This window comes from Microcebus murinus, chromosome 2 (assembly GCF_040939455.1).
Source record: "Microcebus murinus isolate Inina chromosome 2, M.murinus_Inina_mat1.0, whole genome shotgun sequence".
In the NCBI taxonomy this organism is placed as follows: domain Eukaryota; kingdom Metazoa; phylum Chordata; class Mammalia; order Primates; family Cheirogaleidae; genus Microcebus; species Microcebus murinus.
Genome location: NC_134105.1, coordinates 80,493,977 through 80,566,065, shown reverse-complemented (window position 1 = coordinate 80,566,065; position 72,089 = coordinate 80,493,977). Strand labels below are relative to the sequence as shown.

Here is a 72,089-nt window from a genome sequence, read left to right as displayed (position 1 = left end):
ATGACGATATGAAAGTGGTAAGTATTCAGCAGAAACCGCTTTGAATTTTGAATTCTGATCTTTTCCTGAGCTAACAATATGTGGTACGATACTCTCTCTGGATGCTGGCCAGTGGCAGTGAGACGCAGCTCCTGGTCAGCCTCGAGATCTCGAGGGTAAACAACCTGTGCTCTACAGTTACTGCCTTGCCAGATGATTCTGCCCACCTGTAGGCCAGTGTAAACCTTGTGAGCACATGCAAGGTAGGTGAGGCTGAGCTATGATGTTTGATAGGTTAGATGCATTACATGCATTTTTAACTTACAATACTTTGAACTCACAATAGATTGATCAGATGTAACCCTATCATAAGTAGAGGAGGATTTGTAAATGTGTGTTGTTTCAGCCAGTAAATGTGTGGTGATTTGTTATGCAGCAATAGTTAACTGATAATAGATAACACACAATTCTTTGGTTTTACTTACATCATTCACCTCTCTCTAGGACTGAAATGCAAGTCCCTGGAGACTGTTCTTGGAAATAAACATAACTGACAAACACTATTCTGTGTTCAGAATTGCCCCTCCTCTCCCACTAAGGCTGTTACTGAATCAGCTTATTATACCTATTTCATTTAGGATAAGTTCTCTCTCAGGCGGTATCTCAGCTCCTCATACTAAGAAAATTCTGTGGGGCTTGCCTATGCAATTAATACGCTTGGACAGTCTTGAATCCAGCAGTGGGCAAAACTTAACCTAAAGCTGAAACCTCAGACCTTTCCAGATAATTTATCAATTTCTTGTTGCATCACATTATTGCAACTACAGTTATTGTGACTGATGTGAAACTTCACTCTTAATTTACTAACATGCTTCATTCCCATGGAACATTTGGCTAAAAACATCAAAGTGGTGCTAAAAGGCAGGGGTGGGGACAGGGAGTGACTCCGATTATCACTTACCATCAGCTTGATACCAAAATGCAACCAGGAGTTTTAAAACTACATCCAATTCAGCATGTGATCTTGGAGAGCCAGTTGTGCTGTGTCAGTGGCATGCTTCTGACAAACCCTCTGATTAATATAGAGGAAGTTAACCTAGAGTGATTATGAGCTAGGCTGCTCGTAGTGATTACGAGCTTTGTATGGCTTTTCTCATACAATATCTATTAGTTTATTAGTTTTAGAGTTTTGTAGGAATTTGCCATCAAACTCTGTTGTTTCTGGAATTTAATTTACTACTCTTTTTGAAAACCAGAAAAGCATTTGCTGAGTTCTGGTTCATAGGCTTAAACATTAATACATTTAAACCAGAGAAATGCTCATATATTATCTATTAGGTATAATTGAAACACGCTTGGCTGTAAAACACACTCAATTTCAAGCAAAAAGGCAGTGGGTAAAGGGAGGAAGATAGTTCTGCACAGTTCCATGCAGAATTGATCAGTCTATAGAAATAACCCTCCTGATGGGTAATTTGTTGTCCAAAGTATAGTATGCTTCTATTTTTTGACCCTCAACTGGACTATTCCTGAACATGAACGTGCCCATACTGCATCTTCTGATACTTCAGTTTTCATCTCCCACTCCTCTCCTCCACCTTGGTTTTGGCATCTCAACACAAAGTAATCTCCATTGTCCAATAGAGGAGGAATAGAAGACTTAGACCAGAGGCAGTATTTGAATTCAGATGAAGTGCCAGGGTGGTTCCAAAAAAATCATTTTGGTCATGAAAACCCTAGCCAATAACCGAGATATGAGAAATAAGATCAAGTATCCCAGAGAAGAAGCTTAGAATGAATTACAAAAGTTATCAGGTCTCCAATGTCTCTGTAGAACAGTAGGGAGGGAGACCCAGGCTAAAGCCTAGAAGCACAAACTGGGCCAGTGAAACCGGGACAGAGGCTAGCACAGCCAGATTACTTATGGAAACGCATATGCCCAGGTCGTTTTGGATATTAAAACTAGATCTGAATCCTACTTACTGGTGAGGCTGAACACAAGTGAAAAGAGGAGCCAGTAGAGGGTTGTGAGCAGAGTAATGACATGCTCTAGATTACGTTTTCAAAGAGGCACTGAAACATTTGTGCAAGGGAGAGAATCAGGGAGGCCAATTAGGAGGCTGTCACAGTTGTCCAGGGAAGAGATGCTGGTGGCCTGGAGTAGAGTGGTGGTGAAGGAGGTTAGAAATAGATGTAGAACATATTTTAAAGGAAGAGAGAGGCTAAAAAAGATATGCTAAAAGATTGAATTTGGGTGAGATTAAAAAAAATAAAAGATGAAGGATTCCTAGTGTTATAGCCTGAGAAGCTAGAAGTGGTGGCATCTATGGGGATGGGAAAATTGGAGAGTTCAGTGTTGGACATATTAAATTTTAGATGTCATTAAAATATCCAAGTAGAGATATCTGTTTGATGCATGTTTCTGGAGATATACATTGGAATCACTAGCACTTAGTAAGTGAGCATGGATGGAAAAGAGAAAAGTTCTGAAGAGTGAGCCTTAGGGCACGCTAGTATTTGCAGGTTGGGAAGAATAGGTGAATTCAGTAAAGGAAATTGGGATTGAGTGCCCAGTAAGGTAGGAAGAAAACAGAGAAAGAAGAAAGTGAGAAAGTGATTGATTTCTTGGACTCACTGAATCAGATTATCCGGGGGAGGGGCCCTGCAATTTACATTTAAACAAGCACAGGGTGATTCTTAGGAACCTAAGAGCTGTTGTCTGAGAGTCTTTGTTTGTGGAATCACATCAATCTCTTCTCAAAACCAGTGATTGTCAGACTATAACTTACATCAGAATCACCTGATAGGTTCCTTAAAACACAGATTACTAGGTCCCCATCCCAGAGATTCTGAATCAGGGAGATTGGAGTGAGCCTTAAAATACATTTCTAACAAGTTCCCTGGAAATGCTGATGCTACTGGTTGATGGACTACACTTTGAGAACCACTGGGCCAAACTTTTTCAAATAGACACTTTAAAAGTAGAGTAAAAATATGTCTAATTAAAAAATGTGGCCTCTTCCTTGGCTACCATAACATAGTCTTTTGAAAAAATATATATGTTTAAAAAATAGGCACACACCACCACATCTGGCTAATATTTTTCTATTTTTAGTAGAGACAGGGTCTTGCTGTCACTCAGAGCTGGTCTTGAATGCCTGAGCTCAAGGGATCCTCCCCCCTCAGTCTCCCAGAGTGCTAGGATTACAGGCATGAGCCACTGCACCCAGCCCATAACATGGTCTTGAGAGAAACACCATCTATTTCTCTCAAGTTTTCTATCTCTGGATTCATCAACTTTTCTTTTCTTTTTTTTTTTTTTTGAGACAGAGTCTTGCTTTGTTGCCCAGGCTAGAGTGAGTGCCGTGGCGTCAGCCTAGCTCACAGCAACCTCAAACTCCTGGCTCAAGCAATCCTACTGCCTCAGCCTCCCGAGTAGCTGGGACTATAGGCATGCACCACCATGCTTGGCTGATTTTTTCTATATATATTAGTTGGCCAATTAATTCTTTTTATTTATAGTAGAGACGGGGTCTTGCTCTTGCTCAGGCTGGTTTTGAACTCCTGACCTTGAGCAATCCTCCTGCCTCGGCCTCCCAGAGTGCTAGGATTACAGGCATGAGCCACCACGCCCAGCCACATCAACTTTTCTTATTGATTGGGGTTAAGAGAAATAGTTCTGGTTGTTGCTTCCTTTGCACTCCAAGGGGTAACGTTATTAGTATTCAGACCAAGAATTTATCCAGTGCTCTGATTTTAGAGAATTCTTGCCAACATCTTAAAAGAAAATACTTCATTTTGGCCAGAGAAGAGCAAACTTGGCCACTGAGGGCAGCAGAGAAGAGCCTGTTAGCTGTTTGAGAAAGCAGCTGACAGTGATTGGTTACCTAGCAACTTTCCTAAGCGCCAGAAAATCAGTGTGATCGTACTCAGCCCTGCAGTTGGTAGTTAAGAGGCTGGAGCAAGAGCGTCAGATGAGCAGTGAAAGAAGGGGAGGCAAGGCTGGGCCAGGATCAGAGCACGAAAAAAACTCTGATTTTGATATGTTAGAAGCCAAACTAGATTTACCGAGAAGTAGGTAAATCAGATCATTATAAGTCCAAGGTAAAACCAGGCAAAGTATACTAAAGCAGCAGGTCTGAATTCTTAGGCTCCTAAGGAAGCACTCCACTCCCTTCTCAAATGAGTTACGTGTGCTGCTATGGCCAGGCACTGCGTCATAGTCTTGTGCCACTTTTGTGACTTCTATTAGGAATATATCATTCATGTCCTCTGGCTGACTGGCTTGTCTAATTTCCACAATGTCACTCGCTTCCGTTTCTTCTTCCTTTTATTCCTCACTCAGGTGTTCCTTGTCATGCTTCCACACTTGGGGACTGGATGAGTGATGGTGGTAAACATGAGGTTCATATAGGTCAAGTGCTATGCTTCTATCTCATTTTATCCCATATGTATATGTGTATTGTTTTGGTAAAGAGTATTCTTCTGTTTTATCATTTATTCATTCACAACAGGTATTTAACCCTTTGCACTTGCTTGCTTTTTTCTCATTATCCACTCGACATTATCCACACTTGACATCCGAGTGCAAAGGGTTAAATGCCTGGTACGTTCTGGACATTGCTGACAATACAGAAGCAAGTAAAGGCAATATAAAAGCCTTCTAAGTTTTAGAGAGTAATAGGAGGAGATAGACATGTAAAACAATAGGTTCAGTAAAAAGTCACAGATCTTAGGATGCAGAGTGCACAGTGCACAGTGCACAGTGGGAAACGAGGGAATGGCTGATTCTACTAGGAGTTGCATGGAAGACCTTTGAATGGGATCCTGATCACGGGTTCAGCAGCATTCAGTGTGTGTGTGTGGGGGGGGCTGGAGGGTCACTGCAGGAAGGGAAGCACTGTGAACAAAGGTATCCATGCACGAGAGAGCTTGCACATTTGGGGAATTACAAGCAGTTTAGTTCAATTGGTGCTTAGGTTGCCTAAAGGTGGAGAGACAGGGCAGATGGAACAACTATGGCATCACAGCAAGAAGACAGATGAAAAATTGGTCTCACACTGCGGGAGGGATACCTTCCCCTTTGGAACTAGATGTAGATATAAATAACTTTGTAGGGATGGAGATAGGTAGTTGACATTAATTTTATCTAATTTGTTGAGAAAAGGTGAGTCTGTGAATGTGTACATATGTCGAGGGGGTGATGGTTAGGGTGGATGGGTAAGCTCCAGGAATTCATAAAATCTTCTCCATGCATTCCTCCACTGGGGCCATGTTTTTCCACCTTTAGTCAGTAAGTTCCATTGCCTCTGACCTCAGAATCTTTTTATTTTTTGACCTCTTGGAGGATACTATAGGATTTGAAAAGGAAAAGGGAAAAAGAAGGATTTCAACTCTAGTGCCCAAAGTACAAGGGAGATGGAATAAATGAGTAATGAATAGACAAAGAAAGATAGAAAGTATGAGCCCATGAACTTGTAGTTGAACTTATGAGACAACAGGTATGTAATCCTGTGAAAGCCCTGCAGTGTCTGGAAGTGTTGCAGGTATCACTGTTAAAAGAAAACAATATTAGCACACTTGGTTGGGTGTGGTGGCTCACGCCTGTAATTCAAGCACTCTGAGAGGCTGAGGCAGGTGGATCACTAGAGCTCAGGAGTTTGAGACCAGCCTGAGCAAGAGCAAGACCCTGTCTTTACTAAAAATATAAATAAATTAGCTGGACAACTAAAAATAATATATACAAAAAATTAGCCAGGCATGGTGGCCCATGCCTGTAGTCCCAGCTACTCGGGAGGCTGAGGTAGAAGGATTGCTTGAGCCCAGGAGTTTGAGGTTGCTGTGAGCTAGACTGATGCCAGGGAATTCTAACCCAGGCAACAGAGCAAGGCTCTGTCTCAAAAAAAAAAAAAAAAAAAAAAAATATATATATATATATATATATTAGCACACTTATGTAGCACAGAGAATGATGAAAACATTATTTCTTTCCTATCAGGTTGCCTCAGATGGGCATCTTGGAGTTCTCACTCTCTCTGGTTTCCTTTCCTCATTTTTTCTACCTCTCTCTCTCTCCTGCCTACCCCAGTCCTATCCCTTTGCACCCACCCTCGGTGCTGTTTCCATCCTGGTGATGCTCTGTAAGGTCAAGCTTGAGAACACTGTCCATGACATTGGCTCCTTCAAGTTCTCCTAGCTATGGGCTGAGGTCTTTCAGATTATTCCAATATTGCCCATATTTATAGGCTATCATAGAAAAACTTTTTGCCTTATTTTGGGGAAAGATTCCTACCAGGAAAAAGGAGTGGAAGGAACAGAAGGAGTGAAGGATCAGAAAACTCTGTACAGCCACCCAGTTTCTGGAAAGAGTGTCATAAAAGTGAGTGACTATTTTAACAATTCACTTGGGCTCTTTTACTCCCAGGAAAGGAGAGTGAGGGTTTGTGAATTCCAGGCAAAGGGATGGCATTAGGAGAGGCATGGACCTGAGGAATAGCACAAGATATGCCATGGATAAATGGTTGAGTGCTGCTAGAGCATAAAGTGTGGGTAAAGATGAGTTTGGAGAGGTGGATGAAGCCAGTACTTGGAGGACTTTGCCATTTTAATAAGGTTTTAATTTGTTCAGTAGGCCATTGGGACCTATTAAAGATTTTAAGCTGGAGAGTGGAATGATCTTATTTGAATTTCTAAGCAAGTAGATCTGACAGATGGGTAGAAGATAGATTTGAAGGGGGAAAATTAATTAAGACACTGTTATCATTCTTTAGGCAAGAAACAATGAAAACCTAACTAGGAGAGGAAAGATTAGAGAAATATTTAGGAGAAAAATAGGCAGGAAGATATTTTAGCTAATGGGGCTGTTTTAGCTTGGGTTGCTATAAAAAATACCATAGACTGGGTGGCCTCAATAACAAACATTTATTTTTCAAAGTTCTGGGGTCTTGGAACGCCAAGATCTAGGTGCTGTCAGATTCAGAAAGTGAGGGTCCTCTTCCTGGCTTATAGACAGCCACCTTCTCATTTTATCATCACATGGCTGAGAGAGCAGCTCCAGTCTCTTTCTTCTCTTATAAGGACACTAATCCCACCATGAGGGCTCTACCCTCAAGACCTCATCTCAACCTAATTACTTCCCAATGGCCCCATCTCTTAATACCATCCCACTGGGAGTTAGAATTTCAACGCATGGATTTGGAGAGAGGGGGCACAAACAAGCAGTCCATTATGGGCAATGTAGAGGGAAGAATCAAGGCTAACACCAGGGTTTCTGATCCTGGTGGCTCAGGGTATTAGGGAAGATGGTGAAGAGTGGCTATGAAAGGCAAGATAGGGTGGGGAGACAATGGACATGGTAGCTAGTGCACAGGAACAACTGCTCCTGTGTGCTCCACAAGGACTCAGGTCTTCTGGAGAATTCATAAACTACTGAAATTATTTTCTCCATTGATCTCAGCAAGCTGACTCAATGGCAAACTGTCCAGACTGGCTTCTTAGCTAGCTGCCGATGAAGTAGCTTACATCGAAAATGGATAAAAAGTTTAACTATTCCCAGTAATAATGCCTACAGTTTTCTTTTCTATTTCTCTTATAAATCTTGTTTTTTGCCTTTGTCCCTTAAATAAAAAGCATGCAAAATAACTAAAGATCTCTGAGTTATTCTTTGTCAATATAGCATTGTTAGGGACTGACCTTCCACAGCCCCACCGGACAGAAAGGCAGAGACATCGAGGATGTAATTACACAAGAGGAGATTTATTTTCTGGCTAGCCAGGGTCCAAGCCCTAGAGCACCAAGGCAGTGGCCACTCTTGCAGGCAAGGACCCTGACTGGGGTTGCAGCGGGCCTTTTATCTCTATGGTGCATACGCTATGCAGTGGCTGATCACGCGTGGATCATGCATTGACCTTTAACATGATTGGTTGGCTGGCAGCCCCACTATACAGGGGTTCGAACAATGCAAAGTTGGCGCAAACAAGCAAGCAAGCAACGGTTTCCATGGCAAGCAAGCAACAGTTTCCAGAAGCCGGATGTTAGTTCCGGCTTCACTGGGGGTGTGGGCCTTGCAGGTATGCAATGTCTTGACCCCTCACAGCATTCGATGAAAAAAATTCAGAACAGGCTGGGCAGGGTGGCTCATACCTATAATCCTAGCACTTTGGGAAGCTAGAGAGAATCTCTTGAACCCAGGAATTCAAGACCACACTGGGCAAGATAGCAAGACCCGTATCTCTACAAAAAACATAAACATTAGCAAGGCATGGCAGTGAGCACCTGTAGTCCCAGCTACTCAGAAGGCTGAGGCAGGAGGATTGCTTGAGCCTAGGAGTTTGAGGTTGCAATGAGTTATGATGATGCCACTGCATTCTAGCCTGGGCAACAGAGCAAAACCATGTCTCAAAAAAAAAAAAAAAAAGAAAATGTAAAACAATTTGTAGAGAGTGATAATATTTATGTTTCAAAACAAATGCCATATGTTTTAAAAAAATTTTATTTTTAATTATTATGGGTACGTAATAGTTGTATAGCTTCTTTATAGGATACATGTGATATTTTGATACAGGCATAGCCATATGTTTTTGCAAGTATATAAAATGCTTAGAAGGAAATATGCTGAACTGATAGTAATAATTGCTTTTTTTGGAAAGAAAGTGGGATTGGGTGGTATGAAGTTGAATTTTAACTTTATCTCAATTGTTTCAATTTTTACAACAAAAATGTATAGATATAATACCTGTGTAATTAAAAATAATTAAAAAGAAACCAGAAGACAAAAAAATTGCACTCAACATTTGGGCCATCAAGTGGGGAATCTGGGAATCCTAGGAAGTAGGTGGTAGTCATACCATTTTACCCCAGGAGAAGACCCTGCCTGATTCACCTATGCCAGCCCACTATTGCATAAAAAGCCACAGAAGGTTTCTGCGCTCCACTCTGGAACTCACCTGGACCACCACTTCTAGCTCATTCCATTATTCCTCGCTCCTGCTATTCTTGGTTCTGAGAGTTCCTTATTTTGGCCACTTATTTCCGCATACATTTTCTGGATGGTTGCTTTGATTAATGACTAATTTTGGATTTGCTCTTCTTGATTTGATATTGTTGCCTTGTCAGGATACCATGTTTGGTATCCGCTGTTAGATTTCATGCAGGTTTAAAGGCTTTTGTGTAAAGGCTTTTGCTTCTGCATTCCACTTTGGGGCACTATAGGATAGACAAGCTCCTGCTTCCTTTGATGGTGTTAAAGGGTAGGACCCATGTTCCTCACTATTCACTTGTGTTCTTGTCCCTTCTTCCTGTCTGCTGCAAAACACCCACCTTGTGTTTTCTTCTCTGTGAAGACTCATGCAAACAGCTAGGAGTTGCTTTCTCTGCTTGCATACTTTCTTATACAATCTCTCACAGCAAGTAGCAGCACACCTTTTATACTGATTATTTATTTAGATTTCCACCCCGCCCCCCAGATGAGATCTTGTTCTGTCACCCAGGTTGGTCTTGAACTCCTGGCCTCAAGCTATCCTCCCACCTCAGCCTTCTGAGTTGCTGAGATTACCACTACTCCCATTTATTTAATTAGATTTCTGTCTGTCCTACTCAACTAGGAGTTTCTGAGAGCTGGGGCCTTGTCTTATTTATCTTTATGCTTTATGTTTGTTGAATTTAAAATGCTACAACTTTGAAGGTTTACCCAATGGAGAAAAAGGATTGTTGCAAAAATGGTTAGGTGAGCTGCCAGCTTTCATTATAAATGTCACTCTGATTGTATGTTTTGTGCATTAAAAAACAAATGACTTTTTACTCAATAAATCTATTACTTCTCATTCTATTTGTAGAGAGTATAGTTTCTTTCAGTATTGAGGCTACATTTGTATATATTAAAGGCTGTCACTTAACAGAATGGGACCTGGCCATCTTGTAAATAAATGAACACTTTAAAAGTCACATAGCTGGAGAGCTAATAAAGCAAAATTCCATAGTAAATTATGCTATTATTTCATTGTTATAATTTGGTAAACAAAAAATTAGGTTATTGCTGACTAGATCTAAATACTATTTTATTCTTTTCCTTGAATTTTTGTTTCTTCTTTTTATTTTCTTTAATAGATTTATGGATTTAATAACAGGAATGGTAGAAATTTGAATGTAGTATAACCCTAATTGATAGGAAATAGTAAAAGCCACTGATCATAATCATCACAGCTTTTGATTCTGTGTAATGTCTATAGGTAATTGACAGAGATTTTAAAATTTATTTGCCAGAGCTGAGTCAACCTTTTAACATTTTACTTTGATCAGTGGTGCCATCTCTGTGACACATAATTATGAAGAGTTAATATTGTCTTGTACTACATTAAAATGCCATCAGAGAAAATTATGTAATTAAAGAGGATAAAAAAATGTCTGCTATGCTTTCATTATAGTCAATGACTCTGGCCTTAAAGTGAACTGAAATTTAAATTAGGCCGGGCGCGGTGGCTCACGCCTGTAATCCTAGCTCTCTGGGAGGCCGAGGCGGGCGGATTGCTCGAGGTCAGGAGTTCAAAACCAGCCTGAGCAAGAGCAAGACCCCGTCTCTACTATAAATAGAAAGAAATTAATTGGCCAACTGATATATATATAAAATTAGCCAGGCATGGTGGCACATGCCTGTAGTCCCAGCTACTCGGGAGGCTGAGGCAGTAGGATCGCTTGAGCCCAGGAGTTTGAGGTTGCTGTGAGCTAGACTGACGCCATGGCACTCACTCTAGCCTGGACAACAAAGCAAGACTCTGTCTCAAAAAAAAAAAAAAATTCTAAATAGAATTAAAGAAGGGAAAAACAAATAAAAGGACTTTCTATCTTCCTACTGATTAAATTAAGGTAAGGCCTTATATTTAACATCTATTTTTTGAGTTCCTAAAAAGGAGAGTCGAAAGTAATGACAGAGTCCCTACCCCAGGGCTTGCTTATAGTGACTGAATTTTTATCCATTGGTATTGACTACTTGGTATAAAGTATTGAGAAAAGTTCTTTTTTTTTTTTTTTTTTTTTGAGACAGAGTCTCGCTTTGTTGCCCAGGCTAGAGTGAGTGCCGTGGCGTCGGCCTAGCTCACAGCAACCTCAAACTCCTGGGCTCAAGCAATCCTCCTGCCTCAGCCTCCCGAGTAGCTGGGACTACAGGCATGCGCCACCATGCCCGGCTAATTTTTGAGAAAAGTTCTGAGGCTGTGTCTGGGGTCAGAGTATTGCAAGCAATTACTGACGGCTGCTCGGGTGTGAGAGTGGCAGCTTATGTAATGTGTCTATTTTCTCACTCTAACACATTAAAAATAGTGTCATAAGCAAGTTTTCAAGGTTACTCTGGTGATGGTGTGATGAAATATTATGTCATGAAATAATCACAACAATTCCACTTATGTATCATTATCTTCTTTGTACAAATGAAGAAAGTGAGATTAGGGAGTTAAGTAACTTGCCTGAAGTCAACCAGGTATTAATGAGCAGAGCTTGGGTTTCAACCTAGGAGAACCTGACTTCAGAAAGCATGATCTTTTTCCTGGGCCACGAAGTTATTTTTTAATGGTGGAACTAATATTAGTTCCGATTGCCAGAAAAGTTTCATGGATGAATTGGGACTTTTGCTAAACCTTGAGGAATGTCTGTTATTGAATAGGTGGAAGGAAAGGAGATAAGGGAACAGCATGAGAAAACATTGAGAGATGAGGATGAGTCTCTATGTAGCAGGCTGAGTTAGCAGTACCAGCGGGGGAAAGCCAGGGGAATGCTCTATGTGTGACCGTGTGACAGAGTGCTTTAAAAGGTCAGAAAGAGTATGGATATCAGTCTACAAGCAACGGTCAATCACAGTACAGTACTGATAAAAGCAATACTCTAGGAAGATTAAACTGATGTTGGACCATTGTGGGCAAGATTGATGAAGTGATGAGAGAGGAAGTTAGATTAGTTAGAAGGTTACTGCCACAGCCCAAAGATTTAGAGCATCGATAATTATCGTGCATACCTCTTCTTGAACAATTTTTATGTTCAAGGCATTGAACCGAGCACTTTGCATATATTATCTCAGTTAATCCGCATGGCAACGTTCTGAGGAGAGTATTATGACTTTCATTTTGAAGAAACGCATTCAGAGGTCACAAAGTTAGTGACAGAGCTGATCTGCAAAGCCTGAGTGATCTGATTCTGCAGCATCATGTTCCATTGCTTCTTAAAGGAACGGAGTAGGGCAAACCCCAGCATGTGCATATTGAGAAAGGAGGAACAGATATCGATGTGGTGAGTTATTGAAAGTAGTTTCTTTTGGCCAGGTGCGGTGGCTCACGCCTGTAATCCTAGCACTCTGGGAAGCCAAGGCGGGCGGATTGCTCGAGGTCAGGAGTTCAAAACCAGCCTGAGCAAGAGCGAGACCCCGTCTCTACTATAAATAGAAAGAAATTAATTGGCCAACTAATATATATAGAAAAAATTAGCTGGGCATGGTGGCACAGCCTGTAGTCCCAGCTACTCGGGAGCCTGAGGCAGCAGGATTGCTTGAGCCCAGGAGCTTGAGGTTTGAGGTTGCTGATGCTATGGCACTCACTCTAGCCTGGGCAACAAAGTGAGACTTTGTCTCCAAAAAAAAAAAAAAAAAGACAGAAAGAAAATAGTTTGTTTCAAGATTTTGTACTGCCACCCACAGTTTAGTTCATAAACCGGGACATATTTGCCCATAGATACAATCAGAATAAATGTATTAAACAGCATTTATTTACCTTTATTATACATAATACACTCTGATATTTTCTTTTCTATTTCATTACATTTTTTTGATGGTGACTCACTAAAGATTTTTTTAAAAATTGTGGTAAAATATACATAATGTAAAATTTACCACCTTAATTGTTTTAAATGTACAGTCCAGTGGTATTAAATATATTCATCATGTGCAGCCATCACCACCATCCATCTCCAGAACTCTTCTCATCTTGTAAAAATGAAATTATCCCAACTTTATTGGAATAAATTATTAATTATTATTATAAATTATTGGGATAAATAAATTATTAAACAATAATTCCCCATTTCTCCACACACCCCGACCCCATAGCAACCACTCTTCTACTTTCTGTCTTTATGATTTTGACTACTTTAGCAACCTTACATAATTAAATCATTGTGTTTGCCTTTTTGTGACTGGCTTATTTCATTTAGTGCAATGTCTTCAAGGTTCATCCATGTTGTAGCATATGCTAGAATTTCCTTCCTTTTTAAGGCTAAATAATATTTCATTGTATGTATATAGCATATTTTGCTTATCTGTTTATCTCTTGATGGACACTTGGGTTGCTTCCATGTTTTAGCTATTGTGAATAATGCTGCTATGAGTATGGGTGTACAACTCTCTCTTTGAGGTCCTGCTTTCAATTATTTTGTATATACCCGTTAATGATTTTATGGTCTACTAATAAATGGGCTGTGACTCCTAGTTGAAAAACTCTGAGCTATAAAATACAAAAGAGACAAAAAGTTGAAAATCATCTCCAGTTTTAGCTTGAGTATTAAAGAGAATGGGTACCACTGATTGATAATAAAAAAGGAGAAATTAGGAAGGGGAGTAATTAGTTTCCTGAGATTGCCATGTTACCAGAGAGTTGATGGCTAATACAACAGAAATTAAATTCTCACTGTTCTAGAGGCCAGAAGTCCACAGTTGGTATCACTGGATGTAACTCAAGGTGTCAGCAGAGCCACACTCCTTCCAGAGGCAGTGCTAGGGGAAAATCTGTTCCTTGCCTCTTCCGCCTTTTCTCCCCCGCCCCTCCTTTTTATTTAGACAGTGTCTTGCTCTGCTACCCTGGCTAGAATGGAGTGGTGTCACCATAGCTCACTGGAACCTAAAACTCCTGGGCTTAAATGATCCTCCCATCTCAGCCTCCTGAGTAGCTGGGTCTATGGTGCACATCACCACACTTGGCTAATTTTTCTATTTTTTTTTGTAGACACAGAGTCTCTCTATGTTGCCCAGACTGGTCTTGAACTCCTGGTTTCAAGCAATCCTTCGCCTGGACTTCCCAAAGTGCTGGAATTACAGGCATGAACCACCGAGCCCCGCTTACCTTTTCCAGATTTTGGTGACTGCTAGCAATAATTGGCTTGTTACCAATTTCTGCCCTTTTTCTTTTGTGTATAATCTCCCTCTGCCTTTCTGTTTAAAGAACACTTGTGGCTGGGCACGGTGGCTCATGCCTGTAATCCTAGCACTGTGGGAGGCCGAGGCGGGAGGATCGCTCAAGGTCAGGAGTTGGAAACCAGCCTGAGCAAGAGCAAGACCCTGTCTCTACTAAAAAATAGAAAGAAATTAATTGGCTAACTAGAAATATATAGAAAAAATTAGCTGGGCATAGTGGTACGTGCCTGTAGTCCCAGCTACTCGGGAGGCTGAGGCAGAAGCATTGCTTGAGCCCAGGAGTTTGAGGTTGCTATGAGCTAGGTTGACGCCATGGCACTCTAGCCAGTGCAATAGAGTGAGACTCTGTCTCAAAAAAAAAAAAAAAAAAAAAAAAAGAACACTTGTGATTGCATCTATGGCACACCTGGATAATCTGAATAATTTTTCCATTTCAAAATCCTTCATTTAAGGACATATGAAAAGCCCTTTTTTGTGATGTTAGATAACATTCATAGGTTCTAGGGATTAGGATGTAGATATATCTTTGGGGGGCCATTATTCAACCTAGCACGAGTGTTGAAAAAGGAGAAAATAGAGTGAATTCAGTTTTTGAGTGGAGAGATGTCCCATTGTCTTGAAAGCAATCAGGAAAACCATACCTGAATTTACTAATATATAAAAGGTGAAGGTTATAATTATGTATTGGGTGTCTATTAACATCGATGTTGTAGTTGAAGCTGTGAGAGTGTGCTTATGCAAACACAAATTAACTCATCTTTATAAAACATACAGTGTTGGGTATTGGACAAACAGTGTGCTCAGGTCAGAGGTCTGGAAAGCAATGAGAACTGTGTATCTACAAGTATATGAGTTTATCATGTAATTATGCATCTATCTATCTACTATCTATTTATCTATCACCCTCCTAGGAAATCATCAGAGAGTAGATATAGAACCACTTTCTACACGTATGGGTTAGTGCCTAGCACAGTATCTGTCATGTAGTAAGTGATTGATAAAATATTTATTCAATGATTGTGATAATTCTTTTTTAAAAGTGACCTCTCATGCTGAAAATCTTTTTCTGTCTTATTTTCTGTCTCTTCTTGTTCATCAGAAACCTGCATTCAGAATTTGGCATGAGAAGTCAGAGAAGTTCTTGTTGTAACCCCTCATCTTTACAGTTGAGGTAACAAAACCAGAGAGGATGAATGATTTGTCCAGGATAATCTAGTGCTCTTTTCACTGCACACCTGTCTTTTTGCATTTATTTTAAGCCAAGCTTCTCTTGAATTTATCTGTCACCTTGAGGAAGCAGTACAATTTTTTACTAGGAAGAAGTAGTAGTATAGTTCTTTCTTTTCTTGGTATTTATTTTCTTCCAAAGCAAAATGCTTCATTCCATAGAGACCCAGGGTCATCCATCTAATCCCAGCCTTACACAGTGAACTTAGACATTATGCCTGTTTCTTGCTAAAACTTTGGATATATGTGGTGGCATTTTTTTTTGTTGTTGTTATTGTTTGTCACCATGGGGGAGAAGGAGGTGTTTGATTTCATAGTTGGGGTCAGAAATGCTTACACATTCTGCAGTGTGCAGGACAGTCTATCACAACAAAGAAATCCCTCGCTTGAAAAGAATTAACAGAAGGCAATGTCCTATCCCACCAAAGAGCTATCTTCTATGCATTTAATTGGAGTAGAGTTTTATGATTTAAGATCATCTCCAAGTGGTCTTATAATTAAAAAAAAATATGGTGAAAATTGTGAAAGTTGCAGATATTAGGATGAAATTACTTTTGTCAGACCCAGAGAAAATAGGGCCAGGAAAGCTTGAAGGAGAGGAGGCTCATGCCTACATGTCTGAGACAAGAGCTGTTTCCAAGGACTTTCTAAGAAACCTTTCCATCCTTTAGGCATCTCCTGCTTTGATAAAATTTATCATTAGGTATTCTTTAGTACTGCAGTAATTCAGATAAGATGATCTTGGAAAAACACTTGCCCAGTAAGGGCCTCTCCATCTATGAACTGACTGACTCTGGTTTTGAACTCCTGGAACGAGTAAACTCTGTTTCTAAGTAGCCAGTACACTGTATACCAGTACACTGGTGGCTTGCCATTTTATGCATTCTGGCTTATAATCCTTATTTCTATTTTCAAGTAAATATTTGAAGATTTAGAGATAATTTAGAGATAATTTTAGAGATTTAGAGATAATTTAGAGATATTTTAGAGATAATTTTATCTCTAAAATTTAGAGATAATTTAGAGATAATTTTAGAGATAATTTAGAGATAGTTTTCTCTAGTATCTTTTTGTTTAGGTTGACAAAAGAAAATATTTTGAAAATTGGATTTCAGTAATAATGTTAGTTCCTTTTTGAAGACACAGACAGCTCTAGCCAGGGCTGGGGTGAAGTGGCAGATAGACTTCAAGATCTGTTATCATAGGGAAGTCACATTACACTGAGTAATTTAAGGATTAATCTGTGTTTAAGAGGAGCATAATGTGAGGTGATCTTGAACTGTTGGGTAAGAAAAACATGAAGAATAATGTTACTACCACTGATCTAATGCTGAAAATGGCTTTCTGTTGTCAGAGAACATGTAAAATATGGATTTAGCAATTAGAGTTTAGTCATGGACGATTTTGGAACAATTTATTATTTATAGCACTGAAGGATATTTCATTTACAAAGTCACCATTAAAACCTTTATTTGTTTTGCTTTTAACTATCATGTATTACTTATTTTTGTGCCTTATAGAAATTATTTCATTTGACCATCTGTCTATGGAATCTGGATGTCCATTCATTCAATAATAAGTAGTAAGTAGTTAAGTTAGGATTTTTTTGAGCAGAAGAATTATGTGAGTTATACTTCATAAATATTAGCATGATTGTATGTGGGATGACTAATTAGGTTGGTAAGAGACTGGTGGCACTTAGTAGATGAGTATAGTCCAGTTGAGAAGTAATGAGGACATAAACCAGAATAATGGCAGTGGAGATAGAGAAGATGGGATGAATTCGGCTGTTTGGATTCGATGGATGTAATTAAAGGCCAAGTGATAATTAGATGGTGGGTTTTGAAGTTATTGAGGTGACACAAGGTCTAATCAGCTAGAGACATTCTACTTGAAAGTAAGCTTTTATGAAATGCTAAGTATAATAGGAAAGGGAAGTTCATAAATTTGATCCGTCAGACCTCATTCAGACTTGGCAGTGGGGCTCAGTGGAGGGAGCCAGTGGTTCTGCTTTGAATCTTGTCTGGCCACTTTTCCTTGCCTGATCTTGGGCAATTTAGCCATGCACATTCTTAACATTCTCCACTGTAGAATGTCCATAATAATACTTTTCACCTGGAGCAGTTGTGTGACTTAGAATAATACATGTGCCTAGGTCAAAATGTGTGCTCAATAGATTATAATTATTGTTCTTGCTATACTTTATTGCTTTAATTGTTCTCATTCTCTCATGGATATAGTTTTCCGGTGGCTACCTGATGTGTTATAGGATATCATGATAGGTTGAATGCAACTATGAGAATTGAGTTGTTTTCTGTGAGGCCAGGCATTAAAGAGATCTGTAACAATTTTAACAATGATACTCTTTTCACTAAATTTTTATTTTTGGAAAACACCATAAAAACAACAGTAAAAAAAATGCTATGTCAACATGTAATGAGTTTATTATTGTAATTTCAAAATGAATCTATGAATACGTATTAAAATATTTCTGCTCTCATTTTAATACAAAAATACTGATAGATATCACCCACATAAACAAACATCTCTTTGGAGTCTGCAATAATTTTTAAGAGTTGTAAAGGCAGCTGGGCGTGGTGGCTCACGCTTGTAATCCTAGCACTCTGGGAGGCTGAGGCAGGCAGATCGCTCAAGGTCAGGGGTTCAAAACCAGCCTGAGCAAGAGCGAGACCCCCGTTACTACTATAAATAGAAAGAAATTAATTGGCCAACTAATATATATAGAAAAAATTAGCTGGGCAAGGTCTCATGCCTGTAGTCCCAGCTACTCAGGAGGCTGAGGCAGTAGGATCGCTTGAGCCCAGGAGTTTGAGGTTGCTGTGAGCTAGGCTGACACCAAGGCACTCACTCTAGCCTGGGCAACAAAGTGAGACTCGTCTCATTAAAAAAAAAAGAGTTGTAAAGGGGTCCTGCAACGAAAAGATTTGAGAACTGTTGATTTAGAGGCATGAGAGTGGGATCCAGTAGGGTAGTTTTAACTTTTAGGGTCCAAGCTCCACTGAGCATTTTAATAAATTTGGTTTCCTTTGTGACAACTGATAAGTGGCTGATGAAGAAAGTAGAGTCACCTCTGGGAGGGAGTGATAAGAGGGTTATAGCTGGGGACTCTGAGGGAAGTGATAAGTCTGGAAAGGGTGGTTTTAGATAGAGCTAGCTTCTCCATGCAGTTCTTTCCACTAAGTTGTACTGCTTCCTAAGAGTGCTTTAGGATGTAAGATTAAGACAATATATTCTCAGAGTTACTTCTTTTATAGACTTTTTATCATACTTTTGGCATGCAAAATGTCCAATGGGGACTATTCCTCAAAAGGATTTAATTGTAACTGCAGAAAGCTATTTCATCACCTGAGACTTTGAACTGAAGAACTGTAGATCAGCTGACTTAGTTTAAAACTATTCATGTTCCAATCCGGTGTAGTATAGATAACCTTAGTATAGATAAGCTCTGGGTCATCTTTATTTAAAGCCTCTATTTAAAATCCTCTAGAAAGGGGCTTTTGTTAATTGTGACTAGCTCTTTAGGAGTAAGATTAAAGTGATAATGTTCTTTCTCCTCTCTTCTCTTCTTTTAAAATTCTCTTCTTTTAGAGAATTTACTAGTGTTGATTGATAACCAGTGTTCTCTGGTCAAGGGGTGTGTTGTAATCTATTTTCCAGTTTGCGCATGTTAGTTATGGTCTGAAATGAAGTGTTTCATAGTTTCAGATACATTGTCTTTTTCTAGCCCTGAAATTTTTCCTTTGCAAAAGAATCTTGTGAAACACAAAGATTAAACTTTAGCTTAAAAAGAAACAAAAACAAAACTCCTAAATTCTGGGGTAAAATTTGCAAAATAAAAGAATTCTTTTGCATTATATCATTCATGCTTCCAAAGGTTTCAGTTCTATGCAATCTGATTCTTTTCCACCATTTGTAAATTAATCGAAAACAGTTTGCTAATTGCTGTTGTTTTGTCAACAGTGTTGCCAGATAAAATACTGGACTATTCCTATAAATTCCTAGGGTACATTTGAATTTCAGATAAACAACAAATCATTTTTCAGTATGAATATGTCCAAAATATTGCATAAATCAATACTTACACTAGCTAAATCCGGCAATTCCACCTAGTGCTTTTGTTTGTCTTTACTTAGCATTATATAGAACAAAGTATGCATTTTCAAATGGTTTTGCAGTTAAAGACAAAACACATAATTTTCTTGGTGAAACAATTACTAGCTGGCAAATAGTGACCCTTTGTGTAAAAAAGAGTTACAAAACAAGTACTGGTCTTGCAAATCAAGTTTTGCTGCTTAGCTTGGGACACGTTCCCTTTCGACTACGATAAATTGGCTCCACCCAGCTGCTGAAATGTGATACAAGTTGTAACAAAACCGGAAGTTGGCTAGGCTGCCTTCGCTTCTCAAGGTAAGTGTCCCCTTCTGTTTCCTTAACGTCAAAGCTCTTTGCAAAATGTTTAAAAATTGAATCTAGCTAGGTGACAGAATGGAGAGCCGGCGCCCGTGCTGACTGGGGCAGTCGGTGAGGCAGGATGGATGCTTTATTCACAAACTGTGTTCTGGAGCTTGAATTGCGCTAATGAGCGCTCGCTAACGAGTTAATAACGTGTCCCGTGACTTTGACTAACGAGTGTCAAACCCAAGAAAAGGGTGGTTATAAGTAGAGACGTGTTTGGGATCTTGAAAAGCATCAACTTTATTCTTGCACGAATTCTTTTTCATTTTAAATTTTAAATCATGAGAACTCCCTTTTATAGTTAAACCTGATGGCATTATCACCTTTATGAAGGCTAGTTAGAGCCTTACTTGGTTTTCAAAGTGTCTTTTATTTAGAAGTCTTGGTTCCTTCCACCAAACCCTGTTGTGCCATTAGAATTTCAGAATGGCTATGGGTGACAAAGTGTTACCTCTTCACTGAGTTTTTTAGTTTTTTTTTGCATGCGTCTTGTCATGCAACCCTAAGGGCAAAGGGGATTTCTCAAACTGTAAATGTATTAGGAATATAGCTTAACAAAGCTAAACTTTTCAGTTTAGATATATTCTTTTCCCTCTGAATTTAAAAAAGGTGGAGATTTGAATTTTGTACTTCGATAGTACAGAGGTGGGAGGTTTAAATTTGGTCTATTGGCTTATTGAAAACAAAAGTTAGACTTTTTAAAGGCTAGAGTGAATTTTAATCAGTCAATTAGTAAGCTAATGTGTTGATTCTTTTGGTAGGCTGCACCCTCTGTTTCATGCCTGTCCATTTACTCAATGTCAGATTTCCTAGAAATTTAACCAAAAATCACATTGTATGGGTACTGCTTTCAAGGTTGTGTGCTAGTCAGAATGAAAGGAGATCAATGAGTAGGACGCCTTTGCTGCTATCCAGAAGTTATAAGACAAGTCACCACATGAGGCATAAAAATGTGGTAAAACTGTTTATTGGCAAAAACCAAAGCTTATGGAATTTTTGAGAAGATAGCAGTTATATATCAGGTTGATGGAAGTAGGCAATATTCTAAGGAAAGAAGGCGATTTTATATGGAATGCCTTGTTTCTGGTTGTTACTGTACTAGATGTTTTCTAGATGTTGTTTTATTTAATCCTCATGTGAACACTTGATAGTGATGGCATTGTCTAACAAGTGAGGAAACTAAGGCTCAGTGAGGTTTAATACTTTGACCGGGGTTATTAGAGTAGTGCCTGCTATATTACATTATGTAAATGGACTGATTCAAACTCAGCTCTATGAGATTTCAAAGTCCATACACTTCACTGTATAATATAGGACATAGAAGTTGATTAAAACAAAAACAAAAATTGTTGTAACATATAATGTCTGAAAATAGAAAAAAATCTAACCAATGTAAAAATCTATTTAATGTATTTCTGTACAGTCTTTACATATGCACACTTTATAGTGTTTTTTAAAGTTATACAACACTACAGGCTTTAAAAAAATACATACAATATAGAGGGCATTCAAGAGAGGAAGTCCACTTGACTTCCCATCCTGAAAACACGTACTCTCCTAAGGGATAACCATGGTTGGGAACAGTTAGAAGCATGTATAGAGGTTTTTTCTTTTCCTTTTTCCTTTTAAGTAATATATATTTTGGTAGACTCCATATCGTTTTGCAGTTTGCTTCAGTGTGGCATGAGCATGTATCCTCTTAAGTATTAATACATGCAGATTCATGTCTTAGGATTTTTGTGCAATGAGCTAATACTTGCAAAGTACTTAAAACAATGCCTAGCTCCTGGAAAGCACTCAGTAATTATTAGCTGTTGTCTTTGTCATTGTCCACTCTATTTCATTCTTTTTAATGGCTACACAGTATTCTAGAGTTTGGGTATGGCATAGTTTATTTTTGTAACCACTTAAATTATCTTAAGTTTTTGCTATTAGAAACAATTCTTGCACAATTGTGTGGGTTTTTCTGTAGGTTAAATTTCCAGAAGTGAAATTCCTAGGTCAGAGGATAAACATATTTTTAGTTTAGTAAAATGTTGTCATGTTTCCTCCAAAAATGTTGTGACAGTTTACCCTCACTGCTGTGTATGAGTGCTCATTTGTCCACAACCCTGCTTACATTGGATATTATAAGCCTTTCGTATATTACATGAAATGATAGGCAATGCACGTATTTTACATAGTTGAAACAGTATACAGAAATTTTTGTATCTATTTTTTCCATTTAACATATATCCATTTCTACATGGGTAGGAATTTGATAGATGGAAACATAGGAGTCCTGGTTTGAAGGCAGAACTGGAATAGAAAAAAGAGAGGAGCTTATTGCTGGAATAGCAAATGGTAATTGCATTTGTTTTATCACTTAGTTTTGAGTATTTAGAGAAGGGGCTATTCCACTTAGCACCTAATTTTGCTTTGAGGACCAGGTTATTGTGAAGGCCATATTGAATGATCCAGATGAAACCTCTACAATATATAATAAGATATTTACTTCCAATTATTTTTCCAGGGAATGAATAAAGAAAATGGAAAAATTATTTGCTGATGATGTTGTGGGTAGGGAAATCAGGATTAGATTGTACAGTTTCAAATTACTTTTCTTTTTTTAGTGGTTTTCTTTGCCTTTCTCTTTACTTTGTCTTGCTTTCACTCAAACTCTAAAATATTTTTTTGAAGTCTTTTCTACTATCTTAAGTTGTCAGATCTGACAGATCTCAAATTGGTGTTCAATGTCCCATTTTTAATGCTCTTTGTTTTTTAGAACCTTCTTTGAAAATGTCATAACTCCAGTTGTTAATTTAAAAAAATCATTTTTCATTGTACTTCCTACTGTGAAAATGGAGCCTGATACATTTTTATCTGGGGAAGTAGAAATACTTGACCTATTTTTCAATTTCCCTGTAAATTGAGATTCAGCTCTCAAAGTCAATTTAATTTTTGATGGGGATGTTTTCTATGAAGGTAAAGTTAAATTACTGGAAGGAAGGGGAGCAAATTTTCTGAATTATTTTAGAAGGCTTGAACAAATAAAATACAGATGCAAGAAATATGTGAACCACAGTAGTGTTCAGAAAAAATGAGCACATATTGGTGATATGACAAGTTAATAATGATGATAAATAATGACAGTGACCATTTATTGACAGCTTATTGTTTTTATGCATCTATGGATTTTATATCCATTCATTCTGGAGCTTTATTTAGTTCTATGAAAGGAATCTGTGTATTGCCGCTCAGATTCTTAGAAGTGGACTCAATATTATGGACTAGGTAGGCTGATTTAGATTTCAACCTTTGTCACTATATGCCCCCACTCACATTGTTCATTGTGAAATGTGCATCCTTACTGGACCTGCTTTCCACTCTCTCTTTCTAAGTGGCGAACAATGATGTAGAGTGAAAAGAACATGGATGTTGCCTTTAGATTTTGACTGTAAATCCTAAAGGCATACATAATTTAGGTTGCATTCCTTAGCCTTAGTTGATCCTCATTTCTAATATGAAGATAGTATCTGGTTGTTGTAAGGATTGCATCAGATGTATCTAACTGCCAGATTCTCACCAAATGTTTGTTTCCTTTCCTCTTTCTCCACTCTATGTCCCCTTTTGTCCCCTCTTTTTCCCCTCTACAATAAACCTGTAATCTTTGTCATAGAAATTTCATTGCTTTCCATATGTGTGGTCAGTCTTAACTTTTCTGATTTTATCGATCTGTTTATCCTTCTGTTGTTCTACCTAATTTTTTGTAAAACTCTTTCCACCTAACTCAGTTGCTCACCAGGTAAACACCTATTTCCACCTCTATCCCAGTCCCTCTAGGTTTTTGGCCGCAGTGCAAAGCCCACCAATTTTGTCCCAGATTCTAGATGAAATGCTGAGCTTACAAATGTGCTGTGTTTCCAAATTAGTTTCTAATTTAGCTTGACATTTTAATTCCATTTTTTTATTAATAATAGAAGCAATATTATAATGGTGGTCTTGCCTCCAGGCCAAAAGCATGTTTAAGTCATAAATTAATTAAAATTCATTATACTTGTACCAAAATAAAAGAAAATAATAAAATGAAAAAATATTCAGTAGGAAGTAGCAATGTACCTTGAACATCATAGAATGTAATTGATGGAAATTCTACAAAGAGCTTACAAGTGCTTTAAGGATTGCAGTGTTTTAATATTATGGTTAATTTTTTTTTTTTTTTTTTTGCGATGGAGTCTCACTCTGTCGCCCTGGTTAGAGTGCAGTGGCATCATTGTAACTCAGGCTGGTCTTGAACTCTTGAGCTCTAGGATTACAGGCGTGAGCCACTGTGTCGGCCTAATACTATGGTTAATTTATAAAAACCCATTCTATTACAGAAGATCACTGTGAGAATGCTCATTTATTAGCTATAGTTTTTGTTTAGGATCACAAATGGAATGAAGAGTGAATAAGGCATTTTCCATTGGATAAACCCATCTCCTATCCCCCCAAATCCTCCCTGTTGCTTAGCCTGTTTGTTCTTTCTTTAGTTCTGAGAACTTTCCTTTTTTACTGAAATCTTTGATACTCCTAATTTAGAACTTGATTCAGGGCTAAAATTTAATGGTCTCTATATGCTATACAGTAATGTTTTTCAGACCATGGCTTAAAATCCATAGGTGTGTTGTAAAATAACAATACAGTAGGATGTAAGCAGCATAAAACAACAAAAAAGGGAAGGAATGTAAAATATATAAATTTATCATATATGATAAAGGTAAATAGTGTCTCTTGAAATGTTTGTTGGGTCATAATGTAAAAATATTTCTTACCTTGGGTATGGTAAGAAATTAAACATACACATTCCCTTTTCCAAATTATTTATATAGTTTATAGCAAGCTATTTTGCTTAAGTTTTTGCTTTTATGCAGCTCATTCTTCATAATTAAGAATGTCTTATCACCTCACACCTACACATTGAGACATTCAATGCATGCTTACACATGTCTTGAGTAAGTAGAGTGGGTGTTACTGGGCTGAGTCCCCACAATTTTTTGTGTGCATGTTAACTGTTGAACTCCTTTGATGACTTAATTTAAAATAAATGACTAACAAGAACTAGAACTTGAATATAATGTAACTAGATTTAATACATTATTTTCTAGCTTCATCATCTGACTTGGTTTTAAAAGATGTTTTCCTCAATTTTTATTATTTTCACGTTTTTAGAGCCACACAATGAAAATACATTTAATGACTAATCAAATGTATTAGTTAACACATACTCCTTTTTCTAATCATTTTCTTACATCTGCATATTTTTTGATTGGATTCTTCTTGTTTTATCTGAATATTACTTTGTTGTAATAAATATATTATATTGATTAATATCACTTGCCTCTGTGGCCCACAATCATAATAATAATTATATTTTCATCTAAATATTAATATACAAATTTTGTATTATTATAATAAAGAATATACTTGTTTTGAAGTTTTATCTTTATGTGAGATGTTTGTAGAATGCAGTATAAACAGTCATCATACTCTTTCCCTAAATACCTCTCTTTTAGGCAAGAAAGAAAACCATATAACTCTTATCAGGTTTGAGAATATTTCAGTTATACAATCAGGATAACCTCTCTTTTAATCTTTTAAAATAATAGATCTCAGCTGGGTACAGTGGCATGTGCTTATAGTCCCTGCTATTCAGGAGGCTGAGGTGGGAGGATTGCATGAGGACAGGAGTTCAAAGCCAGCCTGAGCAATGTAGTGAGACTTTGTCTTTTAAAAAAAATAATAGGTCTGTTTTTGTCTTGGGCTGACAAATGCAAATTATGATCTCTTTTGTTTTATTCTCCATATTGTATACACAGTGAAATGTGAATGTTAACAATTAAAAAAAATCATACATAATAATTGGTAGTTTTTTTTTTTTTTTTTGAGACAGAGTCTCACTTTGTTGCCTAGGCTAGAGTGAGTGCCGTGGCGTCAGCCTAGCTCACAGCAACCTCAGACTCCTGGGCTCAAGCGATCCTTCTGTCTCAGCCTCCCAAGTAGCTGGGACTACAGGCATGCGCCACCATGCCTGGCTAATTTTTTCTATATATATTAGTTGGCCAATTAGTTTCTTTCTATTTATAGTAGAGACGGGGTCTCGCTCTTGCTCAGGCTGGTTTTGAACTCCTGACCTGGAGCAATCCGCCCGCCTCGGCCTCCCAGAGAGCTAGGATTACAGGCGTGAGCCACCGCGCCCGGCCTAATTGGTAGTTTTTCCTATGCTGGAAGGATGACCTCATAATATAAGAAATTATTATTATTTTTTGAAGGGGGAGGGGCATGAGAAGGGGGTTCAATTTCCTTTTTTTTTTTTTTTTTTTTTTGAGTCAGTCTCACGCTGTCACCCTGGGTAGAGTGCAGTGGTGTCATGGTAGCTCACTGCAGCCTCAAACTCCTGGGCTCCAGTGATCCTTCTGCCTCAGCCTTCTAGTAACTAGGACAACAGGTGTGCAATGCAATGCCTAGCTAATTTTTCCAATTTTAGTAGAGATGGAGTCTCACTCTTGCTCAGGCTGGTCTTGAATTCCTGACCTCAAGCAATCCTCCTGTCTTGGCTTCCCAGAGTCTGAGGATTACAGGCATGAGCCACGACACCTGGCCAATAAGTTATTGAGATTCCATAATTTTTACTTAAATGTTTCTATGAATAATTCTTATTCTTTATCCTGGCATAATTATGTGATCTGTTGGTAGAGGTTGGCTAATGAATTAATGTAATAGTTGGAAAAAAAGTTGTTTCTTAAAACATTAACATTAGCCATTATAATGAAAATAGAACTTTACCTTGAACAGTCACCATTTGACAAAGAACAAAGAAGTTGCCATTGTACATGTCCCTCTCTGACCTGGTTTGTCATATTTTCCTAAGGATTGACAGACTGGTGGTGGTGTCTTAGTCACTTCCCTTTCCTGTCTTATACTTCTTGCTCAGATAATTCCCAATATGCTTTTACACTTTGCTTTCCTAAAATCATAAAATTTTAGGGCTGAAGGTGGCTTTGAATTTCTTCTGGTTCACTTGCTGTATTTCGTATGTGTTGAAACTGAGACTTAGGGAAACTTAGTGACTTGGTGGATATTATTCAGCTACTTAGTGCATAACAGAGCCTGGGTATCAAGTGTTGTTTCCACTTTCACCTGACAGGAAGTCAGGGCCAACTAAAATGTGTTAAACTGAACCAACTCTACCTACTAAACCATTCTTTAGGTGAGTGGCACATCACTGCATTTAATCTTCTTAATAAGGGCAAGAGCACATAGTTTAAACTATGCCCGTGACCCTCTCCAGTGCATGCTTTCTGGACCCAAAAGCCAGTCTAACAAAAAGATTCAGAAGTCAGGTTGGAATAAGAAAAATCCTGTACTGCTCTGCTCTTTAGCAGTCATTTTCTTAAATATTCTGTTTCCTATAGTAGTCAACCATTTTCAAAGTTATGCTTTTCCTCTGAGTCTCCAAAGAAATCTTCTGCTTCTCTTCTGCCGGGGGTCCTCAAACTTTTTAAACAGGGGGCCAGTTCACTGTCCCTCAAACTGTTGGAGGGCCGGACTATAGTGTGAAAAAAACTATGAACAAATTCCTGTGCACACTGCACATATCTTATTTCGAAGTAAAAAAACAAACGGGCAAAAATACCCACATATGGCCTGTGGGCCATAGTTTGAGGATGCCTGTCTTATGCTATAGATTTTTTTCAGAAGCTCTTGATTGTTTCATTTGTTTCTTTCTCTCATCCATGTGACAAAAACTTTTGTACCACCTTCACATATTGAAATTAAAAAAATTTATTTGAAAGGAGGATCTTAGTTTCCTCATTTTTCAGGTTAAGGAAATGGAGGCTTAAGTGATTTGCCCAAAGTCTCATAGTTGGTAATTGGTAGAGCTGAGATTCAAAGCTAGGTCAGACTTTACATATCACATTCTTTTTTATTACGTATTTTGCGAATATGTTACCTAAATATTGAAAGCAAGTAGTTGTGTAGAATTATAGTCTTGTGGTATTAAAGCTTTTCTATTTTATTTAATTTACATCTGAAAATAATGTGCTCTTAATCTTCTTTTTGAGATGGCAGTTCCTGGATTTATACTCAGTGCCTTCATAATTCTGTTGCGTGTTAGTTCTGTGGCTAATTATCCCAATGGAAGAGTAACACAGTCATGCCGTGGAATGATTCCTGAACATGGTTATAGTCCACAGTCTGTTCCTGTTCACAATATTTCAGTGAGTCAGAATACATTCAGACCAGGAGATCAGATTGAAGGTACTGTGCTGGAATTAATTTATGTTTTGAGTTTCACTTTTTTACTATTCATTAAATCTTTATGATTATTGGATTTGGACTATTTTACTTAAATCTATTGACTTGTTTTTATAAGATACTGTCATATTATACTTATTATTTTTTCTTTAACTATTACAGATGACTGTATTACTTAAGTTGCATGTAAACCTATTCAGAAACCCATTCAGAACAAGTTTTTAAATAAGTTTTTATCGTTACTTAATATATCTTTATCAGTACTATTACCTTAATAGAAGAGAAAAAGAAAATTTATTTTATTTCTTATTTCTTTTTTTTTTTTTGCAGTGGTTCTGTCGCTTGAAAGAAAGTTTATTTTATCATGTTTAAATTATAATAAATCCTTGTCTTTCTTGACATAATGTAATCTTAGGTTTCCCTGATCCTTCTGGCAAACTATAGACTGATTGTTAAAGGCAGACATCCTCAAACTATGGCCCGCGGGCCACATGTGGGTGTTTTTGCTTGTTTTTTTTTTTTACTTCAAAATAAGATATGTGCAGTGTGCATAGGAATTTGTTCATAGTTTTTTTAAACTATAGTCCAGCCCTCCAACGGTCTGAGGGACAGTGAACTGGCCCCCTGTTTAAAAAGTTTGAGGACCCCTGGTTAAAGGTATATCTATGACAGCATTTTGCAAACTTTATTTTTCACAACTCTAGAAATACAAAATATTAACAGGTACTCTCCAACAAAAAGCGTGTATGGAGAAATAAACTTGGAATACCCTGTGTGATATATAACATACCTCTTAGAGTTTCACACTGCACAGTGGGATATTAAACACCCTAAGGGATATGCAGTAAAGAAACAAGTTATTTACTTTCGTCTAGCATTTTCCAAACTAATTTAACCCTATGGACTGCCCCTTGACCATCACCTACTTTTTTCCTCCCTCTGTGGAAGGATTATTAATATCTCATGGAGTGAAGGTCCTATGGAGCATAAGTTAGAACTTCTTTATCTGTAAGATGATTTCTATTCTTTTCTCTCCAGGCATAGTTTCGCATATGAACACTTGATTCTAACTGTGATGTACCTTCTCTAAACATTCCTCTACATATTCCTTTTTGGGATATTGTTAAATCTTTTAACTTATGTTTTTGTCTGTTTCTCAGTTACTTTGTCAGGGCAACCATTTAAAGGCTTTCTCCTAGAAGCTCGTGATGCTGAGGATTTGAGTGGTCTTCCTGTTGGCTCCTTCACATTGATTGACAGTCAAGTGTCACAACTTTTGACCTGTGAAGACATACAGGTTTGTGTTCAAAGTTGACCCTTGAACCATGCAGGGGGTAGGGGTGCAGGCCCCCTGCTCCCTGCCTTCCTCTACATAGTTGAAAATCTGCATGTAACTTTTGACTCCCCCTAAAACTTAACTACTAATAGCCTACTGTTGACCGGAAGCCTTACCCATAACATAAATAGTCTATTAATGCATATTTTGTATCTTATATGTACTACATCCTATATTCTTACAATAAAGTAAGCTAGAGAAAATAAAACATTATTAAGAAAATGTTTTTCATAAGGAAGAGAGAATATATTTATTTAAGTGGAAGTGGATAATCGTAAAGGTCTTCATTCTCGTCTTCACTTGTCTTGTGTTCTTGAATAGGCTGGAGGAAGAGGAGGGGTTGGTCTTATTTTTTTTTTTTTGAGACAGAGTCTCACTTTGTTGCCCAGGCTAGAGTGAGTGCCGTGGCGTCAGCCTGGCTCACAGCAACCTCAATCTCTGGGGCTCAGCGATCCTACTGCCTTAGCCTCCCGAGTAGCTGGGACTACAGGCATGCGCCACCATGCCCGGCTAATTTTTTGTATATATATTTTTAATTGGTGGTCAATTAATTTATTTCTATTTTTGGTAGAGACGGGGTCTCGCTCAGGATGGTTTCGAACTCCTGACCTTGAGCAATCCGCCCGCCTCGGCCTCCCAAAGTGCTAGGATTACAGGCATGAGCCACCACGCCCGGCCAGGGTTGGTCTTATTGTCTCAGGGTTAGAAGAGGTGGAGGAGGCAGGAAGGGAGGCAGGAGAGGCAGGCACACTCAGTGTAACTTTATGGAAATATGTCATAATTTCTGTCTGACATTTTTGCTTTTTCATTTCTCTGAAAACGTTGCTATACAGTACCAATCCTTCTTCCACTGTTTGCTTTAGTTTCAGTTGCCAGAATCATAGAAAGGTCCATGTTGTAAAAGAAGTCAAAGCAGTCTCAAATAATCAGAACGCTTTTGCCAGATTGTCTAAAGTCAATTTGTTTTCTGGCATTGATTCTTCTACATCTTCTTTCTCATTGCCTGGCACTGGTTTGGAAGCACTCTTCTCCATCAAGTTGTCTTCTGTTAATTCCTGTGGTGTGGTCATAAAACCTATGAAGTCATGCAAAACATCTTGATACATTTCTTTTTTGTCCAGCAGGAATTTATCATTTTGGGTTTGATGGCTTTCACAGCTTTTTCTATAGCAATGATATCTTCAGTGGTGTAATCCTTCCAGACTGGGATGATGTTCTTTCTATCAAGGTTCTCTTCCATAAAGTACCATGTGTAATGAGCCTTAAAGGTCCTTATGATCGGGGATCCAGAGGCTGAATTAGAGTCATTGTGTTTGGGGGCAAGTGGATAACTTTTGCATCTTTGGTGTTGAAATCATGGGGTTCTGGGTGGCCAGGAGCATTGGCTAATATCAAAAGAACTTTAAAAGGCAGTTCCTTACTAGCAAGGTTGCTTCCTGATTTCAGGGGCAAAGCATTGTTGGAACCAATCCAGAAAAAGTCTTGTTGTCCAAGCTTTTTCATTGTACAACCTAAAGATGGGTAGCTGGTGTTCATCTTTTCCCTTCAAGACTTAGGGGTTAGCAGCTTTATAGATAAGGGCAGTGCTTATCATAAACCCAACTACATTGGCACAAAACAGTAGATTTAGTTTATCCTTTCCTGGCTTAAATTCTGGTGCTTGCTTCTCTCCCTTGCTAATAAATGTCCTTTGTGGCATTTTTTTTTTTTTTTTTTTTTTTTTTTTTACAGAAGAGGGCACTTTTGTCTGCCTTAAAAACCTGTTCAGGCAGATATCCTTTCTCCTCCATGACTTTCTTAATGGCATCTGGAAACTTCGTCTCCTGCCCTTTGGTCAGCAGCAGCTGCTTTTCCTGTTATTTTGACATTTGTTTTTAAAGCCAAACCTCTTCCTAAAAGTATCAAACCATCCTTTACTGGTATTAAATTCTCCAGCGTTAGGTCTTTCACCTTCCTTTTGTTTTTAGTTATTGTATAATGACTTCACTTTTTCTTGAATCATATTAGAGGCTATAAGTATGCCTTTTTTTTATAGCAATCCTGCACCCACTTAAGAGCTGCATTTTTAATATGAGACAAAAAGGTATTTTGCAAAAAGTACAAGGTTTTAGTGTGTGCTGGCATAGCTGCAGTGAGAACTCCACAAATTTTCTTTTCTTTTTTACAATGGTCTTTATGCTGAATTCATTTATCTTGGAATAGTGGACAACAATAGCTGCAGACTTCAATCAATGGTACATATCAAGGAATTCATCTTTTTCCTGTAATGTCATGAGTTTTCTCTGCTTCTTACACTTCCAGCATAATCAGTGTGGCACTTCGTGTGTGCCCCATGGTGTTCTTCAAAGTTTACAGTATTGCATTAAACATGATAAAAAATATACAAGAACCACAAGAGATCATGATATGCAATTTACTGGCAAGAGGAATGGCTCACATGGAGGTGATTAGCATCACATGGAGTTTTAAGCGAATACTTGCAACACTTGAGCTCACTGCAATAGCAACAGGTGGCTATGAAATTAGTATAGTAGTGCAGTATATATTACAGTTCATTTTATATGCAGTTATGATTTAATCTTACATATTTACGTTTGTTTACATTTCTCTTGACTGCAAGTGGTGCCGTGTATTTGTGTGTGTTGTAAGTTTTGATAAATTTTTAAGTTTTTATAATAGATTTGTGTATATTTTATGGCAGTAAATGATAAAATAGACTAGTATCTGCATATGTTTTATGTATTCATGACATACCTTTTTCTTAATTTTTTCAATATTTCTAGGCTATGAAGTTTGTGAATTCTTTCAAATTCCCACAAATCTCCAAAAAATTTTTCAATATATTTATTGAAATAAAAAATCCACATATGAGTGGACCCATGCAGTTTAAACCTGTGCTGTTCAAGGGCCAACTGTAGTTTGTAAGTGCTCTTTTTTGGCTTTATTTTGTCTTCTCACTACAGGGTGGTGATGAAGGTTGCAAGATGAACGATGACATAAACCATGTGTTGTAGACATTTAGATAGATTTGCAATGCCTAGACTTTTCTCTTAATTTTACTACTCATAATATATTGTACACATCAACATCATAGAAAAGGTAGGGCAGTAGTTTGAAGAGTTTATGGCTTGTGATGTTTTATGGTGTATTTACTCTTATTATATCGATTTTTGAAGGGTTTGAATATTAAACATCTAGCTCTAGAGTGTGACAGAGGTCTAATTTTTGTCATTCATTTATTTATTCATCCATTTAATCTATTATATCACAAATTGCCCTAGTTGCGAGGGATATGATGATAGACAAGATTTACTCTTGTTCTTTAAAGAACTCCTAGCCTTACACTTAAATAGGACATCTGGACATAGGACAGACAGATACATAGAACAGTGTGATAACTTTGGTTAGAAGCATACACGGGCTGGAGGGAATTGGGGGAGAGCTTCTCAGAGAAGATGGTCTTCAAGTGAGGCCTCAAAGAATGAGTAGGAGTTTGCCAGATGCATGAAGCTAGGAAACAGGATTGTTCAAGAGAAAGCAATTACTAAAATATACTACATGTTTGGAGGCATGATCAATCTTTTTCTTTTGATGACTCTTTTGCATTCTATGTGTATATATTAATGGAAGGATAATGAAATAATGAGCAGGCTCTATCTAGTATTAACACACTCAGTATTCATGACTCTTCAGTTCTTAAATTTCTGCTGACTCTAATTTATTCACAGAACCAGCTGCTAATCTGTTGTTAACCAATCAACCTATTATTTATTGAGTATCTGTGTCCTTGTTCTAAATAGTCTTCACGGGAATGCCAAGGTCATGCATTGATAAATTACTTTGCAAGATGATAGCAGTTCCAGCCTTGCTGAGCTATTGAGTAAGTGAATGGTATAGTTCTTTTCCTTTTTATTTCAGGGATCAGCTGTGAGTCATACAAGTGCATCCAAAAAAACAGAAATTAAAGTCTACTGGAATGCTCCAAGCAGTGCCCCGAATCACATACAGTTTCTGTGAGTATAAGAGTTTACAACTGGAACTAGTGTAATTGAAACCATAGTAGTGTATCATTTTCATACCTACTGGAAATTCATCTGCACAGGTTATAGTAATGACACCACCAATGCTTTTCCCCCTCCTACCGGTATATAGCCAGCACCTAGCACAGGACCTGGTACCTAGCAGGCATATAATAGACATTTTTTTTTTTTTATATAATAGACATTTGTTGAGTGACTGAAGTATTGTACTGCCTTAATACTAATAAGAGCCATCAATTAATACTTGAGTCTTTTTGTGTGAGGATACAAATAAAAGTCCTGAAATTTGGATGACTTTTTTGCGGTGTTATGACTCTCAGATTAGCTTGTCTGAAAAGTAAGACCCTGTATGTTCCTAAAAATTATGAAATTCAGTAGAATAAAATGGTACTTCTTCATTAATCCTGCATGCAAAGGGAAATGGAATGTCATAAAGCCATGTAATGGTTCCTGGGTGGTGTTACAGACATATATTTTAAGGGTAGGGGTGTGTGGTTGCTATCCTGTCATGTCTCTGTTTTCTGATTCACTTTGTTCACAGGTTCCCAGCACACGGTAACATAGCTTTGCACCTGTGCGTTAGGTGGAATGTGAAAAAGGGGTGTGTGTGAGAGCCCAGTGAGAGCTGATGGTTATTTATGTAGGCTCTATATAGTTTCCTGCTGTAGTTTGCTACACATGCCATTTTGAAGAATTCGAATAGTGTGCTATGAAACGAGGAGTAGTATGTTCTTTATATGCAGGGAGTAGAAATCTGGAGTTTAGTCTCTGGGTCTGGCATTCATGGCTGTTGTGAATATGTGCAAAGAACAGACAAGTAAGAAAAGAGAGGGATAGAGGAAGAGAAAGCAGTAAGATGTCATCTAGCAATGGGGCAGAAGAGAGTCATTAGAGATTCGCCTGAAACAAAATCGGTAGTACTGTTAGATACTCAGTCATGTGTTCCTAGTTCATTTCCTTTTTTTTTTTTTTTCCCCTTTAAAGCTTTGATTTGATTGTGGTGGGCCATAATCAGGGTTCTAATCTCACTGATATTGCATTTCAGGGTCACAGTTGTGGAGAAATATAAAATCTACTGGGTGAAGATTCCTGGTCCTGTCATTTCACAGCCAAATGTACTTCCTTTTACAACACCTAAAGCTACAATAGTACCTTTGCCAACACTGTCTCCAGTTTCCCACTTAACGAAATCAGTAAGTAACATTTTTATAGCTTTACTAAATGCAATCTAAAATAACATGTAATCAAATATAATGTCTATATGTTATAAAATGTAGAAGAGAAGGAAAATAAGACATTACATAAAAGTAAAATGCTTTACTTAGTTTTTTCTATGTGAGCAAAGAGGTATATTTGTGGTTGGAAATTGTGATTCTGTGCTTGGCAAAGTGCAAAGAGAACTAGCTGTACTGGGTTGTGGTAGGAAGTTTTTGGGAATCTGAAGGAAATTCTCATTGCAACATTATGACTTAAAGGTTAGACTAGAGGGAATGGTCATGACCCTGCATGTTCAAGGTGTGGTTATGGCATTCACATGTAGTCTGTGCTAGTAGTGGATATATTTTCATTTCAAAATAAATCTGGTGAAGAAACAGCTTTCTCTCTTTCTCTGTTTCATATAGCCAAATATCAAAAATGGGGAGGGAGCTTAAGCTAAATTTAGATAAGATTTGGAGGAGGTTCTTGAAGTGATGATATAACTCTTAGATGTCATTTCATTAAGGTCAAAGAGTACTAGAGAATTCTATATGCTGAACCACAGAAAATCTCTTGCAAACTCATCAGCTAGAATTCCATTTAGGCCCTCTGAATCAAAAGAATTGCGATTGACAAAGCATATTTTGGATAGGGTAATGCATATTAGAAACATTAGGAAGAAGGGTTTTACTGCAGGAAATTCTGATAAATTAGAATTCTTAATTCAGAAGTGAATATAATAAGAAAAGTCTTGAGGCAGGTTGTAACAGTTGAAAGAACAAATGTGGGCCTAAATACTGACTTGTCTGATTTTTATGTGTCTTTGGATGAATTACTTAATTTTCAAAGTCTCAATTTATTCACCAATAGAATGAGAAATAATGATGTTAGCACAGTATAACTGTAAGAATTAAACAAAATAATGAATGTCAGTTTTCTAACTCTGCTTTGCACTTAATAGATATTCAGTAAACATTAGTTCCTTCTCTTTTTTCTTTGCTTTATTATCCTTTCATACCTCTTTGTTCACATAAAGAAGGCTAAGTAAAGCACTTTGCTCCTGTGTAATGTCTTACTTTGTTTCCTTTCTTGTTTACATTTTATAATACATGGACATTATATTTGATTACATTATTATGAATGCTACACTTTTGTTTGACCATACAATTAGATCTGTTATTTGTGCTAGCTCTCAGTTTAGTCTTATTAGCTTTAGTCTTATTGCTTATTTAATTAAAAGCTGCTTTAGGGGAATAAATAGTCAGTTTGGACCTGAGCTTCCCAGTAGAAATCTGTTTACTGTTGTCTTTCCATATATTCGCATAAAAGGCATTAGCTCTTATTGGAGCTTGTATTGTGTCTCTGCGCCAAGTTTATAATCTCTAATTATAGGAAAGTTCATTGAGAGTCATAGGATTATACCATTTTTAGAGCTAGAAGAAACCTCAGGGTCTCTTTCTTTCAGTTTTCTTGTTGTATAGTTGAAGGGAAAGGGATCCTGAGAGAATGAATTCTTTGGCAAATGTGATGGAGTGAAGCAGAGAGCAGAGAACAAAGTTTAAGTTTCCTATCTTCTAGTGACTTGTTCTCTTCACTCTACTATGCTTTGTCTTGACATTTCCATTAAATCTAGTTACATAATGTTTAGGTCTCTTCTGAAAAGTCCTGTCACTGCCCATTCTACAAAGGTGCTCATTTACTTTGTCAAATTGCAGAGATGATCCTTTTAAAAGACTCTTCCTCTTATGTTCCTTATCAAGAAGATCTGGATTAGATCACTGTAGATTGTTGCTTGTTTCTCCCTCCAGTAAATCATTACTATTATTTGGAGTGGTGGCGTATATCTGGGGAGCCATTTTTTCTTATTTTAGTATCAAATTTGAATCTGAATTGTAGAAGCAGAATCCAAAATCTAAATATAATAACTTGGTAAAGGTTTGATTGCTTACTTTTTAAAGATTTCATCTTTGAGAACTAGAGGAAACCCTTTATGCAAGAATATCAATGTCAATTAAGTATCAGGGACTTAAATACTCCCTAAGACGTTTCTTAAAATTTACCAGAAACTTTGCTTCAGAACATGCTGAATGTGAAATGTTTTGTGTATTAAAGGAACCTTAATACTCTTGCACGATTACAGTCCAACTAGTGTTATGTTTTCCAAACTTTAATTAAAATTAATGAAGTTTAAAAGTTCAAAACGTTTAACTATTGCTCTGATCATTTCTAATTTTTAGGATATGCCTTTTGTTTTCTTATTTGAATCCTTATTATGAAAAGATATTCTCATTAAAACCCATACTTGAAGATAGTGGCTCTTCTGTCATTGACAATGAACTGCTTCTTCGATAATTAAGATTTTTTTCCCTGCCATTTTTCTAGTTCAGTGCCTTGGACTGTGGGAACAAGAAGTTCTGTATTAGAAGTCCTTTGAACTGTGACCCAGAGAAGGAGGCTGCCTGTATCTTCTTGTCCTTCACAAGAGATGACCAATCAGTGATGGTTGAAATGAGTGGTCCTAGTAAAGGCTATTTATCCTTTGCACTGTCTCATGACCGATGGATGGTTTGTACCTCTCACTTGCATAAGTGGTAATAAAAGGACAGTCACTGGAGTGAGCTCTGATCAATATAGATAAGCTGTTTGTTCCAGAATGAAATGATCATACTTAAGGGTAGAATGAGAAAAGAGAAAGTAACTTAGAACAGATTCCAAGTTAAACAGCTCTGAATATTTTATGATTTTAACAGTTAGGCAATTATATACTTCCAAGAACAGACTGTCCTAAATAAAGTTAGGAAAATCATTTTATTTCCAGTGGATTTGCCATTTTATGTCTATCTCTTTGCGATAAAGCAGGAAGCTCAGTTAAAAAAAATCGCTCTGCATAAAATGTCATGTTTCATGTAATGCCTTTCAAATCATAGCTGTTTACTCAGGTGGCCAGAACTAAAGCATGTGCTCCTGCTCTCGGTGTCCGATTTTAGTAGTCTTCAGTTCATTTCCCAAATAGAGAATTAAACCTGTATATCCAGGCAAAATGTATTACAGTAGGCTCCTTTGTCAGATCTGCAGAAAGCAGCATTTGTTTTAAGTGGAGTCTTGCTCTCCCTGGGTAGTGCCGAAAGGATTAAATGATCCTGTAGGTGGCAGCCTTGTGCTGTGGTGTGGAAGACCAGGGCCTGCATAAGCACCCCAGTTTCCCAGGGAGCAGGAAGAAGAGTTTGGGGCCAGAACATATGTAAGTCTTGTTTAAGCAGAGTTGGTGTTGGGAGGCTGGGGATGACCACAGATGGAGAAAGCTCCTTATTTCCACATTAGCAGAGGCAAAGAGTCTTTTCTTGAGTTTTATTCCTATCAGGATTTAAACTTAGTACCACTTCTTTAGGGAATCACATTTCAAAAATAGAAAAGGAAGTGTGACATGGCCACGATACAGGAAATAATGCTTCCCCTGAAAGTGCACTCTGGGTGGCTGCAAGTATCATAGAAAGCTGAAGCAACTTTTTTTAGGGGCATGCCATTTTAGTATGTGTAGATGACCTATATATTTTACTATATACCTCTAGAATGCACTTGCTATCCTCTGTCATTAAACAAAGGATATAAATTAAATCTATGAGCTATAAGATATGTCATGTGCTTTAAAAAATTAAGAAAAATTATGAATCTTTCCCCTTCAATATTGCTCTGTTTTTTTTTTTTTTGAGACAGAGTCTCGCTTTGTTGCCCAGGCTAGAGTGAGTGCCGTGGCGTCAGCCTAGCTCACAGCAACCTCAAACTCCTGGGCTCAAGCAATCCTGCTGCCTCAGCCTCCCGAGTAGCTGGGACTACAAGCATGCGCCACCATGCCTGGCTAATTTTTTCTATATATATTAGTTGGTCAATTAATTTCTTTCTATTTACAGTAGAGAAGGGGTCTCGCTCTTGCTCAGGCTGGTTTCAAACTCCTGACCTTGAGCAATTTGCCCGGCTCAGCCTCCCAGGGTGTTAGGATTACAGGCGTGAGCCACCGCGCCCAGCATCAATATTGCTTTTATGGGAAATTTTATACACACTCAGATGACGCTGCAATTGCTCAAAACATTTTCCTCACTTCCCTTTTGCAATTGCCGTTAGTCCTGTAGTGTATTCTTTTGGATGTTCTCAGTGCTGGCGAAAATGAATCAAGTTTGATGTGTAAGGTAAATCATGAGACAGGATTAAAAATAAAATGTGGGCCGGGCGAGGTGGCTCATGCCTGTAATCCTAGCTCTCTGGGAGGCTGAGGCGGGTGGATTGCTCAAGGTCAGGAGTTCGAAACCAGCCTGAGCAAGAGCGAGACCCTGTCTCTACTATAAATAGAAAGAAATTAATTGGCCAACTAATATATAAAGAAAAAATTAGCCGGGCCTGGTGGCGCATGCCTGTAGTCCCAGCTACTTGGGAGGCTGAGGCAGGAGGATCGCCTGAGCCCAGGAGTTTGAGGTTGCTGTGAGCTAGGCTGACGCCACGACACTAACTCTAGCCTGGGCAACAAAGTGAGACTCTGTCTCAAAAAAAAAAAAGTGACTATAAAGTAATAATGAAAAGTGGTGGTAGGGCTTGTTGTTGTGTGAACATGATAAAATTAGCTATGAAGGAAATTCTGAAAATGAGTCCAAAAAAGGACCAACTTGTTGAATAAATGTATAGATTCATTGGGGTTCATCTCTAAGGGACAGCATTCATTTAGATATATGTTCTAGTCATTAAAAAAATCTTGACTGATTCTAGCCACTTTATAGCCAAAGTTCTTGCTGTTGTATACTAAAACATTTCCTTCCACTGGTCACATAAAATCTGTAAGCAAGAGGGAAAGACACTGCCACTGCCTTGAGTGTGGTGATGAGTAGCTTACAGGTAGGCCAGTTATTTCTGTTCTAGATTGTAGGCACTGATGGCACAAAAGCATTTATCTCTAATTCACGATATATTTATCTTACTTAGAAATCTTGTCTGTTTTCTGGTATAGTACTCATCAAAAATGTTTATAAAAAAACTTAATTATGCAGGTGCAGTTGATTTTCAGAGCAATCTTATTTAATGATTAAAATCATCTGTACACCTGTTTGCCTAAATTGGGGGAAATGAATCATCCTCAAAACATATTTTTAAAGTGGGTATTTCTATTTCGGTTGTTATTTTTAAATTTTTAGGATATTTTTATGGCCTGCTGTCTCTTTTGAGTGTATAATGTAAATTTAAATACTGAAGGTATCTGATGTTGTGAATACTGATTAGATAACCTAAATTATACCCTTTTTTCAATTTGGCTTGTAAATTAATTATAGCAATTGTTTTGGCACTAGGCCTCATCACTAAAATTGAAATGTATAATTTCTTATATTTTTGCTAAAAATGACTCACTAATGTCTGAATTTTAACTGAATTTCTGAGTACAGTGAATCTTCACTTAATGTCATTGATGGGTTCTTGGAAACTGTGACTGTAAGTGCAATGATGTACAGCAGGTCCTCAAATAATATAATTTCCCTCAACATCATTTTGTTATAATATTGATGAGGAAAAAAAATTTTTGTTTTGTTAAACGTTGTTCCGCTTAAAGTCACAGTTTCTAAGAAAGAACCTATTGATGACTTTAAGTGAGGACTTATTGTACATGCGTCTTCCCTATTTGAGGTATTTTTTAAAACAATATAAAGTCTTTCAAGTACAGACATTATTAGCTTCCATTCTTCTCCATCCCCTGTCCTTTATCATCTTGTTCCATACATGATCTCTCAGTGCCCGAACTCTCTAGATTGTGATTTCTAGCTGCCGGCTGGTCTCGTCCAGTTGAGTATTCCTGGACAATGCAAACCAACATCTATAAAACTGAACTTATAATCTTCCATTTTAATGTCTCTTTGTGTTCCCCTTTCTTGGTGATCAACAAGCAGCTGCCATTATTGATTGCTTGCTTCTTGTCAGGTATTGTCCTAGGCCATTTATAGAATATCTCATTGCTGCTACTATCCTTGATAGTCAGAGATATTTTGATTGTGACTTAGTACATCTCTTTCGTTCATCTATCACGTCCTTCTCCCTTCTATCTCCAGCTTTTTGTTTTGAAAAGTTTAAAACCTACATAAAAGTTGAAAGAATGAACATCCAGAGTGGCCTCACCAAGATTTGCCCCTTTAGCTTTCTGTCTCTATCTACCTATCTATCTCAATTGACTTATGTGATGTATAAAAATACACCTTTTTTTCTGAATTATTTGAAAATAAGTTGTATATATCTCATGACATTTCATCTCTGAAGTTTTTAAAATGTGTCTCCTAAGAACAAGGACATTCTTCTACAATTACCACAACATCTTAATCACATTGAGAAAATTTAACAATGATAGGATAATTTTATGGAATATATAGTCTATATTCCAATTTCCCCAGTTATCCTAATAAAGTCTTTTGTAAGTGTTTCATTTTAAAATTTCTATCCAAGATTCCATCAGTTATCACTCAATGAGTTTAGTTGTTATATCTCTTTGATTTCCTTTACTTTAGAACAATTACCTCTACCTTTTTTCTTGATTTTTTTTTTTTCAGGTCACTTATTTTGTAGAATGTTCTATAATTTATACAATAGATTTATGTTAAGATTTTTGGCACAAATACTACAAAGATATGTTGTTTCCACATCAGTGCATCATATAAAAGTTGCACAGTGTCAAATTGTTCTGTTATCGATGATGCTATGTGTGATCACTGGTGTCTGTTAGGTTTTCCCATTGTGAAGGTACATTTTCTTTTTGTAATTAATAAGTAATATGTGGGATGATCCTTTGAGTCTGTGTTAATATTATGTTCCCCAATAACCTGTTACCAAATGGTTTTAGTATTTATTGATGTTCCTTCTCTGAATCAGTTGTTACCTTTGTGGTTGTAAAGTGGTGATTCTCTAACTTATTAGCTGACATTCTTCTGAAAAGAAAAAGGTTTCTTTTCTCTGCACTTTCCCTTCCCTTTCTGAGTAACACTATGGGCTAATGGATTCCTTTTGACCATTGTATTGTAGTTTATTACTACCATTCTTCTTTTGGATGGTCATGTTGACCCAAATGTGGCCATGGGAGCCCTTTTGAGCTGGTTTCTGTGCCCTTTTGATGTGTCTCCATCAGTTTTTGAGCATGTCTTTATTTCAATATCATAATAAGATATTCTCCACACATACTTTTATGCATTTCATCACTTCTCAAAGGAGCTTTGCTTCCCTTTAGTAGCAATTGTATTTAGAAATCAAGATTTGCGTGCTAATGCATGTTCATTGCTGCTGATTTCCCAGGAAATTTTGATTCTATCTTTCTAACATACCTCTTTCCTTCTCATTTTTATTGTCTCCTTCCTGGACTGCTGCAGTAACCCTTCCACAGTCTTCCTGTGTCCATGATTTTCCCTTCCATTTTATCCTTTCACACAGCCATTGGAATTCTCTTCCCAAGTCACAATTGAGATGGTCTCAAAAATATCTCCCCAAACTTTTGGTGAACCTTTGGTAACTATAGAAAAATTGTTCTTTTTCTTTAGCATTTGTTTCAATATTCTTCAAAGTCTTGAGAATATTTGTTGGAATTTCCAGCCTTCAAACTCTTTCTTTCCTCTTTATATATTTTAGCTAACAAAATTACTTGTTTCCTAAAATTTTCATGTATCTTTATATTTGTATATCTTTGATTGAAGAAATTCCTCAGCTTAGAAAACCTTTAATCTTAGCTCTACCTTATCCTTATATAAATATATTTTATTCTCTAAATTCTAATTAATTACCATTTTTTCTGATAAGCCTTTTCCAATTCTCTGGCCATACATAATTTGTCTTTTCTTAACACTTTGCCTGAATCTCTATTTTATCATATTTAATGTACTACTGTACCTGTCTCTCTCCTCCATTAAAACATAGGCTTTGGGCTGGGCACGGTGGCTCATGCCCGTAATCCTAGCACTTGGGAAGCCGAGGCGGGCGGATTGCTTGAGGTCAGGAGTTCGAAACCAGCCTGAGCAAGAGCAAGATCTCGTCTCTACTATAAATAGAAAGAAAATTAATTGGCCAACTAATAGATATAGAAAAAATTAGCCAGGCATGGTGGCGCATGCCTGTAGTCCCAGCTATTCAGGAGGCTGAGGCAGTAGGATTGCTTGAGCCCAGGAGAGGTTGCTGTGAGCTAGGGTGATGCCACGGCACTCACTCTAGCCTAGGCAACAAAGCGAGACTCTGTCTCAAAACAAAACAAAACAAAACAAAACAAAACAAAACAACCATAGGCTTTGATTGTAAGAACCATATTCTAGTCATCTTTATTTTTTCCACAGTATCCAACACAATGTTTTCTCACAGAGTGCATTCCAAATGCTTAAATCGAGAGGGGCAAACTTGGGAGAGAGCTTCAGTAGAACCCAGAGATTTGGTGGAACTTCTTATGTTGTATGCTTTCATGCTCCAAATGAGGGGTTCTAGAACTGCCTGGAGCATAAGGTTGTGCTAGAACCTTCTCTTACCCTTCATTTAAAATAGTAAGAACTGAGAGTTTTCTGTTCTTTAGCCTCATCATCTTCCCCAATATTTGGACAATCTGCCTTTATTGATTTAGTATTTTAGTTTACTTCTTCTTATCAGTTTGTCTCAAAATCAGCCATTTTGTTGTATCAATTTTTTTTAAATAACAAAAGAATTCCTATGCTTCACCGATGATGGACATTCTAGAATATATGCATTATTTAAATTGGGGTTCAACAAACTTTTTTCTGTAAAGGACAAGATTGTAACTGTTTTAGTGTCTGTGGGCCATATAGTCTCTGTTGCAACTACCCAACTCAGTTGTAGTACAAAAGCAGCCATAGATAATACATAAATGAATGGGTGTGGCTGTGTTCCAATAAAACATTATTTATGGACACTGAGTTTGACTTTGGTATATTTTTATTTGTTATAAAATAGTCTTCTTCTTTTAATTTTTTTTTAGCCATTTAAGGATGTAGCAACTATTCTTAGCCCATGAGTTGTAGCTACAGGTTGAATCTGGTTTGCAAGCCATGGTCTGTCAACTCTTGGTTTAAGTTATGACTACTCCAAATTTCTTATCTGAGCTAATTCTGATTTGACTATAAAATGTATAATAGTGAATAATTGCTTTGCTAGGAGTATGTCCTTGACAGTTTTCAAAAGTAGAACATTTTAAAATAAATTTGAATCTGAAAGTATAGAAATATATCAGAATTTAATATTGGAATTTATAGCAAAATTTATTATAACTAGGTAGTCTTGGATTTTAGAGAATTTAGTGATTAACACACATAAAGAACCTGGTTAAATAGTTTGTGGAGAAAATAAGTGAAATACCAAGTTATAGACAATTACTTAAAATTAAGATTACTCATTGGTCCACTGTTTAAATGTTTTTTTTTGAGACAGAGTCTCACTCTGTTGCCCAGGCTAGAGTGCTGTGGTGTCAGCCTAGCTCACAGCAACCTCAAACTCTTGGGCTCAAGCAGTCCTTCTGCCTCAGCATCCCAAGTAGCTGGGACTACAGGCATGTGCCAACACGCCCAGCTAATTTTTTCTATATATTTTTAGTTGACCAATTAATTTACTTCTATTTTTAGTAGAGATAGGGTCTCGCTCTTGCTCAGGCTTGATTTGAACTCCTGACTTTGAGCGATCCATCCGCCTTGGCCTCCCAGAATACTGGGATTACAGGCATGAGCCACCATGCCTGGCCCTGTTTAAACATATTTTGAAGTTACAGTCTGCCCTCTCCTAGTCACTTTAAAGAATAAGATTTAGCTTTCAGAGTCAAGGAATATTGGAGACTAAAGCATAGGTAAGAAGTAGACAGACAAAAAACTCCCCCTTGAGCTCAGATATTTTTGTTTCAATTATGTAACATTAGATCTATTAAGTGTGTTCAATATGTGGCAATATTTGATTACAGCATCTTCCATCTTAAGAGCTACTAAAAATATCTGATATAATGCAGTGTATCCACAATCGTTAAAACATATAGGACATAGATATTTATTCACAAATAAATATGTGGAACAACATTTGTGATAAATAGTAGAAAAAGGTAACAAAGCTATATATATATTTTCCCATTTGGGAAGGAGAAAATAGATATGAATACAAATAGATTTAGATAGATATATACAAAAGCATTAAAGTGGTATTCAACTGGTGATTGACTTATGGACATATGAACATGTTATATGTCTATCTTTATCTATTATTTTACACTGAAATTTTAGTGCTTTCATATTATAACAGAATTATTTTTAATTAATAAATTGGACAGCCAATTCTCTAGAATTCATAATATCATTCAAGATTGAGTCAGTAAGTTATGTTTTAAAAGCATCAAATAATACTTGATTTCCTTAGGGACTTTTCTTTTTTAAACCAAAATGCTGAAAGTCCTTTAAACTTTTTTCATTTGCAATTGTTTTTCAGGGTGATGATGATGCTTATCTGTGTATTCGTGAAGATCAGACAGTGCACATGCAGCCTTCTCGTTTGACAGGGCGAAGTCACCCTGTGATGGACTCCACGGTGGGTGTGAAAATTCTGGGAAACTCCACATGGCTGGTCCACTTTCCGGCTATGTGGCTATCACTGGCACAGCTTGCTGCAAGATAGTCTCCAATCCCTGCAGTCACAGCCTGGCTTGAGCAGGTGCCTGGCAGCAGGGTTCCTTTCACAATGATTTCTGAGAAACTTTTCTGTACTTTAGATAGCACAAGACAAATTTCTCTTGTAGGGAAAGGTGAATTCTTGCTTGTGTTACTTAAATCCTTTTTGTTGCTTCTTACAAAAAAGTATTTTATGGTTTGTTAAGATAGAGCATTAACCCCTTTTCACAAGCTTACAGACAGGTTTTCTTTCTTTTCTTTTCTTTTTCTTTTTCTTTTTTTTTTTTGAGACAGAGTCTTGCTCTGTTGCCCAGGCTGGGGTGCAGTGGTGTCATCATTGCTCATTGCAACTTCAAACTCCCAGGCTCAAGTTATCCTCCTGCCTCAATCTCCTGAGCTAGGAGTACAGGCACGTGCCTGCTAAGCTAATTTTTTTGTTCTTTGTAGAGACAGGGTCTCGCTATGTTGTCAAGCTGGTTTTGAACTCCTAGCCTCAAGTGATGCTTCTGGCCCTGCCTCCCAAAGTGCTGGGTTTACAGGCATAAGCCATCATGCCCAGCCCCAGACAAGTTTTCAAGAAGAGACTTATGTTAGTGACAGAGTTTCTTTTTTTTTTTTGAGACAGAGTCTTGCTTTGTTGCCCAGGCTAGAGCGAGTGCCGTGGCGTCAGCCTAGCTCACAGCAACCTCAAACTCCTCGGCTCAAGCAATCCTCCTGCCTCAGCTTCCCGAGTAGCTGGGACTACAGGCATGCGCCACCATGCCTGGCTAATTTTTTCTATATATATTAGTTGGCCAATTAATCTCTTTCTATTTTTAGTAGAGACGGGGTCTCGCTCTTGCTCAGGCTGGTTTCAAACTCCTGACCTTGAGCAATCCGCCCGCCTCGGTCTCCCAGAGTGCTAGGATTACAGGCGTGAGCCACCGCGCCTGGCCGTGACAGAGTTTCTTGACTAGTGAGAAGGAGGAGCACATTTGGTTAAAACTGGTGCCCACCAGTTGTCTTAAGTGCCCTTTGTTGGCATCTGTGTCAAAGGTGGGCTATTTCAGGTAAAGGAGTGTCTTTTTCACAGGGCAGTTGACAAGCAATGAGCTCTGAAGGAGCTGTAGCTATCACTTAATGACATAGCAAATGAGCTCTGACTGAACAGTAGCTATCACTTAATGACATAACTATCCAGAGCTTTCCCATGGGGTTGCCTCTCACAGCTGGCTTGGAACTTCTCCCCAGTTACATGTTGCATTTTGGCCACTCGGGTATTACTAATGGTTTCTTCAGTGTTTTTGATTGTATGCTAGTGGCCAAATGGAGTTAGTTCATCTGCTAAAATTTCCAACCCCGGTTGAGGAATTGTAGGGTTCTGGCTCAAAGTAAAAATAATATTTTTGCCAAATGGGATAAAGACAAATAAACTGGGAGAAAATGTTTCTTGTACTCTTCAAAGAGGAAGTGGAAAAACAATGATACTGCAGACAAAGCATACACATAAGGTCTTAGAAAAAGGAAATTGAACAGGGCAGGATTTTGATCATATCTTATTTTTAGCAAATATCTGGGAAGTGCTAAGAAGACTTATTGTGTATGTTTGTAGGATACTCTTGAAGATATGGCTTGGAGGTTGGCGGATGGTATTATGCAGTGTTCCTTCAGAAGAAACATTACCCTTCCTGGGGCTAAGAATAGATTTGATCTAAACACAAGCTACTACATATTTCTAGCAGATGGTGCAGCTATTGATGGTAAGAATATTAATAAAAACTGTCTTTTCAAGCTTTTTGTTTCTCTTCCTTCCTCCCTTTCCCTTCCTCTTTTGGAGAGACTACTGTAATAAGGAACACACTTTATGGATAAGAAGTTATAACCCTTTTCTATTTTGCCTAAAAATTTGACTTTTAGTTAACCTGCTCTTCTAGCTGTGTTTCTCTGGAAACTAGAAAAGGTAGAGTGTCAACTGTGTTATAAAGCAGCATTGCCTATGATTAAAATGGCCTCTGGTTGGTAAAATGCATTTGACCTGAAGAACCATAAATACCTTGCAAGAAGCCATATCTTTGGGCTTCCCTGAATGTAGTAACATTAGCATTGCGGGGACTGTAGAAATAGCGCCTTTGGGCTTATTGCAAGAGATAGTGCTCTTGCTGGGCGCGGTGGCTCACGCCTGTAATCCTAGCACTCTGGGAGTCCCAGGTGGGCGGATTGCTCAAGGTCAGGAGTTCAAAACCAGCCTGAGCGAGACCCCGTCTCTACCATAAAAATAGAAAGAAATTAATTGGCCAACTAATATATATAATATAAAAGTCAGCCGGGCATGGTGGCTCGTGCCTGTAGTCCCAGCTACTCGGGAGGCTGGGGCAGGAGGATCGCTTGAGCCCAGGAGTTTGAGGTTGCTGTGAGCTAGGCTGACCACGGCACTCACTCTAGCCTAGGCAAGAAAGCGAGACTCTGTCTCAAAAAAAAAAAAAAAAAAAAAGAGATAGTGCTCTTGTAAGAAAACCTGCCCAGTATGAAGCTCATTTCCTTAGACCTGAGTTTCTTGCAGGGAGGTGAGGAGGAGATAGAGAGAATAGCTCCTGGACAGTGGAGTGAACTGCTGCATGACTTCCCATTGAGGGGAGATGCCTCACACTGCCCTGCTGGTGTGGTGTATTTCATGTCCTACATCCTTCTAAGTGAATCTGATGCCAGGTACAGCCTAAGGTGTTAATAGTTCTGTGTTGAATGTTTAGTTTATCCTTGAGAAGACTACCCTAGTAGATACTGTAACACATATTAATAGGAATAATTCGATTTTGTTTAAGGTCTTGGCTAATGATGTTTTGAGGTGCTGCAAGAAAACCCAATATAGTATTTAGTGACTCTTCTCTTAGGGGATAACATTGGCCTAAAACTTTGAGAATATAGCCTACTTTGAAAGTGGCGAGAAGGTGGGCATATAGAATCGAGAGTCAGGGGTGGGATAAAGGAAAAAGAAGAGCAGGAAATGTGGTGCAGGTAAAACTGTGAGAAGCCTAGAATATTCTATCATGTGATTTAAATTTTCTATTATTGGTAAAGTGGAGCCCCCAAATGTTTTGAAGCAGGATAAAATATATACTTGGTGTTAGAGAAATTTTAGCAACATTTGAAGATTTAGTTATAGGTGATATGCTTGCTGAAATTATGTATTTCAACCCCCCTCCCCCTTTTTGAGACAGATTCTCATTCTGTCACCTGGGCTAGAGTGATGTAGTGGTGCAATCATAACTCACTGCAACCTCAAACTCCTAGGCTCAAGCAATCCTCCCATCTCAGCCTCCAGAATAGCTAGAACTACAGATGCATGCTATGGTATCGTGCCTGGCTAATTTTTAATATATGTTTTTGTAGAGATGAGGTCTCACTATGTTGTTTAGGCTGGTTTTGAACTCCTGGCCTCAAGTGATCCTCCTGCCTCAACCTCCCAAAGTGCTGGGATTACAGGCATGAACTACTTAGTGTGCCGTGCCAGCCATTTTATTGAAATGGAGAAATTCTGTTGTATAACAAAGTATGTGTGTGTGTGTATGTGTATATGGCAATGCCAAACCTGTCTTCATGGGTTAGCATTATAGAAATCAGCACATATTTTCCAATAGAAACAATGTTTTAAGTGGTAGTTCTAACACTCCTTCAGTAAAACCTAGTTAATAGATGAAATGTGTAAAGAACAGAGCATTGTTCTGTTTCCCTTGCCTGCTGGTATTGCTGCATGGGCAAGAGAATCTCTGCCTTGTCTCTTGTGGTGTTTCTCAAAGTGGGGGGCTTAAACAACCTGCTTCAGAACCACCAGGAGTGACTGATAGCAATGCAGAGCTCCACCTCAGACCCACTGAATCTGTCATTGGTGCCTGGAACTGGCATTTTAACAAGCATCCCAGGTGATGATTATAAGTGTGCTGTAGTTTGTAACTTACTGCTCTAGGATGGGATTTTCCCAACTTAGGTGAACATACTGCAAGCTAGTTCAGGAACTACAGCAAACAATGCTAGAACTTATTTTTTTTAGATTTATTTTTATCTCATTTAAAAATTTTCTGTTTTAATATATTTTGTAGTTTATATAATATATTAAAACAATAATACATGAATATGTTTATTACAAATATACATTAAGGGCTCATGCTCATTTTTTTTAACTGGTGGAGTACAATGCAGACAAAACAAAACACCCCCAAAAACAAGCCTGGAGATTGTTACTCCAGGAAATTCATTTTCCATTTCTGTTGTACTAGGGAACAAAGGACAGTAACCACATAAATCATTGTCTTTTCTATTACTTAGTCGTATGTATGTGGACCATTTGTAAGTTGAACTCTGCTTAAAAACAGTGCGATTTTGTAAGCTTTAAGCCAATTTTCAAAGTAATCATATCTCTGCAATCCATATAAATGTAAAATGTGCCCCATTTCAGTAAAATCTCATAATGATCCATCCATTTAAAACATTTTTCTAACTGCTGTTTTCCCTACAATGCTGACAGTATCCTGTTTTGGGATAAGCAAATGTAAAATGCTGAGAGTTTTAAACTGAAAGATAGACGTCACTTGGGTAAAGAAGTAATTCATAATTAGGAAACCTACCAATTTCAATAATTAATGATGTAGAGACCCTGTTATCACATGACCTGTTATTTAAACAATTTAGGAATACTCTAGGTTGCATAATACTGTGGAGTCTTGTACTAAGCATGAACTCCCTTAGAGTAGCACTGCAAAATTATAACAGAACCATGCAATTGAACTCTAAAATGATAATGGACTTCTGCTTTCATGAAGGTTAAGTTCATGCTTAGTTCACAGCTCTATGGTGATTTAGAGTTTAAAAACACTTTTCTTCCAACTTGTCTCTCAGGCTCATTGGGACTGTGGTCTCTTTTTCATCACTGCCACTCAACTAATACAGGATTTTTAGCTTCTTCAGTGCATTACTTGTCATTTTTGGTAGTTTTCTTGATCGTGTTCTTTTTGACACTTTTGTAGCTCCTGACAGTTATCATTTCTTTCTTCTTGATACTCTTTTCTCTTGGCATTCATTGTGTAAAATTCTTCTTGTTTTCTGCCTTATAACAAGCCATGGTGTAATAGTATTTGCTGAATGAAGAATAACCAGGAGTCCTAACATAATTTTTTGAATAGTCTATTTTTTCTTCCATTGTTTCAATATATACTAAAACCTATCAATAAATTGAACTATTTGTAATTTTGTCCATTCTTCTATTAATCTATTTATCTATTCCTGTACTAGTTGGAATTATTGTGGCTTTATAATAGATTGTAAATGTTCATAGAACAAGATTCCCCTTCTGGCCTTCTTTTTCAAGACTTTTTGCCTCTGTGTGTATCTCTTTTTCTAGATGAACTTTAGATATGATTTGTCAAATTCTCTTAATCCTATTGGGACTGGCATTGAAATTGCAGTGACATTTTAGATTAATTTGGGGAATAATAACTCTTAGCAATAACGAGTCTTTCTATGCAGGAACATATTGAGATATTCCATTTATTCAGGTCTTGCATATGTGTGTCTTTCCATGAAATTTTATGATTTTCTTTGTATCTTCATTATAGGGCTTATATATTTTTTTGTTACTTTGTTCCTAGGTTTAATAGTTTCCTAAAACAAATAATTGTGAATGGGATTGTTTTTCATACATTTGCTAAATGTGTTGATATATAGGAAAATTATTGATTTTTGAATATTTATCTTGAATTTAGCCACTTAGTTTTCCAGTTGGTTATCTTGGATTTTTCTAGATAAGTGTCATATCCTGTGCAAACAATGACAGGTTTATAGCCCTCATTTTCTTTTTTGTCTCACTGCATTGTCTAGTTCTTACAGAACAATATAGAATGGCAGCAGTGAGGTGGCAGGAGACCCTGTTATCACATGACTTCTTATTTAAACAATTTAGGAATACTGTAGGTCACATAATACTGTGGAGTCTTGTACTAAGCATGAACCCTCTTAGAGTAGCACTGCAGAATTATAATGGAACCATGCAATGGAACTCTAAAATGATAATGGACTTCACTTCATGCTTAGTTCTTGTTCTGTTCCTGATTTTGATGTGAATGCTTCTGGTATTCAGTGTTCAGAGTCTTGTTCGTGGTATTTTTCTGGTGGATGTCCTTTATTGTGTTGAGGAAATGCTTTTCTGTTCCTACTTTTACTAAGAATTTATATCATGAGTGTGTGCTAAATTTCATCAAATATTTTTTGGACAGCTATTGAGGTGATATTATTATTTTTATAGATTTATGAATGGTGAATGATCCTCACATTTCTGGGATAAACCTTACTTGGTCATGTTTTATTATGCTTTTAATACACAACTGATTTGATTGGCTAATACTTTCTTTAAGCTTTTTACATCTATATTCATAGGTGATTTTGGTCTCTGGTTATGGATTGTGCATGTGGGTGGGCGCTTGCGTGAACGCACACATGACTAGTTTTGGTTTCTGTATCATGCTAATCTTATAGAATGAAATCTAGAAGAGCTTAAACAAAAAAAGAATGTTTAAACTTAAAACATTTCTTTAAATAGCACAGTAGAACTCGCCTACATAACAGTCTGAATGTCGGATGGAAATATTTAACGAATTAAAAAATTCTTCTATTATTATTACTCACCTTGGTTATTACTTATTCTTTGGTCAGTTTTTGTAATTCTATATTTTCTCAGAAATTCATCCATTTCATTTAGATTTTGAGATTTTTTTTGGCTGATTTAAAGTTGTATATAGCATTTTTATATAATTATAAGAATGTCTTCTATATCAGCAGCTATGTTGCCCTTTTAATTTCTAACACTGTTTGTTATGCTTCCTTTTATGGTGTGGTCAGAGTTGCCAAAAACTCAATTGATTTTATTAGCTTTTTACAGGATGGATTTTCCTGATTTTTAGGCTTACTAGTTTGTTATGTTCTACCTTTAATTTTAATCAGTCTTCTTTTTTGGTTTCCAGAGGTACATTTTGTTATTTTAAATGCACCTTGAATGAAATGTTTATTTCAATACTTTGTCTTTTTCTTTTCTTTTCTTTTTTTTTTTTTAAGAAAATGCTTTTAAGTTGATAAAAAGTTCTTTTGAATAGTACCTTGATTGCATCATGTGTGGGTATTTATTTTTAAAAAATTTTTTTGCACAGCAAAAGAACTTTCATTTTCCGTAGGAATTCAAATTGGTACAGCCACTTTGGAAGACGGATGACAATCTTTTACAAACCAAACATTCTCTTACAATATAATCCAGCAATAGGACCTCTTGGTATTTAATCTAATGAGTTAAGTATTTATGTGCAGAACAAATCTGCACATAAATATCCAGATATAAAAGAAATCATGAGAAAGCAATAAACAAATGATATAAAAATAAGACAGTTACTGAAAACTATTTTGTAGGAGTTGAGAGATCACATATGAAAACTGGTCAATCTCATGACTGATTAGTAAAAACCAATATAAAATTACATAGTGATTCCATTTCATACACACTACATAGGAAAAAATAATACAGTAGATCATCCTGTTGTCAGTCATAGGGAATAAGTAAATACAACATCACACGTGTTTTGATACCAAGTGTCTTCATTGTTACACATCTTGGAGAAGACTTGTGCTTTTAGTTTTGATTTCCTATTTAACCCAAGGGTTATTAAAAATAGTAGTTTATAAGAATCTAGTTGTACTATTTTCCCCCTAGCTTTTTTTCATTTTTTAGTTTTTTTACATTTTGGACAGATAATATAATCTGTTTACTGTGTAGTTATTTTCTTTTCGAAATTATTGTGGTCTAATATTTGTCCTGTGTTTGAGACAAAGGTTCATTTGTGTTATATGAAATGTTTTAATTATTTTTAAAACTAGCATAGTGCTCTAAAAAGATGTATGTTCCATAATTTATTTACTCATTCTACAATTTTTTTTTTTTTTTGGCCACCATAAAAAAAAGTTGCTGTAAACATTCCTGTACATATTTTTGGTAGGATAAATTCCTAGAATGAACATATACACAAATACATGCACACTTGGAATAATTCTATACATTCACAGATTTGATTTTATATAGAATAAATAGCAATAATAAGTAATAAAATAATCATATATACTTAATTTGTTTATGTCACTATTATTTGGAGTTTTCATTTGTTAGTCAAATGCAATCTGAATTGATCATGTGTCAAATGCCATTATCATCAAAATGCTTTTTTCTGTCCTCTATTCACCCTTTTCCCCCAGTTTCAGTTAGTTTATTCTAGGATTTTAGATGCAGGTGGTGGTTAATAGCCTGTAGATTTTTGAAAATATGTATTCTCTTTCAAGGGTTATATTTGACATTTTTAATATTGTGACCATATTAACAGTAATTATTTTGACTTATTGTTTAACTCATCTTTTGCGTACCACCAGTTCTCTTACCATAAATTCTCCATTTCTAATCCTTTTTTGATTCATCTCTTGGCTGACTACATTATTTCTTTAACTTTTTTCAAGAAGGCGATGTGCCCTTGGATATAACTTTATGTTACTTTAGCTATGAATGACATCTCTGTTGATATTTAATTATTTTTTATTACCTTAAGAAATTTTATTTCCATGCCGTGTTCATCTCTCAATTCCTTTTTTTTCCCTGAGGAAGTAATTCTTCTTTGTGATTTTTTAAAAAAATTTTTAAAAAATCATTTTAGGTCGAATTTACAAGCACTCTCAGCAACCTTTGATTACATACGAAAAACATGATGTGACAGACCATCCAAAGAACGTAGGAGGATCCCATTCTCCGCTCCTTCTGAAGGCTCATGGTAAGTTACGTGCGTAGTACTATTACTACCATGTGGTATAAACTTACTTGAGGACTTGGTGCTGGCTATATGGTAGTGGGCATAATTTAGGAAATTTTCATAAGTATTTTATGTTTAAACATTAACATTTGCAGGTAGCATCATCTATCTTAATGTTTGCTAATTTTTATTAAAAATGGAGAGTCGGGCTAATTCAGTGGCTTTAACTCTGCACATTAAAATCACCAATGAACATTTTAAGAGATCTATGGTTTTAAAAAAGTATTCTAGTTGTTTCTAACTGCATCCAGCGTTGAGTATCACTGGGTTAGTTAATTTAACTTTTATGAGACTTTAATTTTTACCATTTATTAGAATAAATGATACTAAGAAAGAGTGATCTACAACTTTGATTGTTTACTTATAACAGTAGTATGGTTCCAAGGATACAGTTTTATTGTTGACCTGATCAATGTCCAAGTATTTGAGGGTATACAAAGTACCCATTGCTATACTTAGGTATCATGTAGCTAAATGAGGAATGGAAGAGCAGTAGCCTAAAATCAAGGCTCTCCTATATTCTGGTTCTACAGATGAAAGTTGATCCCATTTAAGAAATAGCCTGGCTTATGGTTAAAAAGATAGAATTTAAAAGTAGGGGAATAGTGCAGTGTATGTTATACTATTACAAATTATTAGTGTTTTGGGAGAATTTTCCCCATTTGGTATATTCCCTTTATATTCTCCAGATTTATCCATTGTAGTAGAGTTTCTGTAAATATCACCACAGTTAAGCTTGAAAATAAGTTTATTGTTGTTAACTTGCATCTATTCATATTGTAGCTCCAGTTTGGCAGTAATTGGATTCAGAAATAATGCACCTGTTTTTCACTGTTTTTTGGAGTGAGATGTGAGAAGATTTTGAAATAATTGCAGACAAGCTGTATTAATATAATGGTTAACAGTAGAGTTGCTAGAGCCAGACAGGGCTTGTATTCTGACTTTGTAACCTTGGACAAACTGCTTAACTTCTCTATATTTTAGTTTCCCCTTCCAGCACAACTGGAATAATAATTGTAACTACATCATAGGATTGCTGTAAAGATGAATTAGATAAACACATGTAAAGCACGTAGGGTAGCATGTAATAGGGTTATGAAAGTGTCAATGTTAGTAGTAGTAGTGGTGTAAAGCTATGATGTATAGGGTCTTTTGAGGCTGTGCTTATGTCAGCTGAATGTATTTTGCTGGCTTTTTGTATTTTTCTGAGCATTTGGCCTGGTCATTTAAAACACAGCTTGATTAGTTTGCGATGTCGACCACTGTATGTTTCTCACCTGCAGGTGCCTTGATGTTTGTGGCATGGATGACGACTGTTAGCATAGGTGTACTGGTTGCCAGGTTCTTCAAACCTGTTTGGTCAAGAGCCTTCTTCCTTGGTGAAGCAGTTTGGTTTCAGGTAGGTGGGGGTGGGGGGAGAAAGTTTAATGCAATTTTTGTATTATTTGAACATTGGAACATGAAGACATATGAAGAGTGTATATGCATGTGTGTGCGTTTTGCGATTACAGTTGTAGGTTTGGGATCCTCTTTTTTCCCTTTAGTTTCCTTAACCACTTGAGAGCAGACATAAGATGCTTATGGAGATCAGAATGCAGACAGATTTATGAAGAGTCAGGCTGAATCGGAGATTGCATCAGGGCCGGGTGTGTCCCTTTGTCACAAAGACTTTGCGACCCGAATGATCCTTGGTTATACATCTCTTTATGGAGAGAGATGTTGGAAGAGTATTTACCCAATGAGCTTAGTAAAGATGGATCAAGGAAGACAGGGTACAGAAGAAAGAGGTGAACCTGCTTGATGGGCCATTGAATGTTGGATTATCCCTCACTCATCAGTCAGGTTCATCTGTTTCCTGTGTGAGTGGGAAGAAAAACTGAACTGAAAATATTTTTCCTTTTTAAAAAATTTTTTTTAATTTGTCTTTAGGAGAAAGTGTTATTCTTTCATGCTGCCCCCTCCCATGGGATGGGAGGCAGTCTCCCAATAGGAACATAAGCAAGAGTCAATAAGTACCCTTCAAAACAGAGCAAAACAAACCTCTTTCATGGGTAATGGAGTATAGACATTTGCACATATAGTGGAAGATCAATGAGTATGCATTGGGTTAGAATGTACATGCCTGCTTGCAGAAAACAGAATTACTTATGGGAACAGTTTTGATTTTGTAAGAGGGTTTCTTTGACACTTCATATAAATTTGTAGCTTTTGAGTTTTACCTTATCTGACGTCATTTCGCACTGTTGTCTGACAAGGACAATCTGTTTTATTTTTCTCCCTACTGCTATGTGCCTTGCACCCGTCTGTCTTTGCCTCTGGTTTTGTATGTGTGAACTTTCTTGCTTGGACTCACTTGTGCTCTCTCTCTCTGTCACTCTTTCTCTCTCTCTCTCTCATCTGCTCATGTGGAAGACTGGAAGATTTCCCAACTGGAAGACTCTTTGTTTTCTCTTTATCAATTCAAATCCTCCACTGCCTTTAAAATGATGGCATATACACACACACATACATGACAGTTTTATACTTTATATATATATATATATATATATATGCACACATATATATGTAGGGTGATATATGGTAACTATATATTCTAATTTTTCCAGGATAGTTTTAGTTAACACCAGTTATCCTGGCACAATGCATAAACAGTGCTGATTTTCACACTTAATATTCTCTTGACTTGTATCGTGAATTATACATTTTATATATTTTTCTCTTATCTACTTGGTTACATCTGAAGCTCCTCAGGAGACAGCATTTTTTATTTCCTTGCTGTCTTACTGCACTTGGTATAGCACTGTACTTGGTGGTGGAGCTTAATAAGTATCTTTGGAAGGAAATGAAGGGCTTGCTTGGCAAAGCAGTGTGCTGTATGTGTGTGTGTGTGTGTGAAATATCCAGTCCTGCTACTCTGTGCCGGTGAAGCCTTGGCAAACACTTTTGAATAGGGTTTTCTTTAAAGTTTAGGGTTATGCTAAGATTTTTTTTTAACTGATTACAAACTGTGATTAGATGTCGGTTGAGCCAGATGTGATGGTATGCACCTGTAGTCCCAGCTACCTTGAGCCCAGGAGTTTGAGGCCAGCCTGGGCAACATAGTGAAATGCCATTGCTAAAACAAGTGAGCAAACAAACAAACAAAAAATGAATGTGTGCCTTCAGTGAATCTTATCACATGATTTTTTTTCCCCATTGTAACTCCAACTATTTTCTCTTATGTAGCTGTCTTCTCACTTTATCATTCCAACTTGCAGGTGCATCGGTTGCTCATGCTCACTACATCTGCCCTCACCTGCATTGCTTTTGTTATGCCTTTTATATACAGAGGAGGCTGGAGTTCGGTGAGTATAGGATATCTAAACAGGATGTTTTTATAAAAATCCATTTTGATGTCAAAGTGGATTGCTGTTTTATTCTCAGATGACGGGCAAAATATTTCTGCGTGTATTCCTCTTTCTTATTGAATCATCTGATGACTCTTTCTCACATGAGTGGAAGTCAGGGCTAGGGTGAGGATGGACGTGCAGATTACTTAGTAATGAAATGTGTTTTTAGGCTGCATCAAATGTTGTAGGCACACTATAGCTTTAGTGAGCTTTTCCCTCTATAGAGTGGTGAAAATTCAGCGTGATATCTAAGGAACATAAACAAATGTAAGTGGTTTTCTCTAACTAGCAGTATGATTGCCACTAAGCTAACATAAGTTGCATTTCTGCTATGTGACCAGCTGTGCTAAGTGCTTTACATGTGTTATTGAATTTAAATCTCAAATAAAGTAGGTGTTGGTAATAATCCCATGTCACAAATGAAGAATCTTAAGCTTATTCCTAAATGCTCGTCTCTCTCCCAGACCTCTCCCCTGGCTTGAGGCTCACACATCTAGCTCAAGCTGCACCCAGGACCCTAACTTGCATGTCTAAGACATCAAACTTAACATGTCCAAAATGGAATTCCTGATCTTTTTTCCCATCCTGCTCCATCTTCCGTGAGTCCCACGCTAGCTGTTGGAATTCCATGGTTAGATCAAAACCTTGGAATTATCCTTAACTGTGCTCTCTTGCATATCCCATGGCAGATCCACTGGGAGATCCGGTTGAGCTCTTCATTGGCTCTACATCCACAGTCCACCACGTCTCACTGCCATCACCGACACTACCACGTGGGCTTGAACCACCATCATGTTTTGCCTGGACGTTGCAGTAGCCACCTAACTGGCCTTTCCACTTCAGCCCTCGCTCACATACAATCTGTTTTCAATAAAGAAAGCAGAGTGATTTTTTAAAAAATGTAAATCAGATCATGTAATTCCTGTGCCTCTTAATTTTACTCAGAGTAAAAGCCAAAGTTCTTCCAGTGACCTCCATGGTTGAGCTCCCAGTCATTCTCTCAGTGGCCTCCTCCCCACCTCCATCTAGTGCGTCTCCTTCCGCACTGGCCTTGTGCTGCTCTGCAAACCTGCCAGGCACGCCCCTTCTTTGTCTTCTTGGCAAAGAGTCTTCCTTCTGCCTGGCACATGCTTCCTTCTCTCTCTCACCTTCTTCAAGTCTTTACTCAAATCAGAGCCTTTCAGGGGGCCACACCCTACTTATTTTTTTTCATGGCATTCTTTACCTTATGCCATTTCATGTATTTTACTTACTGTATTTTTTCTTTGTCTTCCCACACTAGCATGGTCAGCTCTTTGAGAGCTAGGATATCCATTGGTATGTTCACGAGTGTATCCCAAGTACCCAGAACAATTTCCAGTATACATAGTAGGGACTCAGTAAATATTTAGTGAATAAGCGAACAGGGCTTATTGAGAATAAATGCCATACCTAAGTTTAGAGCCTGTACTTCCCAGACACTCTTCCAGTTTTATAGCTAGTCAGAATTTGATATCTAAATTGGACAGTTAAGAGTTTGGGCTGGTGCCACAAGGAATAAGATTGATCAGTCTTGGCTCACAGATATTACTAGGGAACCTCCCTCCTGCTTTTTATTTTTTTAAAAAAGAATCTTAAGGATAATCAACCTCCTACTTTTCAGGTAGTTCATGCATCAGTTAACCTTATTTTAAAGGAAATTATGAAGATTTTATGACATGACATGAGACATCAGAACCTTATTTTTACCCAGGTATTTGGGGCAAGGGTAACACTTATTTTGTAATTTTGTAGTTTATAGTCTTTGCAGTTTATGAATAGGATAGTATAAAGGTTAAGAACAGTGTTCAACAGCTGGGCTACTTAGATTCAAATCCTGGGACACCTTGGACAAGTTGCTTAACTTCTCTGTCCTCAGATTACTCACCTGGAAACTGGGGATAGTGTGGTATCTATCTCACAGGCCTATGTGAAGATTGGGAGTTAGTTAACTGAAAGTATTTAGGACGGTACCCAGTACATTCTAAGCACATGAAAGAATTTTGTTGTTGTTGCTGTTTTGTTTTTTTATTAGCTAGGAGCCCGTTATGACTCCACAGTCATGGTTATAATTTTATCCATGTATAACTGAGTTCCTGATTTGAGAGTGTTTTTCTATCGCCCTTTTGTCAGCCTTAGGTTCCTATTTACAAAGACTTCCTATCATGGCTTAGAAACCATTATGTCCCCGTTTCTAAGTCACAGACTTATAGCCTACCTGAGGATGAGGGTCAATGTAATAGACTGTAGTATCCTTCCATCCAAACATGTCACGGGTTAGAGCATCTTCTTTGCCCTTATCTTAAGTGTTTAAGTGACATCATTATACAAAGTGGTCTCATCCAACTGTCTGCTCTTTTGAGCAGGCACACTGCATCACTAAGGGAGGAGTGTAGCAGGAACTGTTGAGATACTACGTCGATGTTTTTTCTTGGGTTAGATCTTCATTCTGAACAGAGGAGATAATCTTTTAATACAGTGGCTATACAGGTTATTCACTGAATCAACAAACATTTATTGAGTGACTAAGACTCTGTTAAGCTCCAGGGTTCCAGGGAATCATATAGATCCCACAGCTTAGGGAAACCCAGAGGTCTAAACAAATCATTATCATATATTGGAATGATTGCTCTTGACATGTGGATACTAACTAGCCCCAGCTGGGCTGCGAATGATTGTGCTGGCGTTGTTGGTACTCACCTAACATCCTGATGGGGGAGAGAAGCATTCTGTACATAAACTCTACTGCAACCATTTACATACCTTGTGGTCTTGGATACAGCACTTGATATCTCTGAGCCTCAGTTTCCTGATTGGGAAAATTGGGATATTGACAACCAATTGTCAAGCATTGTAGTGAGAATTAGTAGTGTGTGTAAAGAACGTGCCTGGCATAAATTATATACTCAGTAAATGTTGTCTATTGTCATCATCATCGTTATTGAATGTTTAAAGCCATGGAAAAATACTAAGAATACATCTGTGTGTGCTATTTTTAACTTGAGGATTTAAATTGATGAGAGAGATTGAGACCATTAAGACAAGATGACTTTGTTTAGCATGCAGGTTACCACCCGTATCTCGGCTGCATAGTGATGACTTTAGCAATTCTTCAGCCTCTTCTGGCAGCCTTCAGGCCACCTTTACATGACCCAAGGTACTTCCAGCTTTTATATATAAATGCTTTCTTAATGTGGATATCCTGAGTTGGCAAATCCCTTTTCAAGCGGAAACATTTTGCATTTTATAAAATTCAGTGATAAACTGTAGTTGCTTTGAAAGCCTTTAACATGTATTTCAGATATCTAATTCCCAGGCAATAAGGGAAATTGCATGCTTTTTATTCTCTTGGGAATTAATTGTAGTTCCATTGCTTTTAAGACTACTGACTGGTTCTTTATTTTGGTAGAAGACAAATGTTTAACTGGACTCATTGGAGTATAGGAACAGCTGCTAGAATAATAGCAGGTAAGTAATTTTGATGCCACTTATTCATATATAATTGCTGGTTGTTTATACAGCAAGTTGTAATTCGGCTTAAATGATTTTTAGATGCATTAGTAATTGGAGTAATTGGTTGTTGAGGAGAAATCAGCCTTAAACATTGAAATCCAGAAAGTAATTTCTAGACATAACTATTTAAGTCATTATTTCAGTTTTAAGTTTAAGGTATTTAAAATGACTTTAAACTCTCCTTTTAAGAATTTTTGTTTAGCATTTGCCTTTCCCAGCAGAGTAAGCTATACTGATGGCCAAACATTTGAGTGACTCAAGTTTAGGGTCATTTGTGAGTTGTGTTGGGGGGACTCTTGGGTCCAAGCCCTCTGTCTCTAGGTCCTTTCCATGGGGCTTGTATCTTCCAGAGCAGGGTGGTTTTCAAAAGTCACGTATGATTATCCAACACATTTTGATGCCTTATGTAATAAATACCTAAGTAGGCACCTCCTAGCCTAACATTGCTGTAGTCTATGGGAATCTTTGTGAAAGAGGGAGTATAATCTGCGATGGTTTCCAAACTTTTCTCCCTTTCTACTTTGCAGTTTTAAAGCTTTCTGGAAAGTTTAGGTGCCTCTTTATTTCACAATTGGTAGATCATAATTATAATTTCCCATCTTGTTCTATCTAGCTTCACAATAAAAAAGACTAAATTAACTATTTGGTCTTAAATATTAATCTTACTTATCTCATAAATTTTTTGTTGATATAATACACAAGCAAGCACGCACATAATTATGCCCCTTGGTGGGGACTACATTTGAAGATGTGTTTTTTTTCTCTTAACATTAGTGGCAGCAATATTCCTGGGAATGGATTTACCAGGACTGAATCTTCCTTATCCATGGAAAACGTATGCAATGATCGGATTTGTAGCCTTGCACGTCGGGACTGAGATTGTTCTGGAGATACATGCTTATCGACTCTCTCGAAAAGGTAACCTGCTCAAAAAGGCATGTTATGTAGAATCATGTTGATACAAACCGTTGGAAAATAATTAGTTTCTGGATACTAATGGTTGACCATTCCATGGTAGCTCATTAAAAATTTCTGTTATGATTATTCAGCTGATGGTAGAAATCTTCTGCTTTTGTTTTTTACATAGCTTAGTATTAGAATTTGTGATTAAAATATAAAGGAAGTATTTTTTTCTAGGTTTTAGAGAAGAAGTCTTTTTTTAGTTTGTATACTGGTCTGCCTTGGAGCCCATACAGATTGGGAACTCTGAAAGCCCAGGGCTAAGGGAACCCTGAGATGAAGGAAGAAGAGACTCAAAGTTGTTACAACACAGGGCAGAGCTGCGGACAATTTTTACCTATTTCTCAAACTTGCTGTGTGCTATCACTTAGGTTGCCATGTGCATAAATATCCCTAGCCAGGGAGCAAGCTAGATAGGAAGGACTTACATTGTGCTCTCTAGTGGCAAGGTCTGTTTTGGTCTTAGAGCCAGGCAGCTCAAGATACGTCTAGCCACCCTTAGCAGTGGAGAAATTAGTAGAGAATAGTGACATTTTAAACTTAGCTAAGTGTTGTTGTCTGTGTCCTATCTGGTTTTCAGCCCTCAAAATAAGTGAGGGTGGCCTTCTAAACAAACAGCTGTTTGTTGTCTAGTGTGTATGTTGTGAGCCTAGGAGCCTGAATGGCTTTTAGGAGCTGAGTAGTAAGTATCTGTCCCCACACTTTTGGTTCTTGAAGGTTATATACACAGGGCTTTTGATGACTACTGAATTTTGGCTTACTGTTTAAAATGCGTATGTTCTTAAAACTTGGATTGTTATCATATGTTAATTAGCTTGATTTGGCCATTTTACAATGTACATAAATATCAAAACATTATGTTATACATCATAAATATCTAAAATGTTAATTTGTCAATTAAAAAAAACCCAGAAAACTTATATTGTGAGGACTTGGAGGTGGTGTTTGTTGATTAAAAGAGGGCCTATCTAAGTTGTTTGACAAATACAGCCAGCTTGTCCCAATTTGTGAGAGTGTTAAGTATTTAGGAAGTTTACGGCATTTAGTAGCTTGAAATGGGAGAATTTACACCTTGAAAACTGATGAACACTGCAAATCAGGTTTTTTTTTTTTAAAGTTAGTTTACCTGCAGAACAGTGTTCTTATAAACTTATGTTATTATTCTTGACAGTTGAAATATTGGATGATGTTAGAATTCAGATCCTTGAGTCATTTACTGTAGCTGAAGCAGAGGTAAGTCATTCTCTTCTTTATGGACATAACCTTCAGGTGGTACTTTTTCTCATATCTCAAATTTTTCTTTCAGGGTCATGCATTTAAAAAGGCAGTCCTGGCAGTTTATGTATGTGGGAATGTGACTTTTCTCATCATATTCTTATCTGCAATCAACCATCTATGAGCAAGGAGAGACCTTGGGTTTTGTGGGCCAGGTGATAATTATCATCAAGCCAAAGAAACCTGAAGCCTGTGCTGACTCCCTGGAGCATATCTGTGACTTCTAATTTGGAAGACCAGGGCCATGTCTACAGAGGAATTCTGAAGTCTAATCGTTAGAGATCAACATTTAAGAGGGTCTTAGAGATGAGTAGCTGATGTCAGACTCTTATGCTAATTCTGGACCTTAAAGGGAAGGTTGTACTTGAGGAGAAAAGACTCTTCAATATTCCATGCCAAGATTTTAAGAATGTTAGTATTTAAGAAAATAAACAAGAACAATTTGGAAAAACAAAACACATTACCAGGATAAAAAGATTATATTACAGTATACATATTTTGGACGACAAAGGTGCTGTGATACCTTTAAGAAAACATTTATTTTTACTAGTTTATCTGAATGATCTTTGGACTTTTTAAATAGAAATGAGATTTTTCAGTCCAGTTTCGTACATGTTCTTTGCTCTGTTTATTTTGTTACTTCTCTGGTAAAGGTTGAAGTGGGGCTGACACAATTGTGGGTTTTATTGACATTTGAATGTATTATAAATATCATAATTTCTTTCTTAGAAATGAAATGCAAGTATGTATCTTCTGATTAAAGGGCTTCTTTATATATGCAGCTACAAAGCTAACGTGCCATTTTATGTTAATTGTTTTGACCATAAAATTTAAGTCCTTATAGCATTTGTAGAATTGCATTTCAAAATTGATAAAACTCACCCTTGTGAATATATCTAACAATTGTTCTCTTTTTTTGTAAAAGTAATATGGGTGGTTCTGTTTTGTTAGACATTCCTGATGCTCTAATGCATCAGAATAGTTAGTGTATTTTCCTTATTCCATTAATTTATCTTCTATTTTATGGCTCCGTCTCATATTTGCTATGAGGACTTCTAGCCAGTGGGTGGTGCTGTAATACTGAGGTATTTACTGCTTTGCTCCTGTTTCCTTTGCACTGATTCATTTTTACTATTTAGATAACGTCATGGGATGGTGCTTCCCTTAAATTCTACCAACTCTTCTTAATCTTTATTTGAAAAATTTTTGTATTTTTTTATTGGGTCAGGGTTACGGGTTAGAAACTCAAATTAGGGATTGCTGTTGTTTTCTAGTTTCATTTCTGCTTGTTTTCTAACCATGATTATTTGTACCAATTGTTTGATATTTCCTTTTACATTCCCCGGACCTTGTAACAAATGAATACAATTGTCTTAGGCAAAGGAAACAAGCAAAACTGGACATTTTTAAAATAAAAAATGTTAAGGGAGTCATACTTGATTTCCTTAGGTATTCTTTCTGATTATATTATAGTTTCTGCTTGGCCCAAGAACCTAATTTCTATATGATATAAATAATAGCCTCAGCTGTGTATCCTACATTTTTTACTGGGTAAAATGATGTAGAAGTTTTATTTTTATTTCTTATTTAGTTTTACCATAAGTAGCTTAGGTCTTAGATATGAACTTTCTATGTTCATATTCTAAAGGTGCCATAGTATTTATAGTCTAAACTTTCCTTTTAAATGTCTTTATTTTTTAAAAAAACCATTTAGTATAGAAAATTAAATATATACATAAATATTTTCCTCCAGTTTTCTGTTATAAGAGGCTTAAAGGTTAATAAATTTCTCCTAATAAATTATATTCTGTATCTGACAAGGAAAAATTCTTTTAAGGAAAAAATGAGCCTTGATGTATTTGGTTTTCAAATATGTGAGCTTCCTGGATTTCCAGTGTTGAGGCTAAAATATTTTAACTTTTTCTTTTTTACCAATGCATATGTTGGCACTATTTTGACACTTACTCAACTGACATACAGAATTGTGCACAGAAACCTTTGTCATTTAATCTTAATAGACCAAATCTTTTCATTAAATTCACCAAATTATGATTCTTCTGCTATGGGTGGTTGGTGTCCACAAACTGCAATTGCCTGTTCTTCACTTCTTTTAGTTTTTCTTCTTTCTGTAATAAGCAATCTAGGTAGCTTTTAAAATATTATTGCTTTTGATAGAAGTGATTGTTAAACTATATGCCTTATCTTTAGCAATGTTGCCCCAGACAGTGAGAAAATCATAAAGATTTTTCTTAAAGAAGGGATACTCTGCAAAATAAAGATAAGTATTTTTTGGAAAAAATGAAATAAATTCTCAAAAGTTACAGTTGGGGCAGCATTCATACCTGAGGCTATTTTTGTTTTTATTATTTTCTGGTCTGTGGAAATCAGTCTTAAGGGCAAGGTAGTCTATAGCATGAGTTATCAAATAAATGAATCAAATTAATTCATTTTAGTGCTTACTTGGTTTTGGTCAGGGGTTTTGGCTAATGTGGGTTAAGTGACACCTCATCTCTTCCACATCCTGCCCTCGTCCAGGATGTAGCAGGAAAAGACAAATGCAGCGGATGCCAACTAGGAAGCTCTGGGCACATGTAGGTTTTGGCTGAAATTAGGTTTATCTGTACACTCTGGTGAGGCAGGTTGAAAAAAAAGAACAAAGGTCCTTGTATAGGTGGGAATGAAAGAAAAGATTCTTCTAAGCTTTTTTTTTTTTTTTAAATTGGATTAGAATACTGACTGTTTCTTTCCACATCCTGCTTCTTTCTTCCTTACCCAGCCTCTACCAATCTTGTCTCTGCACCCAGGTCACTGGTGGTCACCAGCCGGGAATGCCCTTTCTGTTCTTCTCTTCCTAACAATAGCTAGTTTGTCAAGTTCTAGCTCAAGTTCTTTTTTCTCTTTGGAGCCTTCCCTGACTCTATCCAACGTATATCTCTCCTTGTCCTGACCATATTTATAAATTGGACGGGAGGCACCTGATCCTGTAAATAAAGAAAGACGGGGAGTTGGAAGACTTGAATATGCATGTTTGCTTGTTGGCTTATAAGCCACATGTCCTTGGGCAAGTCGCTTGTCTTCTCTGGGTCCCATTCCTTCACCTGTAAAGCCCATCTCACAGGGTAGCTGTGAAGATTGAATGAAGTGATGCCAGCAAAAAGTGCTTGCTTTGTACATGTCATTGGTGATGTCTTTGCCATCTGATTACAGTGATAAACTTGAATCATTTTTGCATGTAAAATATGTATTTTTCATTTTATAAAAAATTTGATGTTCATATTGAAAACATCATGCTAAATAAAATAAACCAGACACAAAAGGACAACTATTCTATGATTCCACTTATATGTGGTACCTGAAGTAGTCAAATTTAGAGAGACAGAAAGTAGAATGGTGGTTACCAGGGACTAGGAGGAGAAGGAATGGGAAGTTAGTGTTTAATGGGATCAGAGTTTCAGTTAGGGAAGATGAAAAAGTTCTGGAGATGGATGGTGTGCAAACTAAATGTCTCATCTGGTGAATGGGTAAACAAAACCTATATTCATACACTGAAATACTATTTGGCAATAAAAAGGAATGAAGTCCTGAAATGTGCTACAACATGGATGAATCTTGAGAAATTTATGCTAACTGAAAGAAGACAGCCACAAAAGCCCCATGTGTATGATGGCTTCTCAACTCTGTAAATATAGTCCGCATTTATCCATGGGGGATACATTCCTAAACCTCTGGTGGATGCCTGAAACTGTGGAAAGTACCAAACCCTATATATAATATGGGTTTTCCTATAAATACATACCTATGATAAAGTTTAATTTATAAATTAGGCACAGTAAGAGATTAAGCAAAATACTTAATAATAAAATGGAACAATTATAACAATATGCCAGCATCACTACTCTTGGGGGGCATTATTAAGTAAAATAAGGGTTACTTGAAAACAAACCCTGGGATACAGCCACAGTCAATCTGACAACTGAGATGGCTGTTAGGTGACTACCAGGCAGGTAGTGTACACAGCATGGATACGCTGCACAAGGGTGATTCACATTCCAGGTGGCATAGAGTGGGATGTCACAAGTTTTTATCATGCTACTCAGAATGATGTGCAATTTAGAACTTATGAATTGTTTATTTCTGGAATTTTCCATTTACTATTTTTGGACCACAGTTGACTATGGGCAAATGAAACTGCAGAAAGCAAAACCACAGGTAAGGGGGGGAGGTACTCTAAATGCTATTGGACTCTATGGTATGTATATTCAATAAAGAGTTTTTTAAAGAATTAAAGGGAGATGCAAGGGGTGTCCCTCCATGGCTTCCACAGGCAGATCTAGCCACCACCGTCGTGTTCTGGGTCATGCTCTATTTCTTAGTGCTGGTCTAACGACCTTGAGAGAGCAAGACCACATTTTAGCTATATCTCACTTTGGTATATCCTACACTGTCTAATTCTGTAGTAACTAGGTGGCCTTGAATTGGTTACTCACAAACTCACTCAACACACAGTTATTGAGCACATACCCTGTGATAGAGACTGTTCTGGGCACTGAGATTGGATAAAAAGATCTCACAGATGTTAACCCTGCTCTCCAGGTAATCTTAGCCTAGAATCACAGAGAACATATTAATATGTTTAAATCATAATAGTAAGAGACAAGCAAGAAGAGACTGGGGGCCCATTCTCACTCTTCTCAAACAGAATAATGCCCAGCCTAGAATCTTGTACCCTGCAAAACTAAGTTTCCTATATGAAGGAGAAATAAAGACCTCAGTCAAGCTAAGACTAAGGGAATTCATCAAGATAAGGCCTGCCCTCCAGGAAGTACTCAAAATAGTGTTACACATGGATCAGCACAATAAATACTCAAGAATGTAAAATCATCCAAAAGCTAAAGGTCAAAGGCCAGATACTACAATGAGTCAAGAGAGAAAACAAATCAACAGATTTCAATTCAACAAGATAAACAGAAATCTGCCCCACTTATCAATTCTCTCAATAAATGTGAATGGCTTGAACTGCCCACTTAAGAGACATAGGCTGGGGGAATGGATGAATATGTACAATCTAAGTAGCTGCTGTCTTCAGGAAACACATCTAACTCACAAGGATGTATTCAGACTCAAGGCAAAGGGATGGAAAACAATATTTCAAGCAAACGGAAGCCAAAAGAAAGCTGGATTGGTGATTTTGATTTCAGATAACATAAACCAACAAAAGTAATGAAAGACAAAGAGGGTCACTATATAATGGTGAAGGGTACAATTAAACCAGAAGACATAACATTCTAAACATTTATGCACCTAACTCAGGTGTACCCAGATGCATAAAGCAAATCTTACTTGATCTAAACAAAATGATAAATGGTAACACCATAATTGTTGGACCTTAACACCCCTTTGACAGAACAGGGCAGATCCTCCAAACAGAAAATAAACAAAGAAACAATGGACTTAAACAGAACTCTAGAACAAATGGGCCTGACTGACATTTACAGAACATTCTACCTCCAAAATCACTGGATATACATTTTTCTCAACATCCCATGGGACATTATCTAAGATTGATCATATCCTAGGCCACAAAGCATGTCTCAAAAAATTAAAAAAAAATTATATCACACATCTTCTCAGAGCACAGTGGAATAAAATTAGAAATCAACTCTAACAGAAACTCTCATCTCTACACAAAGCCATGGAAACCAAACAACCTTCTGCTGAATGATTAAGGAGGAAATCAAGATGGAAATCAAAAGATTCTTTGAAATAAATGATAAAGGATACAAAAGTTATCAAAATCTGTGGGACACAGCTAAAGCAGTCCTGAGAGGAAAATTCATATCCATAAATGCCTACATCCAAAAGGCAGAAAGATCACAAATCAACAATCTAATGAATCATCTCAAACAACTGGAAAAGGCTGAGCAAACTGACCCCAAACCCAGAAGAAGAAAAGAAATAACAAAGATCAGAGCAGAACTAAATGAAATTGATAACAAAAACCCCCAACTATATGGAAAATTAATAAAACAAAAAGTTAGTTCTTTGAAAAAATAAACAAAATTGACACGCCTCTTGCTAGATTAATGAGAAGCAGAAAAGATAGAACTCTAATAAGCTCCATCAGGAATGAAGAAGGAGAAATTACAACTGATGCCATGGAAATACAAAATATCTATCATCTATAAATATTATAAAAACTTCTATGCACATAAACTGGAAAATGTGGAGGAAATGGACAAGTTCTTAGAAACATACAGCCTTCCTAGGCTTAATCATGAAAAAATGGAATTTCTGAACAGAACAATATCAAGTACCAAAATTGAAACAGCAATAAAAACCTTCCTAAAAAGAAAAGTCCTGCACCGCATGGTTTCACACCCCAGTTTTACCAGACTTACAAAGAAGAACTGGTGCCTATCCTGCAGAAATTATTCCGCAACATTGAGAAGGAAGGAATCCTCCTCAAAACATTTTATAAAGCCCAAATCACCCTGATACCAAACCAGGAAAAGACGCAACAAAAAAGAGAAAACTACGGACCAATATCCCTTATGAATGTAGATGCAAAAATTCTCAACAAAATCCTAGCAAACTGAATTCAGGTGCTTATCAAAAAAATAATCCATCACAACCAAGTGGGCTTCATCCCAGAGATGGAGGAATGGTTCAACATACACAAATCTATAAATGTAATTCATCACATAAATAGAAGGAACGACAAAGACCATATGAACCTCTCAATAGACATAAAAAATTTGACAAAATTCAGCACCATTTTATGATAAGAATGCTTAACAAAATAGGCATAGACGGGGCTTACCTAAAAAAGACTTAAGCCATATATGACAAACCTAGAGCCAAAATCATACTGAATGGGGAAAAATTGAAAGCATTCCCACTTAGAACTGGAGCCAGATAAGGTTGTTCTTTATCACTGCTTCCATTCAACATAGTGCTGGAAGTCCTAGCCAGAGCAATCAGACAAGAAAGGAAAATCAAGGGCATCCAAATGGGGGGAGAAGAGGTCAAACTATCTCTCTTTGCTGGTGATATGATCTTATATCTAGAAAACTCCAAAGATTCTGCCATGAGACTACTGGAATTGATAAACAAATTCAGCAAAGTCTCAGGTTACAAAATCAATGTACAGAAATCAGTAGCATTCCTATACGTCAACAACAGTCAAACTGAGAACCAAATCAAAGTCTCAATACCCTTCACAATAGCAACAAAGAAAGTAAAATACCTAGGAATATATTTAACTCAGGAGGTAAAAGACCTCTACAGGGAGAACTATGAAATACTGAGGAAGGAAATAGCAGAGGAAATATATAGGAGGAAAAGCATACCATGCTCATGGGTCAGTAGAATCAACATTGTTAAAATGTCTATGCTACCCAAAGTGATTTACAGATTCAATGCAATCATTATTAAAACATTGACATCATTTTTCACAGATCTAGCAAAAATAATTGTATGCTTTGTATGAAACTAGAGAAGATCCCAGATAGCAAAAGCAATCTTAAGCAAAAAAGAACAAATTGGGAGGCATCAGTCTACCAGACTTCAAGCTATACCATAGGCTATCGCAACTAAATTAGCATGGTACTGGCACAAGAACAGAGACATAGACCACTGGAACAGAACTGAGAACACAGATATAAAACCATCCTCATATTGCCATCTAATCTTTGACAAAGCAGACAAAACCATACACTGAAGAAAAGAATCCTTATTCAATAAATGGTGCTGGGAAAACTGGATAGCCATATGTAGAAGACCGAAACAGGATCCACACCTTTCACCTCTCACAAAAATCAACTCACGGTGGATAACATACTTAAACCTAAGCCGTGAAACTATAAGAATTCTAGAAGAAAATGTTGGAAAAACTCTTCTAGATTTTGGCCTAGGCAAAGAATTTATGAAGAAGACCTCAAAGGCAATCACAACAACAACAAAAATAAATAAATGGGACCTGATCAAATTAAGAAGCTTCTGCACAGCCAAGGAAACTATCATGAGAATAAAGAGACAACTTACAGAATGGGAGAGAATATTTGCATGCTACACATCTGATAAAGGATTGATAACTAGAACCTATATAGAACTCAGGAAAATCAGCAAGAAAAAAATCAAACAATCCTATCAAAAAGTGGGCAAAGGACATGAACAGAAATTTCTCAAAAGAAGATAGACTAATGGCCAACAAACATGAAACAATGCTCAACATCACTAATCACCAGGGAAATGCAAATCAAAAGATATAACTTATAAGACATCAATTATAAGATATCACTTACCTCCAGTAAGAATGGCCTTTATCAAAAAGTCCCCAAACAATAAATGTTGATGTGGATGTGGAAAGATAGAAACACTCATACACTGCTGGTGGGACTGCAAACTAGTACAACCTCTGTGGAAAGCAATGTGGAGATACCTCAAAGAGATACAAGTAGAACTACCATTTGATCGAGCAATTCCATTACTGTGCATCTACCCAAAAGAGAAAAGACATTCTATAAAAAAGACATCTGCACCAGAATGTTTACAGCAGCACAATTCACAATTGCAAAGATGTGGAAACAACCCAAGTGCCCATCAATATATGAGTGGATTTATAAAATGAGCTATATGCATACCATGGGGTTCTACCCAGCCACAAAAAACAATGGTGATCTAGCACCTCTTGTATTATCCTAGATAGAGTTGGAACCCATTCTACTAAAGG

General features: G+C 37.1%; 1 protein-coding gene across 2 annotated transcripts; it reads left to right on the top strand.

Moving 5' to 3' along the window:
• Window positions 1-19,752: 19,752 nt before the first annotated feature.
• On the top strand, window positions 19,753-65,801 carry FRRS1 (ferric chelate reductase 1). 2 transcript variants are annotated; one of them, XM_012748630.3, is made up of 16 exons: window positions 19,753-19,798; window positions 27,931-28,126; window positions 29,284-29,420; window positions 33,378-33,472; window positions 34,545-34,692; window positions 37,079-37,261; window positions 45,164-45,262; window positions 46,934-47,081; window positions 54,051-54,164; window positions 55,487-55,602; window positions 57,461-57,547; window positions 60,670-60,767; window positions 61,020-61,078; window positions 61,898-62,041; window positions 63,255-63,316; window positions 63,390-65,801. In XM_012748630.3, the coding sequence occupies exons 2-16, from the start codon at window positions 27,931-27,933 to the stop codon at window positions 63,480-63,482; spliced, it is 1,779 nt and encodes a 592-aa protein (XP_012604084.2). In that variant the 5' UTR covers window positions 19,753-19,798; the 3' UTR covers window positions 63,483-65,801. The 2 variants fall into 2 exon arrangements, with proteins under 2 accessions (XP_012604084.2, XP_075855997.1); XM_075999882.1 differs by lacking the exon at window positions 63,255-63,316.
• The last annotated feature ends 6,288 nt before the right edge of the window (window positions 65,802-72,089 follow it).

Excerpts from the sequence above, each read along its gene's own strand:
- FRRS1 (XM_012748630.3), top strand. The coding sequence starts at position 27,931 with ATGGCAGTTCCTGGATTTATACTCAGTGCCTTCATAATTCTGTTGCGT. Across the intron at positions 34,693-37,078 it reads TTTCCCACTTAACGAAATCA|TTCAGTGCCTTGGACTGTGG; the intron begins GTAAGTAACATT and ends CCATTTTTCTAG. Across the intron at positions 47,082-54,050 it reads AGATGGTGCAGCTATTGATG|GTCGAATTTACAAGCACTCT; the intron begins GTAAGAATATTA and ends AAATCATTTTAG.